This window comes from Myodes glareolus, chromosome 10 (genome assembly GCF_982192425.1).
Source record: "Myodes glareolus chromosome 10, mMyoGla1.1, whole genome shotgun sequence".
NCBI classification, from domain to species: Eukaryota; Metazoa; Chordata; class Mammalia; order Rodentia; family Cricetidae; genus Myodes; species Myodes glareolus.
Window position 1 is genome coordinate 48,984,512 of NC_142035.1, and position 70,459 is coordinate 49,054,970.

Genomic DNA, 70,459 nt, shown 5'->3' on the forward strand with positions numbered 1-70,459 from the left:
ACTCCTTATTTCAAAGTTCTTTAGCTTTGAGATGTTTATGAACAGGAAAAATGAGGATGACACTGTGGGTTCCAAGTTAGGGCCCAAACTGGTTGGCCAGTCAATATAACCCGAGGCCTAAGGAAGGCCTCAGAGGGTCCATCTAAGGGAGAATCTACGGCACCATAGTGAAGGACGTGATTGACCCACCAAATACGGTCTCCTGGTCTCATGACTGCCCGTTGCCTGGAACCAGCACCATAAGTCTTCCATTTAGAAGATCTGACGGAACATCTGCAAGCAGCGTTCACTAATGAAAACGAGACAAGGCCATTCTTGGAAGAGTGTGCCCCAGAAGACTCTCTCTGTCATGAGACCAACCAGGTCCCTTTCTAAGGTCCCTGAGAATAGCAGCCTGGGAGCAACAAAGACTTTCCAAGGCTGACAAGGCACAAAGTGGACAAATGAAAAGATAACAATACATGGAAAAAAATTTGGGGCTTATAAAACTCCAACCTGAGGCAGGGACAACAGTAAAAACCAACACGCAGAAGCAGATATGAGTGCAACAGAGATGATCTCGGAAGTAGTCAACATCTCCCACACTGCCCATATCCCAATGAGCTACAGACATAGATCAGCAATCAATGCATGATGTCAGGAAACAACACTTGGCAGTTTGAACTATGTTACAATGAGTGCTACCAGTCAGTGAAAGTAACGCTGGCCTAAGTTTGACTGAAGAGTCTTGGTTGAGAAGTCTTGGCAGTGCTCAAGATAGCCAGCCAAGCTAGAAAGTCTTTTGCTTCTTCTACTTTGAATGGCTGCCCACCCTGGTTGAAAGACAGCTTATACTGCAACCGGATAGGGTCTTGGTGTGGGTTGTCAAATAGTGGCATCTGAGATACCTTGACTGGAGGCATCAAAGGAGTAAATGCAGGGAGCTTGGAGCTGGCTGCTGACTGCAGCTTCACTTGCACTGACTTGGTGACAGTCACCTGAATCACGTTGTCCCAGACAGGCTGGGTGGCAGTGTTTATCATGGTCAACAGCAGAACCTGCACATCTGGGTGGCCAGGGAAGTGCAGCAGAATTCTGAAGCTATTCCAGTCACACATGATGCTGGGCAGCAGGCTGCTGGGTTTCACAGACTCCAGTGGGACGAACACTTGAGCCAGAGGTGTATTCTGTGAGGCTGGGGAAGAGCTAATGGTCCACCCTCCCAGGGCCAACCTGCAGAGGACTTGGTGGTACTTCTTTGGGGATGCTCTTTTTGCGAAACATAATTCAGTGGTCCTGGAGATGGCTGTGGCGAGAGGAGATTCAGCAAACTCCTGCAGGCAGAAAGGCTCTGGACTCCAACCCCCAGGAGTGTGAAGGCAGCCACCTGCTTGTCTTTACAGCAGCTTGGAATCACAACCTTCTTCCCAGCGGTACCATAGTAGCATTGATCTCTGTGGGTGCCGGGTCCTGATGAAGCAAAACTGGAGCTTCCAGGTCAACAAGGGGTCAGCTCTTCCTGTAGGCTATTTGATTCAGAGAGACTCTGGGGACAGGAATGTCTCCCTCCGCAGTGGGTCACTGTGTTGACTCACCCTTCAACCACATTGACTCATCCCTCTGCCACCTGTTTGTACAGCCAGAACCCCCTGGATGAGCAGGTCATTTGCTTGAAGACTCTCCACCAGTGCGTCCTTACCATTAGCTGTGTCACTTGCTAGCTGGAACAGGGTACGCCACAGCTTCTTGCATCTTTCATAACGAACTTGCATGCAGGACCTCGTGGTCAGGCAGGGCTGGGCCTGACCTGTGGTACAAGCTCAGCATCTCCCTCAGCACCTTCATGTGGTTCTGTACTTCCTCCACCGCACTGACTCACTTGAAAACTGCCTCGGACTTTCCTTGTTCCTCCTTGACCAAATTCTCGATCAGTCGGTTTGCAGTCGGAAGGTCCTCAGGGTGTTTGTTCTTGAGAAGTCTTGGCAGAGGCTTTGACATTTCCTCATCAGCATTACAGATGGAGCTCTTTGGCCAGGAAGAAGGTGGGGGCAAGATTTTATCCATTGGTGGCTTAGGATCTTGCTTCTTCAGCATTTGATGAGCATCTCGGATCTTGATGTCGTCTGGAAACCAGTCCATCCAGCTGAAGAGGAATCCAGTAACTCTTCCTTTAACCTTCTCCATTACCCATGCCCCTAGGTACTTTGGGGATAATACTTTGATCAGCTTGTTCAGGAAGTGGAACTTGGCCACCTCGATGTGGATCTTTCCCCCTTCACTACCCCCATCCCGAAAGCGGTGCCTGAACATTTCCAGCATGGTCAGGGTGTAAGGGGCTTCCTTCTCTTGTGGAGACTGGATCTTTGGACCAGTAATCAGGGTGTATGTGTCGGGTCATTGGGGGTTATTGCTAATCTGCCTACAGAAATTCTGGATAGCTGAACACTCCTGCTCCACCGTGCGTGGGTCTTGGCTATGTTGAGCCACTGCTCCTCCACCAAGGCGAGGTCCAGGGGCTTCCTCAGCTGAATTGGTCTGCTCCAGGGCTCTGGTCTACACTGCCACTGCTATCTATGCCGTTTGCCCAACCCAGAGCTGAGGTCGCAGTCCACAGCCTCCCCTGCCCCAAAGCTGTAGTCTCTGCCGCTGTTTAGCCTTCTCTCCAGCTGCCAACACAACTGGGCAATTTTATTATTATTGAGTTCTTTCTTTTATTTTTAAGATTTTAGCAAAATTATATCACTTCTCTCTAAACCCTCCCAGAGATCTCTCCCCACTCCCCTTCAAAATCACGGCCTCTTTTTTTCCGTTAATTGTTGTATGTATATTTGTGTATGTATGCACAGATACATTCCTAAATATAACCTGTGTAGTCTGTGCAGTGTTGCTTGTATGGATGTTTCCAGGGCTGACCATTTGGAACTAGATGTGCTCTTTCCTGAGGAAGACTATTTCTTCCACGTCCAGCATTGCTTAGCAACATGCAGTTCTTAGTGTAAAGTTGAGGCCTTGTGGGCCTTCCCTCCTCCACTTTGACGTGTCTGTTGGTTTCATTCTTGTTCAGCTCATGTTTAGGCAGTCACATTGGTGAGATGTTTATGGCTGTAACTTCTGGTATTCCTAGGAGACACAGTCTCACAGCAAACTCCCTGATCCTCTGGCTCTTACCATCTTTCTGTAATATTCCCTGAACCTTAGATGCAGGAGTGTTTTGTAGATGTATCCGTTGGGATTGGGTTCTACAACTTTACATTTTGGTTGGCTGTGGATGTTTATCGTATCCTCCATCTGCGGCAAAGATAAGTTTCCTTGAAGAGAACTGAGGACTATACTTATCTGTGGTTAGAAGGCAAATGTTTAGATTGTCTTTGTGGATTATGAGGGCTTAGAAAAGTAGGCTCTCCTCCAAGATCCATGACTTCATTAACCCTAAGTAGTTGGCTAGGTTCCCAGTACTACGAATGCTTTCACTCTTGCTGAGCACATCTGAAGTCCATTGAGAGGATCATTGGTTACCACCAAGGTATCCATGCCACTATGGCACCGCTAGGGTTATTCTGCCATGCTGGTCATTGTGGTTCACGGCTGTCATGGCTGGGTAGTGCTGTTGGTTGCTTCTCTCCTTTGAAAGCTTGCCTGGTGTCTTCTTGTGCCATGAAAACTAGCCCTCAGGGAGGGAGCATCTGGGTCAGTTCCTGCTCAGAGGCCTCTAGATTCTGTTTCTGAAGTGCATGGTGGCTTCAGCAATAGGGGCTTACCTTCTGCCTCTGGAGGATGAAAGGGCACTAGCAATAGGCTGTGTGTTTTGGGAATCCTCTGGAGAACCTGGATAAGGGCTTCTCTGTCTCACACTGGGGATTTATTTAGAAAAAGTCTTTGATTCTTGGAGGGAGCATTGCCAGGCCAGATGAGAAAAGCTTATTTGAATTATATATTTATATTTACATACAGAATCATGTATCTACAGTGTTATGTTGAGATAATAGCTAATAATACAATTTATTATAATCTTTTCTGACATCCTTATTGTTAATTTACCTTCCTCCCTCACTATAGGGTGCACCTTTTCCCCATTTCCACTGTCGGATTGCTGTATCTTGTTATTCCCCTTTACCCTCCTCCTGCTTTCTGCTGTATTTACTCCTTCCCTTCTCGCTGAAGAGCCCCCTTTCCCTGTCAATCTGAACAGATCCCTGTGCCCTGTTAGTTCCCTCTATATTGCTTCCCAATCCTCCTACTTTGGGAATGGCCCCCTTTACTAAAGAAATGCCCCCTTTTTATTTACTTGCTTTCTGTAGTTATTCTGAGTTAGGTACTTGAGGATTTGGAGCTAGGAGCCTCGAATGAGAGAGAACACGTGATGTTTGTCTGTCTGGGTCTGGGTTACCCTCATTCAATATGACCTTTTCTAGATCCATCCATTTATCTGCCAAGTTCATGGTTTTAATTTTCTTTCCAGCTGAATAATACGCCACAGGAATTACGTACCACATTTCCTTATCGATCTGGAGGCTGTGGGGCATTTTGTCGGCCTCCATGTCTTAGCTGTTGTGAGCAGACCAACAGTGGACATAGCTGAGCAAGTGTGGGTGCAATAGGGTGTGAAGTACTTTGGGCGTATGCCAAGGAGGGCATAGCTGTGTCATATGGCAGGGTTATTTTTAGCCCTCTGAGAATTCTTCCCACTCCTCTCCACGGTGGCAGTTCCGGTTAGCAACTCCACCAGCAGTGAACACACACTTTCCCCCTCCCCACCCCGCCGCACATCTTCCAGCATTTGTTGCTGGTTGTTTTGTTGATCTTTGCCATTCTCAAATGGGTCAAGACAAAATCTCGAACTTGTTTTGATTTGCATTGCCCTAATTGCTAAAAATGATAAACATTTTTGGGAGATATTCCTTAGCTATTTTTTTTGAGAACTCTTATTCAAATCTCATACCCATTTTTTTGAATGAGTCATATTTTTTCTAATTCTTTGGGGTTTTTTGAGTTCTTTGTATGTTCTGGATATTAATCCTCTGTCAGATGTACAGCTGGCGACAGTTCTCTCCCATTCTGTGGGTTTCCTCTCCACCCAGCTGATTGCTTCTTTAGCTTTGAGGAAGCTTTTTAGTTTTATGAAGTCTCCCTTGTAAATTGTTGGCCTTAATCCTTGGGCAAACGGAGTCCTGTTCAGAAATCCTTTTCCCACACCTTTATCCTATATGTCTCCATCTATGTTTTCTTCTAGCAGTTTCAGGGTTTCAGGTTTTAAGTTTCGGTCGTTGATCCGTTTGGAGTTGGTTTTCATACAGGGTAATAGATACGAGTCTAATTTCACTCTCCTGTTTGTGGACATCCAGTTTCCCCGGCACCATTTGTTGATGGTGTTTATTTCCACCAGCTTGTGTTTTTAGCATCCTGATCAAACATTAAGTGGCTGAAGTTACAAGGACTTCTGTCTGGTTCTTTGAGGCTGCCCCATTGTCTCACGGCTATCTTTTCACCACTACCAGATTGCTTTTCTTACTGTGGCTCGTTAATGCGCCTTCAGGTCTGGAATGGTAACACCTCCAGCATTGTTCTTGTCCTCAGGAGAGTTTTAGTTTTCTGTGGTGTTTTGTGGTTCCAAATAAACTTTAGGACAGTTCTGTGAGGGATGAGTTATGGATTTTGATTGGGATCGCACTGAATCCTTAACTAACTTTTGCTAAGTTGCCTGTTTTCATAATGTTATCCCTATCAATCCATGAGCATGGATGTTTTCCCCTTTTCTCTCTCTCATTTTCTCTTTCTCTCTCTTCCTCCCTCCTTTCCTTCCTTCCTTCCTTCCTTCCTTCCTTCCTTCCTTCCTCCCTCCCTCCCTCCCTCCCTCCCTCCCTCCCTCCCTTCCTTCCTTCCTTTCTTTTTTCCTTCAAGATAGGTTTTCTCTGTGAAACAACCCTGGCTGTCCTGGAACTCACTCTGTAGACCAGGCTGGCCTTGAACTCACAGAGATCCATCCTTTTACTCTGAGGCAGTGGCTAACTTTAAAACAAAGATGTGCTTCTTTTAGACAATAGATAGTTTTTCTTTCTTGATCCATTCAGTCAGCCTTGGCCTTTTGATTGGTGAATCCAGGCCAGTGGCATTTAAAGTTATTACTGAAATGTGTGTGTTAGTTATGATCATTGTGTTGTTGACTTTTGGTGTTGTTTGTGTTCTCAGTGATATCTTGTGTTTTAATAATTACGCCTTCATATGTCCTTCCATGGTCTCTCTGCTGGGCTCACTCATCTTTTCAGCCTGAAGGAAATTTTCCTGTGTTTTCTTTAGGTTTGCTTTGTTGGCTATAATTTTTTAGGTTATTTATTTTGCAAAATTTTTCTTTCTCTTTCAACTATGGCGGATAGTTTTTCTTAATACTTTACTCTATATTAGCCATCATAATACTTTGGAAGTACTTGGAAGTCATTGCTCTAGACTCTTTGACTTTCAAAGTTTCCATTGAGAAACTGTTCTTATAGGATTTCCTTTTCATGTGACTTGTGTTTCCTCTTGCAGCTTTCCGTTGCTATGTATACTTAGTATTTTAAATGCGATCTGCTGTGAAGATTTTCTTTTCTGGTCTTATCTATTCGGTGTTCTTTGGGCTTCTTGTATCTGCATTGGTGGGTGTGCCTTCCCTAAAGTTTGGGGAAGTATTTGTCAATGATCTTGTTGAAGATATGGTCTATGCCATTGGCTTCAAATTCTTCTCTTTCATCTATACTTAGTATTGGGAAGTTGATATTTTTCTCATTTCCTGTGTATTCATTTCCTGCGGTTTGAATTTTTCATATTCCTCACTTACTATGTCTATATCCTGGACTTATCTCTGAGTCCTGCTAGTCTACCTTCTGTTTGATTCTCTTTCTTTTAACTTTCTTTTTATTTATCCCATGTGTCTTTCACATCATGCATCTTGATCCTATTCATCTCCCGTCCCTTCATATCCACCCTCTGCTCTTGCAAACTTCTATGCCCTCTCCACAAAATAAAATAAAATTTAAGAGAAAGAAAAAAAACCTCGTCATAAATCTCATCATGGAAGGTGTTGTGAGTCACACAGTAACCCCTTTTATTCATAGATCTTTACTTGCAACTGCAAGGCCTCTGGTTTCTGCTATACCATCAAAAATGGGCCCTCACTGAGGCTCCTCTTGGATATCCTGTTGTTTCCCTGTGTTGTGGAGATTCTGCAGCTTTGGATTTGCAGGACATGCCCCTTCCTTTGCTCCAGCAGATCATAGATGGATGTTAGTGTGGGCCAACTCATAACCCTGGTTCTCAGCCTGGATGGTTGCGGGGTTGATCAGCCCATCAGCTCTTCCTCATCCTCACTACCAGAGTGAGTGTTCTTATATTATCCCAGCTAGTTCACCTTTCAGTGTGATGAGCAGGGGTGAGATTGATCCTCCTGCTTTCACATCCTCAGGGTCAGCTCGCCCACACCTGCACCATCGCCCAGCCCTGCTTGGTTCTCTCTACTTGTGCAGTTTTCCTTTGAGTTTTCCAGTTCAATCATTGGGTTTTTCAATTTTACCTTCATTTCAACTTGTCCTTTTCAATGTCACTATCCAATTCTGTTATCATTATCATTTTCGACTGCCTTATGCTTATGGGTTTTTAATTTTTTCCATCATTCAGATATTTATATTCACTAAGTTCTTCCTCAATTTCCTTTTTTATTCACTGAAGACTTTTTTATATAATATTTTGTTCGTGGCTTTCCTCCACTCCAGACCAACGCTAGCACAATAGTGGCACAAATATTGTAGGAGTAACCAACCACTCTCTGGCTAAATCTAAGTACTACTCCATGAGATGGAAGCTGTGCCTGATACTGCTTGGGTGCCCAAGACACTAAGACTGGATAGGCCGCAGGTCTACAGGAAAAACCAAATACTGGTGTCATGCCAAAACCTAGCAATAAGATTACTCCTGAAGTTGTTCTGCCATACCCAAAGATCAGTACCTTTTCAGACATTGTTGGAGAAGCTTCCTCTTGCAGTAGATGAGAACTAGCGTAGAGACCTACAACTGGCCAGTTGTCAGAATTAAGGGCTTTGGCACATTCAGTTCTTTCTCCTTAAATCCATTAAGCTGGTTTGTTTGTTTGTTTGTTTGTTTGTTTTGTGTGTATGTGTGTGTGTGTGTTTAAACTCCTTGAATTCTTTATGAAATTTACAACTCTTCTTTTAAATTCTGTGCCCTGGGTTCATCTAGAAAACTCTCATTGGTAGATGTTTCTATAGCACAAGTAGGTTTTGAAGAGAAGATACTGGCTTGCTCTTTTGTATTATTGGCATTTTTGAGGTAAGATATGGTAAGATCTTTTCTTAGTCTGATACGTATAGAACAGGTTGGAAATAAAGAGAGTATGTTGAGTGGGTAGAGATGTTGGGCCTAGAGGCTGGAAACGGCTTGGGTGGAATGAAGTCAGGTGCTTAGAGGGGAATGGGCAGTATGTACTTTCTGCTCTAAGCCTAGATTTTGGGGATAGATATGACTGGATGCATGGGTGGGTCCTGTGGGCTGGGGAATAAGTAGGGCAGGTCTTGTCCAAAGCCTAGAGATCATCTGTAGAGAGGCAGGGGTAGAGGTGGTTGTGGTAAAGGTATGAATTGGGGGAGGGACGACAAGGAAACTCACCTGGATAGACCCTGGAGAAAGAAGAGGGGTATCTGACTCAGTAGGATGGTTATAAGAGATACATTAGATATTTGTGGGTGTTACAGGTAGGGAGGGTCCTGGTGGGAGCCTAGCTTGACTGCAATGCAAGACATGGGTAGACTAGGTCAGGGCATTAGATGTGAGACCCAGACCAGATCTGGCAGGTTTGGGAGGAGACATGAATAGGAAAGGGAAGTCTATGAGACTTCTTAGGCTAGACCATGGAGTAGACGTGGAAATTTTTATTACTGAGTTTTAGGAGATCTTTATATATTCTATATATTAATCTCTTAGTCGATATACAACTGTTTTCTTGTAGTGAATAGGTAGACTTTTCATTCTGGTAATAGTGTCCTTTGAAGAATGTAAGTGTTTAATTTTTTTGACATAGGATCTTCCTATCTACTCCTGGTTGTCCTGTAACTTACTATGTAGACCACAACGGTCTCAAATGCAGAGATCTGCTTGCCTTTGCCTCTCAATGTTAGGATTAAGGCTTGTGCCATGATGCCTAGTAAGTTATTAATGTTGATGTAGCCCAACTTGTGGTTTTTTTTTTTCTTTTTTGGTCTGGAGTTTTGGTATTATACCCAAAAATGTCGTTGTTATATCCAGAGTCATTAAGCCTCCTCCTCCTATGTCTTCTTAGAAGAGTTTTATAGTGTTAGCTCTTATATCTAAGTTTTTGTCCATTTGGATTTTTGTATATGGTATTAGCAAAGTAAAAATCTTATTTTAGTCATTTATCTCTCTAAACTCCGTGATTTATTTTATGTGTCTGTATGTGAGTATGTGTACTACATTCATGGTTAGTGCCCATGAAAGTCAGAACAGGGCTTCAACTCTCCTGGAACCGAAGCTACTGATGGTTGGGAATTGAACCTGGGTCCTTTGCATGAACAAGTTCCCTAAACTATCAGGCCATCTCCCAGTCTCAACAATATGTCTTTTATAAATAAAATCATGTTTAAAATACAAATTCAAATATTTATCTTTTATGCCCTTTAAAATGTTTCCTGAGTTTATTTGAATCTGGTTGTATTCTTCCATCCTGTTTTCTATGTATAGCCCCAGCTCCCCAAGAAGAGGCACCAAGGGCTTAAACAAGTGTCACTGCCTCTTTGCCAGCTGGGAAAATGTACCCATGACCATGACAAATGACAGAGAAGCTCAGTGGGAAAGGTCCAGGGACTAGGGCTTGAGTCCAATTCTTAACCTGGAAGTTAGGGAGTCTTAGTGTTCCTAAGATGCCAAGTAGGCTTCAAACTATACCCTTTCTCTTTCCTTTTCCTTTCTTTCCTCTCTTCCAACCTGTCCACCCGTCTGTCCATCCATCCATCCATCCATCCATCCATCCATCCATCCATCCATCCATCCACTTACCCATCCATCCTTACATCTAGCAATCTATCTACTACTCAACCTTCCACCGTTTTATCCAATCTCTCATTCCTCAAACAATTATTTTTTTGAGGAAACCAGCTATCTGGGGGCTGGTTATGGGAATTATATTAAGGAACATATTTCAATACCCTCTGACAATCAGACAGCCCCAGGGCACTGTAGAAGAGGGAAGCTTGTCAACCAACACAAGATCCATGTGTAATTACAAACTGTGACACGGGTTCCACGGAATTGCTGGGCAGTTATGACATGTCTAACGAATGAACGAAGTCCACTTGCCAGATTGGAGGGCAAGTAGAAAGTGGGTGTTCTGGACTGAGCAAGCCTGTACAAAGATCCTGGGGTCCATTTTTAAAGCTGTCAGGAGGCTGATTGCTATTGCAGGGGCGATGGAGAGAGAAACGTGAAAGCTGGTGCAGCTCTGGTAGGGACCAGCACCCGCAAGGAAGGCTGGGCTCTGCCTGGATCTGGCTGCCCTGGACAACACGACTCACCCTTGCTCAACATTTAGATCTCAGCTTGGGGATTTCCTGCCTGGGAAGCTGGTTTGCCTCGTGCAGGCTTAGCAAACGAATCCCGTGCATTTTCATCTAATACGAAAAAGTATCCCAAACTTAGAAGTAGGAAAGGAGGGAGTGTTTCTTCTCATCACTGCAATAGAGCACCATTTAGACACACGACTGAAGGATTAGTTAATCCCGACAGGGAAGACACTTGAGCTTGTCTCTGCTGTTTAATTAGGGCTCAGATTGTATAACGTTATGATATATGCCCATCTGTAGATTCTGTCTGGGTGAGGGACAAACAGCTTGTTTAGCAAGAAGGATAACTCTCGAAGTCTGGCAATCCCTTGGGGACTGTAAACCACTCGTATCTCTAACTTGACATCTTTTCCCTCATACTCCCTTCATAAAAGCCTGTGGGCCCCATTTCCTCTTGGCGGCCGGGCTGCCCTCCTGCAGGGGAACCCTTGCTCCCTGGCTGATGTTCTCACTCTGCATGTGGTCCATGGGCAGTCACAGCTGTGCTGTGAGGACTGCCCACTGCTCTCACTTCCTCCTGCCCCATGAGCTCATCTGGGTGTGGCCCACTTTCGTCAACACTGCATTCTCAGAATTTTGCAAAGGCCTGGTTCCCAGCAGGATCTTGAGAAGTAGTTATTGACTCCATGAGCCATCTGGAGTTTGTTCCTTTGCCTCTCTGAGCCACATTTTCCTTTCCGTGAAATGGGCATCACAACACACATCTTCCAAGATTCTGTGAACTGAAGAATGCGAGAGACTGCAAGAGTCTTGGGCACACTGTGTGGCTCAGCTCTGTCTCCCCAAAGGCTTATTGTGTTGAAGGCTTCGTCTCTGGCTGATAGATGGCAACCAATGGCAGCTGATGGACCACGAGAACTATGGCTTAATTAATGGGCTCTTCCACTGAGAGTCATAATTTGATGTCATTACTGGGAGGTGGTGGGCACTAAGAGATGGGGTCTGGGTGGAGGAGGCATGTCTTTGAAGGCTATGCCTTGTCCTCGGACCCTTCTTCCTGGCTGCCACGAGGTAAAGAACCTCTGCTGACACATTCCTCCTCCACTGCCCTAATGTTCTGTCTTGCCACAGGCCCATAGCAATGCAGCCAGCTAACCAGACAGAAATCTCGGGCACCTGGAGCATTAAGTTATTTTTCAGGTGTCTTGTCACAGTGGTAAAAAGTGGACTGGCACACAAGGTGAGCCAACGCCTCCCTTGTTCTAGGGGCTGGGCACTAAAGATGGCATATGAATTTCTGGAGCGGGGAGCTCATGGTCTGGTTGAGAGGAGACCAAGTCACAGGGGGAACTCCTCTATGGCCTCAGCACTAGTTCCTGGCCTGACTTCCTTTGATGACAGACTGGAATGTGTAAGTGTAAGCAAATAAGCTCTTTCTTCTCAAGTCCCTTTGGATCATAGTGTATTATCACAGAAATAGAAAGTCTAATGCAGGATTGTGCAGGCAGAGAAGGCCAGCCCAACACCCAGTGCAGACCTGCCATATAGCACAGGGAGTTCCTTCCTTCAGTCTCCAAGGAACCCCGCAAGGGGCACAATCAAACCCCATTGTACAGCTAATGTCCCCGAGGCAGCGGGTGGGTGAGTGAAGTGTACAAATCCCCACAAAACTGAAGTGGTGGAGAAAGGATAAAACTCTGCGTCTGGGTTTTCAGCACAACCAATACTGCCGTGACTCCCTCCGCGCCAAGGGGACAGAACCTTTACATCTGTGTGGCCTGGAGGGGACCGAGTTACACGGAATGTTCTGAAGCCTTGGCAGTACAACCTCATCCCCAGCTCCAGGGGATGGGCAACTGGCAGGCTCCAAGGACAGGGTCTCAAAGACAAGGATTGCAACACCCAAAAGCATTGTTGTTACCCAGAAATCTTTATTACAAAAATATTTTGCAAGCCAAAAATTTTAAGTTGCAACTATGTACAAAATGGGGCCTGTTTCCTTCTCATCTGGTCTACAGATAAACCGGATTCCACTCCTCTCACAGGACGCACCCCCCCTCTTCTTTGTACCAGAGTTTCATACATAAGTGTGGGGGCCCACCAGGCTGCCTGGCTAAAGCTATAGCTATAGACTTTCCCTGCCTCATTCCCTTTCTCCCTCCAAAAAAAAAACCTAAGACAAAATTAGGATGTCAGCCAGAGGCTATTCTTTGAACTGGTCTTTGCACCTGTGTGTGTGTACTCACGTGTGCATGTGCCATCTCTAGGCAGAGGAGAAGTGGGTGGAGGCTTACAAATCAATCCTTTGGAAATAGAAGACAGTCCAAGAAGATGGCAGGGCTACCATAGGTCCCAGATACCAAAGACAAGTTCTGGTTTGCTGGCCCAGTGCTGTCAACACAGCCTACTGGCTCAGCGAACTCCTGCATGCCATCATTGGAAGTATCAGGTCACCAACCCCAGAGAGTCAGGTCCTTGCTGAGTTCCTGGTAACCCGCCCCCCTTGCACCTATAGAAACAAGCAGGTTGCCTTAGCTTCATACTTGAATAGCCTGAGCCAGGGCTACCCAGGGATCAGGGACATTAATTAGCGCCTTAACTTGCTGAGCTACATGTTAAGACCAGATAACCAGGGTTGTCACATCTGCTTGGCCATGGGCCCAGGCAGGTCCCAGTATCCAGTTTGAAGGGTGTGGGTCAGGCAGAGCCTCTGCCAAGATTCCCTAGCCAGTGACAGAGGGGTCTGCCCTGGCTTACAGCTGTGTCATCACAGGTACGACCAGGGTCTGTCCCAGTGGGATCCTGCTGAGGTTTGACGGCAATAATGGACTCCTCCTGCCTTGTTTACGTCAGAGTGCTGGAAACGCCGGCTGCTGGCTGGGCATCCCTTTCCTCTGCGTGCCTCTGAGGTGCTTGTGAGTAAAGGAGGCTGTCACTGACCTTCTCCCTTCAACGTGGAATGGCCAACATTAGGTCGGCATTGGGTCAGACAAGGCTGCACTTACCACAGCAGCCATGGAGGCAAAGGGTCAGCCAGCCTTGCAGCTGTGTAAGAACAGGGCCCAGTTCGTCCCAGTGAGGCTGAGTGCCTGAAAGTAGCAGCTGAGAGATCCCTTTTGGTCCTCAGAGTTCTGGGGATTGGAAAAATCGGTTTCTGCTGTAAGAAAATCCTTCCAGAGCAAGAAACTGTTAGACCTCAGACTTCACAAGACCCAACCATTCAACACATGACGAAGAGTCAAGATGCTGCTGCTGTTGTTTTAAGAAAAAAAAAAGAAAAGAAAAAAATAGACCTAACAACAACCAAACAGCACAAATCAAATTTCCTAACACCTTAGCTTCAAGACTGCACAGTTCACATTTCTCAATAATTTACAGGTGTCCACAGAGTGATGCTGCTGAGTTAGAGCTAGCTGGAGGAAGCAAGCTGGGACTGGAAAGGAGGTGGGGCCACACTGAGCATGCCCAGGGAGTCTCTGCTGGTCTAGGAGAGAGGGTTCCTTCTCCCCCAGGGCTAGTCAGCCTGGCGGGTGGGAGGCCAGCACTGTTGGCTGGAAACTTGCAGTCTCCTGGTGTAGTTCTTCCGCGGATGGGGCAGTTTGATCTAAAGGGGTTCTTGCCCCCACAGCCCAAGTTGGGTGGAGGTGGGGGGCTCTTCTCCACACAGGAGACCAGGCTCTGGATCATCAAGGAAGTAACCCGGAGTTGCCAAGACCAGGATCCAGACCCATGTGTGGAAGGCCGAGGCACACTTCTTGGGTTCCAGGCAGCTTTCTCCAGTCCCCCCTCTGGTTCTGCAACACCGGCCTCCAGAAGAAGGGGACATGACTGCCCTGGAAGTGTTGGAGAGCCAAGGAGGGAAGACAAAGGCCACCCTTACTCCTGGTCCTAGGACCTGTGCCATCTGGCCTTCTAGGGTTGTCCTCACCATGGCCACTCCATGTGGGACAAGAAAACTTGTGGCTATGGGCCCTAGAGCCAACCACAGTCCCATTCACTTCCTCTGGACCTGGACACTGGCATACTCTGAGAAAGATGGCTCAGGCTTGTGGCCTGGCTGTGCCCGGTTAAGGTGGACCATGTCCAGGTCGGCATAGGTGAGGGTATCCTCTGGCCTAGGCGCTTTGCCTGTCTCAATGCTTGCATATTCTGTGTGGTTGTTGGGTTCGGGGACCCGGGGGGCAGGCTTCTTCTCTTTGGGCAGATTTAGGTCTGCATATGTGATGTCATTGATGTCATTTGTGTCCTGGATCTAAAAGACATAGAGAGAAAGTCATTCTGGAGCCCTAGCCTGCTCACCCATCAACTGGCTAAAGTCTACCTGCTACTTTGCCAACGGACTCAGTCTTAACTCAGGCCCATCTCCTGCCAATGCAATTTTATTTCCGGTCTTTCTCCTCCCAGTCCACCTTCTTCCCCATGGAGCCTGAAGGGTCTTCGGAAACACTACAGTGGTTATCTCATATGCCCACTTCATGTCTAGGTGGAACCACCTGGAACTCTAGTCTCCCATTTTCCTTGGCCTGGAATATCCCACTTTTCCTTATAAGAGGCCCAGGGCACCACGGATAATTCTGCTCTAGCCTGCTCTCAACGCCTCCTCTGGCTGGGCCTATCATCGGATCTACTGCCGAAGACTGTATTTTGCAACCTTAGTAAATGTGATCTCCCAGAAGATCGGGAAAGCATCTTCATTTACATGGTCATTCCACAACTTTTGACTGGGTGTCTGTTAAACTGCAGACAAGGGTAGCAACAGAAGCCCAAGCCACAGTGACAGGATGGATGGATGGTAAGATAAATGGATGGAGGACGGATGGGTGGCTAGATGGACGGAGCTATACAGTCAGGGTCATTTCACTTGGGCTTGACTACAACTCTGCTCGGGAAGAATGTGACCTAGGGAGTAGATGAAAATTCAATAATTTGGGCTAAGTCACTCAGTTAAAAAAAGAACTCAAGCCTGTTGGATCTTAAAGGGGTGGTACCCTGAGCCCCGCAGATATTCACTGTTCTCTGGGAAATCATGGTGACTGAACTGGTGTCCCTCCCTGGCAAGGTATGGTGGCTGGTGCTGGGAGCCCAAAATCTGCTGGCTGCAAGGGAGAAAACTGGCCACCTTGCTCCAGGACCGGGCACTTAGTTGCATACTCAGTAAGTCTTGGGATGTGACTTTCTACAGGCTTCAGTAACTAATTCTCACCGTCATCTTTTATCCAGAAGATTCCAGAAGGAAGCGTGAAGACAAAATAACAGGGGGAAAGGGTTCTCGTTGCCATGATTAAAATTGTTCTACATTTGCTGATAACCACTCAGCGCATGCCTAGGGCTGGTAGGGGCTGGGACAGCAAACCACGGTGTCCGGCCTCCAAACACCATCTCATCCAGCCTCGCTCTGTCAGCAGATTCCATCTAAAGTGGTGTCAGCTGCCTTGGGAATGGCAGGAAAGCTGGCGTTTTCGTTCCAAGTCTAGGATAGGGCTTGTCTTATTACTAGGCTCGGAGGGCCCCAGTGTGCCCAGAGCTGTCATGTTGGACAGAGACAGTGGGGCTCAGGGGTCTGGGATATACACTAACAATGCTGCCTATAAAATCTCCTTATCAGTGGGGGAAGGAGGAGAAGCCACCAGGTCAAGGAAGGTGCCCTTGGAGCCCAGGTAGTCAGTGACACGGGGCTTTTCCTCCTCCACAGAGGCGAGAGAGGCCGTGGAAGAATCGGGCTACAAGGAGGTGGCAGTGAGTTGCAGGGATGAACAACACAAAGGAAGCTGCAGTCTGACTCCAGGGCGTCATTCACTTGGGACACTTTGCTCTTTGGAAATTGTGCCATGGCTAACAGAGAACCAGCCGTCCCCAGACTGTGGCTGGAGCAGAGAGAAGGGTGCAGAGGACTCGTGGGTGACTCAGGAAATGCACAGATCCTCCCTACCCTCGGAGTCTTAATTTAGCACTAGATCTGCAACTCCGGCTGAAGCAAGGAAATCACACCCCAAGTTTCCCAGGAAGGGCAGCTCACCAAAGACTGTACCTGGGTTATTTCCCTGGCATTCTTCTCGGGCTCGTGCAACCTAAAACGGAAAGAGACACAGATAAAAATATCTATCTCAAGAGCTTATGCAAATCAATCAGAATAACATCCAGGCCCTACTTCCTACATGGGTGGGGGAGGGACCATAACTGCTTATCAAATGTCTGGACCCAGGAGCCAGTCTCACTGAGGGAATTCTAAACAATGGCACGCTCACGGTTTAAAAGGCTCCTGTTGGGAGGATCTTTAAAAATGATGCTGGAAAAGGTGCACAGCGAGGGAGGTGGGATGAAGAGGTACTTCCACGCACTGCTGGGGTGGGGCAGGGTGGGGGCGAGCCAGGACTAGCCTCTGAGAAGTAGCATGGATAATGATCCCATCTTTTGACCCATGCTTGGGCCTTTCTGGGGGATTCAACATACAAAGGCACGTCCCTGGACAAGATGTGGAAATAAATTCACAGTCTGGTACTTTGCCAATGGGCAGTGGTTCGGGGGTGGGGGATTAGCATAAAACAAACCATTTCGTGTTTAAAAAGTAGATGAGAGAAGCGGTGTTTTTGTGGGGCTGGGGAAAAGACCCACTGCCCTGCTCATGCTAATAAAGTGGCATATTTGAGTCATGTCTCCAGTCCTGAGAGGTTTTCTTTTTCCCTTAAGTTACAAATGCTTTCACTAAAATGAGTGAGAAATCAAATCTCTATGAAGTACCCCCGCTAAAAAGTATGTGGGAAACTGGAAAGAAATGTTAATAACAGTGGTCTTCCGAGCATCTTTGTTTTAGTTTCCCATATCTCCCAAATGTTCTATATTATAAATACACCCATGTAGCGCTGTTAAAAGAAAAGGAAGAAGAAAGACCAAAATGCTTTGCTTTATGAACAACAACCGTGCATGCCCCTGATTCTGCAGTCAGAGCCCAGGCTTGGCTCCCTGGAGGGTCACAGCGAAGGTGAAGGGTAAGCTGGAGCCACTGGTTCTGCAGGGGTTACATAAATTTCCAAGCCAGGGACTTGGGGCACGTGAGCATGAATAATGTCGGAACGAGCAAGCAACGGGGCTTGGCAGCAGGGTTTTTGATAGCGCTGTCACGAGTGCTTGGATCCTAAAGTGTCCCAGGTGGCCAAATAGTCCTCTAGGCTCCAGGACACAACCGATAGGAGGGTCATGCCACTCTCTCCCCAGTCACTAGCTCCCACCCTCTGCAGTGCCCATTGCTTGTCTGGTTCATAGCCAATCACCACCGCGTCCCCCAACACCCCCACCCCCGCCGGGGTCTGCTGTGTCTGCTCACTTCACCACCCTTACTCGGTCCCATGCCTGCACCCTGACGATGCATGAGGGTTACTGCTGCTTTGCATTTTCTGCTTCAGCAGTAGCCTTGGGTGACTCTGTTCTACCGCTGTGATGAAACACCATGACCAAAGCAACCTGGAGAGGAAACGGTCTCTTAGGGGTACGCTTCCTCATCACCGTTCTCGCTGAAGGAAGTCAGGATGGGAACTTAAGCAGGGCAGGATCCTGCAGAGCCCGTGGAGGAGTGCTGCTTACTGGCTTGCTCCTCGTGGCTTGCTCATCCTGCTTTCTCATAGAATCCAGGACCACCAGGTATGGCACCACCAACAATGGGCTGGACCCTCTCCCATCCATTACTGATTAAAGAAATGCCTTACAGGCTTGCCTTCCCTGACCTTTGGAAGCATTTTCTTCATTGTGGCTCCCTCTACTCAGGTGACTTTTAGTTTGTGTCAAGTTGACAAACAAACAAACAAACAAACAAAAAACCTAGCCAGCACAGGTTCCTAACTACTTTTTCTCTTGTTAACTTGCATCCTTTAAGACTTACGCCGTGTGTTTCCCTGCTGGAAGGCTTCACCAACAGTGCTGAGTTAGCTGGACTGCTTCTCTCTGACAACCTCACGTCTTCCTCTACATCTTCATGTCTGTTTTCTGTTCCTCTTTGCTATGCTGCCTTACCACATAGGCGCAGGTGCCCGACCTTGCAGCTAGCGCCCATCAAACGGCCCCAAGGCCTCTGCACAGACAACTCTCTCTTCAGGTCTTTGAAATCCTATTTTAACACTTTTTCTTTGGAGACAGGGTCTCACTGTGTAGCCTGAGCTGGCCTTGAACTCACAGAAATCCACTCGCCTCTGCTTCCCAAGTGCTGGGATTAAAAGCATGGACCACTGGGCCCGGCTGAAACCCTATTTTAAACAGCCTTATCTGAGCCTTCACAGAACTTCCGAGCCCTGTTCTCAGGAGACCATTCCTGTCTTTCAGAGCAGAAGTCAACACTGCAAGCATCTGTCCGCTCTGTTTTAAAACATGGAGGCATCATTACCCATCCTGGGCTCAGATTAGAGTGGGGCTCGTCCTGGCTGCTTCCCTTTTCCATTATAAGGTGAATTGGCCATCTCCAAAAGTGACGTCAAATTCAGCTACTTGGTCATCTTATGTTGCTGGTCCCAGGCACCCAGGCTTCCCTGCCTCCGTTTCTCGCTTTTATAATGCATAAGAGGAAGTCAGGCATAATGGTTCGTCCCTATAATCCCAGTACTCAGGAGGCTGAGACAGGGATTCAAGTTCAAGGCCAGCCTGGGTTTTATATTGAGACTCCCATCGCGAAACAAAACAAAAAAGAAGGGGAAGGAGAAAGAAAACCAGGAAGAAGAAGAAGGAGGAGGAGAAGTGGAAGGAGGAGGAGGAAGAAATTACTTTCCATACTGAACCCTTACCAAACAGTGCAGTCCGCCTCCGCATCCTGACGGGTGAGGCTGTGCACAGCCTGTTCCTGACCCCTGTTGTGGCTTCCGTCCACACGCTCTAGCTAGTCTAGCCTCATCCACACCCCTGCCTCAGAGCCTCGGCGTTAGCTCCTCCTTGTCTAGTGTACTTTGGCCCCAACAGCCCCACACTAGAGCGTCTCTTCACTAGCTGGCTTCTAAATGCTGCCTCTGTAGGGAAGTCCTCCCTGATCACCCCTCTGCTCTGCCTCCTTCCACCTTTTCTAGCTCTGACTAGATTATTAAACTTCTAGTTAGCGCGGTAAGCTGCCCCCCAGGGGGCGATGAAACCCTAGCACCTAGTCCTGCGCTAGCTCGGGTTTCTTACTCCTCCATGAATACTTGCTGAATGAATGGTTTTCTCACTGAATTTCCCCAAGTCTGGCTCCAGGCTGAGCTCAATCCAAACAAATAAATGAACAATCGAGGTAGTCCTGGAATTCTGAGAATAAACGCAGCGAAAGTGTCACATTTCAACAGTGGCCATTCAAACGAACCCCAGGGTCCAATAAAAGAGCAGACAACACTCCGATGTGGGCGGGGATAAGAGTGTTCTGCCTGGATGTCAGAAAGCTGGGCCCGTGGCCAGCCAGCATCCTGCAGGGGCCTTTGAGTTCAAAGATGCAGGATCCCCGTCACCCTCCCTGAGGTGCTAGGCTGTCTCCTACACCAGCACCAGTGTCTTTCAGAAAGTATTTGATGCCATGCTGGGCCAGAGCCACTGCTGCCCGGGAAACCGCCATTAAGGCTTGCTACCCACCATCACTTTGGTCTAGAGACATGAAAGAAGCTAGTGATTTCGCTCCCTGGGTAGGCTCACACTGGAATGATATGAAAGGGCAGAAAATGTCCTGCTTCGCTGGAGGAAGGAACAGAGGACAGGAGGCAGCACAGCATCAATGGGGACATGCAGGTGTCAGTACCAGAAATCCTGCACAGGCCTGGGGCAGCCCGGCATTACATCAGTTCTCAGATCCTGGCTGCCGCAACCACAGAAGGGGGACTATAATAACCTCCTGAGACAGGGGCCCCCAGAGGGTGGCGTGGAGTCGGAATCAGAGGCTCAGCTTGGGTCTGTGTTTGAACAGCCCTCGAGGCTTTGGCCACACTCGAGTCTGGGAGCCACTGTCCTTCAACAAGGATAGGAAAGGAAAAGAAAGACAAGAGGGAAACCCATGGGAAGGAGATTCAGGGGCTCAGAGCTCACAGGCTCTGCAGGGGTGAGTGTGTGTGTATGTGTGTGTGGGGGGAGGAGGTGACAATTATTCAACCATTCTTTCATTCAACAAGCCTTTATGAAAAACTTATCCCATCCCAGGAATGGCACCAAGGGATGGAGGAACTGTTGGCTGTGAACAGGAGGGACATAGTCCCTGTGTCCAAGAGGTAAGGTCAGGAAAATGTCGTCAGGCTAGAGCTACTTCATACATACCAGAATGTTCATGCGGGACACCGGAGGCTCACAGAAAGCCTCCTGACCCATGAGGAAGTACTGGCCTCACTGAGGAAGACTAGGAGGGGGCAGATGAAAGAAAGATGTCGACGCTAGCCACTTTGGTGCACAATTCCAGAGGTATCATTTGCAGGACGCACAGTGTCTCCATATCCTTTAGAACCCTGGAGGGTGCTTGTGTGGAAGAGGCAGGAGTGTCTGGGTTAGCAGGAAATCCAAGGCCCCATAGGTGGCAGAAGAGAAAAGATGCCCGGCCCAGCCCAGCCCATCGGGAAGTCTCAAGGTTGTCCAGAACAGTGTGTAGGCACAGGGGCCTGGCCATAGACCTTTGGGTTTAACCTTGAAGGCCCACAGAGAGCAACTGAAGGAGTCTGAGTAGAGAAGGGAGAGAAGAGAGCCAAGCCTTGACCTTGGACAAGGCTGGGACAGGTGTAAGAACGAGATAGGCAGATGGGATTCCTGAGGGTGGCGGGGGTGGTACACCGATGGCATGTTCAGGGGCAGAGGCTGGAGGGTTGGACAGGGTCAGAGGCTGCCTAGGGAGACCAAACAGGAGGCAAGGCTTATCCCAAGAGCTTTGTGCACTCTCTCAGCGGGCAGACCGAGGTGGGAGAAGCTCCCCAGAGCCCCTGGAGGTAGGCAAGGTGCTCCTGCTACGTGAAACCACCATTCCCATGACTGATGGGAATGCCCAGCGAGGGCAGGCTCCTCACTGCCCAAACGTGAGTTGTCTTTGATTCTATATTCCCTTTACCAGCAAGTCCTCTTGGCTCTGTCCTTAGAATACAAGCAGAACCTGACCACATCCTAGCCCACACTGCATCTGGTCCAAACTTTCAGCATCTGCTTAGACCAATGCAGCCATTTCCTGGTTGTCTAGGCGATACTTGTAAAACACAAGTTAGACCACATCTCTCCGGAACCACCCGAGTCCTTCTACAGTCAAGTTCTGTAGTACTGGCTTCCACTCTGGACCCTCAGTTCAACCCTGGATTCCAGAACAAAGGGAAGGAGAGAGGGAGTGACAAGGGACGGAAGGAGAGACCTGCACAGCTCATGTGATGCTACAAGCTCACCCAAACCAACACGGAGTCATTTAAGGTTTTATACAGCACGCTTACACAGCAGATTATGGGGTGCTGTCCTACGCTAGGGGAGCACCAGGACCCATCTTACAAGCCAGAAAAGCCTTTCTCCAAAAGGGGTGACTCTCACTAGGCTGTGCATTTCCTCATCTCGCGCCTTTCTGTGCCCCCGTCAGTTGGGCTTCCTCACTCTAGGCTTGGCTCTACCTGTTCTCTTGTCCAGGCATGCTAAGCCTGCCCCAGAGCCCCTGACTTCAGGTCCCTGCTCACAGGTCTCTTCAGAGACTGTGGCTTCCTATGCCTAAGCCATACATGGCCACCCACCCCTGCTGTGTTGGAGTCACCATACTCTGGATGGCTGTTTCCACACTCACTTCCTCCCCAAGTCCGAGCCTGGGTTGTACCCCAGCCCCTCGAACAGAGCTCTGGAACCCCCTTGAACAAGCTCCAATACCCTTGAACACAACTTCTGCACTAAGGCGTCCTGTGATGTCACCATCTGAGCTCCTGAGCAGGCTGTGACCTCAGAAGGACTTCCCCTACCACCCTAGCAGGTCCTTAAGCTACATCCTAGTGAGATGCTTGGCAGAAGGAAGGAGGGGACCATGACTAAGGCCTGGAGAGTCCCGTGGAGTGCACAGGGCTTCATGAGTATAGCGGGCATAAGGAAGGAGGCTAGCCCCATCACTGTCACTGGGTAGTGGGAAAAGGCCTCGAGCTACCAATGCCAATGTGCCCTGAAACCTATTTCTTTAAGGCAATAATAAAAAAGTTTAACCAATTAAAATAATTATACTTTAAGGGTAAATAGTCCCGAAAAGCAGGGTACAAGAGAGAAAGCACTATGAATAGGTAAGAGCGAGGGTCGGTGATTTACAGTGTTTTGGGGTCTGTCAGACAACTAAGAAAAAGAGGGCGGTCCGAGTAGATGGCTCCATGGGGAAGGGCCTGCTGCATACGAAGACCAAATTCAGCTCTCCAGAACCCACATAAAGCAGAGGAAGCAGCTGTAACCCCAGCGCATCTAAGGGGAGATGGCTGACAAAGACGGTGGAGTCCCCAGTTCATCCGCCAGCTAACCCGGCATGCACAGTAGAACCAGAGGTCCCCCTCAAACAAAGTGGAGGCAAGGACCAAGGTATTCGCCAACCTTCCAACGCATGCCGCGGCACACCCATGTCCACGCTCACGTACACAAACGTGTACACACAGGTTAGAATAAAAACGCGACTACGATAGTATCCTGGCCCACAGAAGCGCTTACCTTGTGGAAGAAGTTGACCCCTTGGCTGAAAGAGAAAAAGAAAAAGTGGTTATTTAACCAGAAACTGTGTAACTTTCCTTGAGCCAAGATCTGCCTCAGGGAAGTGGGGAGAATTAGCTCAGGGAAGGCCTAATGTCAAGCCAGTAGATGGGTTACTCTCATCCACCACCTTCCAGAGCTAAGCTAGGCTACCGCGTTCCACTTTTATCAGATGCCAACGGTCATGCACAGCCATCAGCCCTCGAGGGCCCAGGTGGCTTCCTACTCTCCTCTGGGCCCCCTCTCCATTCAAGCACATAACTCTGGCAGACCCCTCTTAGGTCCCACACTATTGAAGAGTAGATTCAAACAGGAATTTAAGTTGGGGGGGGTGTGGACCCTGGGCCTGCTCCCCCACTAACCTGCTGTGTGATCCTGGGTGGATCACTTCCTGTCTCTGAGCATCTTTAGCTCACAGGGCTAGCTATGGCATTCATTATTAACCCATCCTCGCTTTCCAAGAAAGCAGCTGTCTGGGTCAGCGGTTTTTAGGTCTGTGGTATAGGAAGGGCATCCCAGAGATTATCTCTGGGGGATTATATCTGCAACAGTTTGATTCCCATTTTGTTATAAAATTGCAACTAAAAAGTAACATATGTGCTGAGACAGGCTGAGCACTGCACTTTGCACAGGCCACCCAAGGATGACGAGCTCCGGCTGCTCCGGCTGCTCCGGCTGCTGGGCGGGGCAGGCTGAGGCATCCCAGGACCTGAATCTGCAGGCGAGCAGGGGTAGACAGGGGGTGCAGCTGAATGGGGCTCTGGACCAAAGTACTGAGCAAAGCCACCTTTGGGAGTCTAAGGACAGAGACTGTCTTCATTTTAAACTGGACAATGGTATCTTCTCAGAAACACAGAGCTGGCAGGTAAAATGGAGTCCTTCACCCTGAATGCAGCCATGATAGGGGAGAAGGGTGGCTGCTCTTCAGGGTAGAGGAGACCCTAATGTGTCCTCTGGCTCCGAATTCTGGCCTACCCGCCGTGGCATTCTGAAGAAGTTTTATAATGCTGCCATGTCTCAATTTCCTCATCTGTAAACTGTGTCAGTGAGAGTCCCAAGGTCTGTGGTTTGAACCGATTGCATTATTACATGCAAAACATCAGGGGTACTGTGGGCCCGGGCCGATCACATTTTGGCTCTCCCTGTTGCTTGAGTCTGTGTTTGAGAGCTGGGCTCTGCACACACTCACCTCTCAGTGCCTGTGTTCACAGTCCTCCAGGCTGCTATGTCTCCCCTGATCTCTTAGGCTTGGATGCTGAGCCACACAACAGTGAGCTCCCATGAGCACCTTGCACACACTTGGTGCCGGGCCTCCGGAAGGATGGCTGGGACATCACCAATGCCTACCTCGGCTGGGACTTCACCAATATCTACCTCGAGTGGAGCAGGGGCCCCTCCTGTGTGACTCTCTCAAGGCACTCTGGAAACAGTCCGGCAAAAAAATAACCGAGAGCTCAAGTCCTCAGACAGGACTTGAGGCGTGGCTGCTGTTTCAGAGATGAGTTGGTCCAGATGGGGCAGAAACTGTGGGACACAGCCTGAGGGGTGCCGAAGGGATGGGAGACTGGTGGGCCACTCTGTCCCTCCTAAGCAGACACACGGCTGCAGAATGGCAGCTCTGGACGGTGCTTGTGTTCAGGCTGTGGTTCATGAGGCATTTTTTAACAGCAAAGAGAACAGAACATAAAACAGAAAACCTCGGAGTTTCAAATGGTTTCAAATGGATATAAAGGGGTGTGCTGAGTTGAGATAAAATGTTACATCTATAAACATTATGGAAAACCAGCACAAAACAGTCTCCTCCAGCAGAGGGAAGAAGATGGGTACCGGTGGGTCCCAGAATGTAGCAGACCTGCTCTTACATGGCAGTTCACTTGAGCCTCTTAGCTACCCTCCAAATCTGTGCCCCTGATTAGCGGTGTGCCCTCGAACAAGTCAGAAGAACTGCGTGCCCCCTGCCAGTTTCCTCTACTGTGACTGTGGCCCAAATACAACACTGAAGCAATCTCAGATGGGGGGAGGGAGTCCGGTGGGGGCTAGGATGATGAGTCTGAAACAATGGTCTGGAGACTGTTTGCTGGCTTCAGGGCTAGAGGCCTTGCACGGCCATAACCACACATATACACATGTGCACACCCAAGGGAAAGATGCCTGGCCTGGAACTCGCACCTTCTCCTTGTAACATACCCCAACAAGCCGGCACTCATGTTACATCTCCTGTGGAGTTTAAGGTCATGTACCTTGCTGCTGTGAGGGGCCTCTCCTGGGAGGGGCTTATATATGACGCTGGCTGTAGGAGCTGCCTTTATTAAGCACTGTGTATCCAGGCACCTGCCTAATATCTTACATGGAAACTCTGCTGTCTCTCCCACTGTCATTCCCTTGGGGATAGTTGGGAGAACTAACTGGGGAATCTGGTAACATGGAGCCTGCACATATGTAAGGGACATGGAAGGCTGGAGGCTGCTCAGGCATTTCCTCTCTGAGGCTGGCAGGAAGAGTTCCTGAGGTCTCCCTTGTCACCCTGGCAGTTCCCTGTTTCCTACCACCTTAGAAGCCATCCCATGAGAACACGAGACCCGAGGCAGTGAGGGAAGAAGGCTGAGGAGCGATTCTCCTAGATTCCAGCATGGTGAAGCTGTTCCATCAACCCCAGGGCTACCCTCTGGTCTTCTTGTCACTGGAAGTTACATACCCTTAAGATGCCAGTGGCCATCCTGTGAGAAGAACCACCCGGAGAGAAAGAAGAGATCCCACCCACCTTTCTTCTGCTTGATCCGGAGGACGTAGAGGGCTGCCATCAGCAGGACTACTAGCAAGGCGCACACCACGCCCACCGCGATGAAGATGTTCTTGCCGGAAGGGTCATTACCTGAGGACAAGCAAGAAGGACTTCATGTATGCAACTCAGAAGCAGAAAACATGAAAGCCCGCCTCCTTCTCACCTGTCCTCCATAGCTGTGGGCATCTGGCTGGCTCGCCTCAGATGTCTAGGCTTGCCTACCCACCCATGCAGGTCTCTCACGAGCACTACAGAACACACGCTGCTGGCAGTCACAGACAAAGCAGCTACAGGTCACCAGCGGAAACCATTCTCCCAACCCTGAGGAATGCAAGCCCATCCCTTCTCATCTGCCACAGCAGCAGGACAGATGCCCTGGAACCCAAGCCGGCGACTGTCTGAGAGTGGAGGACGGGCTACTGGCACGGCTCTGCAGAGCGTTCAGGGCTCCACACTTTCTGTGCCCAGGACCTAACCCGCAGTGTGTGTGTCTGTGGCAGGAGCTCACGGCACGGGCCAGGCAGGTCCTAGGCCATAGAACGGTACTGTCAAGAGCAGGGCTCCGTGACACAGAGACATGAACTCAAATCAGGGCCCCAACTCGTCTTCACCTGCATTGGTGGAACTGTGTTCCCCTGCCCTTTCCTCGACTACTGAGGCCAGCACTAATGTCTACCTTGTTCCACAGCACCACGATGACCTGACAAAGCACCTGCCTGACCTTTCATACTCCCTCAAGGTTTTTAATGATTCCCTGCTATGCTTCATGTGTTCCGAAGCCACAGGGTTAAGGAAGACAGTCATGGCCCCTACCAACTGAGGGATAAAATCTATTCCCTTTCAGCATGTCCACAACAGCAGAGGCTCAGAGAGAGACACCGACTGGTCCAAGATCACCCAGCAAGTTGGCGATAGAGCCAGTGCGGATGTCACCATTTCCTACCTGCCAGTTCTATACATCCTATAAGAACCTCAAAGGTCTCAAAGGAGCACAACGTGGGTCTGAGGGTTTCCTGAGTCATCTCTGAAGGATGGAGCGGGAAAATGGCCCCTGCTCTGTTCCCTTCAGAGCCTCTGCTATGTACAAAGTATCAGTTGTGGCGGGGACAGACCATGGGACACAGCCACAAAGCCTGTGCATGTGGCCGCTTTCAAAAAGAAGGGCTCTTGATTGACAGCACGCGGAGGGGCTGAGGTGACACCGCTGGCGCACTGTCACAGAACGGTGGAGCACGGCACTGTCCTAGACACACACACCTTGGCCTGGAAACAGCGTGGAAACAGCCGTTTGGCGACAGTGTGAACGAGGATGCCCTTGGCAGTACTGGCGTCCTTGAGCCAAACCACCAGCATCTACAGGAAGTGGAGGGGGCACAAGCAAGTACAGGGCAAGGAGCAGAGGCCAGAAAGAGCGAGGGGTAGGGAGGAACCACAGGGACAGTTGTTATGTGAAGTAGACAGGAGGCAGGATGCAAGCAAAGACCGGCCCTCTTTCCTTCCCTCTTCTTTGGCACACTGTGTCAAAAGACAAGATAGGAACCAAACTCTGAACAGTGCTGACTCTAGGGGTATGAGAGAAAAGGATCCCACTTTAAACTTGTGCTTAGTTTATAGACTTCTAGACTGTCCTATGATAAGCATTACATATGCCTTTAACATTTAAAAACAGATAACATCAAGATAAAGTAAAAAAAAAAAAAGCCAGTCAATGGGAGTGGAAGCCTCACCAAGGGTAGCGTCCATGCCCTGCTCCTTCTGGTGCAGGACCCTCACGGTATAGTTTTTGGCGATCGCTGGCTTCCCATCATGGTCCACCTGGCATGTGACCACCACGTTCTCTCTATGGGCAGATGTGTTCACCAGGAGGCAGCTTGTCCAGTTATAGGTCCCATCCCTGTTCACTGTGTCATTCGAGGCCTCGTCTATCCGTGATACGTTTCCATTCTCCAGCCAGGTCAGCCGGAGTTTGCTGGGGTAGAACTTCTGCACCTGGCAGGTGATGTTCACCTGGTTCCCTGCCCTTGTGGGCTGTTCGGTGACATCCAGGACGGGAGAAACTGAAACAGTACAGGCAGAAGCTCTAACCTTAAGTCGCAGAGGAGGGGCCTGCAGAGTTGAGCCGCTCCCACCATAGCGGACACAGGACTGCCATGCATGCATCAGGCACTCAAACACCGTGGATCTGAATGGGAATGGAGTCAGTAAGCTGGGCTCCCAGAGCACAGTAGATGCCTGGTCTGGGCACTGGTAGCTACTGTTAGGGTGATAACGAATGAAGTCGATGCATGCAGCTTCTGGCATGGAGTGGGAATACAGGTACAAGAGCAAAATAAACGAAAGTACCAGGGAAGGGGGGTGTGGCTCACACTAGGTGCCCAGCAATTGGAGTTGCTGTTGGTAAAGTAAACGCAACTACCATCACGGTGCTAGTCATAGGGTAATTAATGGCTGCTGTGTGTTTGGGCTAGAAGTCAAGGACATCTACCTCGGATGATGTCTGACAAGTTAGCAATCCCACGAAGAGGGCGTCCTTCCAAGGTGTTGTGGTCTAGCTGGCAGATGACCTGAGAATGAATGTCCCTGGAGTTCAGGACCACCTGGGCTGTGCTGGAGATGTTGTAGGAGATACTCTGTCCCTCAGGGTCCACGATGGTCTGGAAGCTGGGGAGTTCTTTCTTATCTTTGAACCACTTCAGGGTGATATTCCGGGGAGAGAAGCCATAAGACTTGCAGGTGAAGTTCACTGTCTGCCCAGGTGTGACCCTGCTTGTTGGGACGGATACCACCGGTGCAGAAGGTTTGGCTAGAGGAGCATTTATAGACAAGAGATACGATGGTGAAGGCCAAGCGAAGGGAGAGATGGGGTAAGCAACCTGCCTAGACAGTAGCATCACTATTAGCTCTCTAGGGATGGGACGCAGGCGTTTGTACACTAAGTACATGTTCTCACACTAAACTGTACCTCCAGCCTGGTGACACTGGTCATTAATCTTCATCCCGGTAAAGCTGGGACGGCCCTGTCCTTAGCAAAGGTTCCATGAAATGAGCAAGGCAGACAGTAAGGCAAGGCCAGGAGCTCCAGGCCCGAGAGCTAAGTCTTCTCTGCACTGAGGGTTTCCATGATCTGGGCACACACGGGGATGGCTGGCCTACCTCATCCTTTGCTTGAACTACTCCTAACCGCATTCCTGGAATCTTGGCCAACCCAGAGAAAGTGTTTGCAGACAGAAGCACAGGAAACAAACGACACTGTAGGTTGGCCACGAAGGTGGAACCCAGTGGCTGCTCTGAGATGTGAGTCCCTCCCAGAGCCACGCCTGAGAAACGGGTGGCAATGTTTCTCCTTTCTGGACGCAGTGAGGATGAAATGAGGCCCTGGGAACTTTCTGCTTTGGGTGACAGACACACAGAGATGCTTCTCAAACACAACACATGGATCTGACCTTGACCCAAATTTTTATTAAAAAATTAAAATTGTTTTAAATGGGTCTATACGTGAGTGGGTCCCTGCAGAGGCCAGAGGAGGACATTGGATCCCCTGGAGCTGGCGTCACAGGTGGTTGTGAGTCACCATGTGGTTGCCAGCAACTGAACGAGGGCCTTGGTAAGAGTGGTACAGACTCTTTAACTACCAACTATCTCTCCAGCCCTAGACTTCATTCTTATGTTCTCCCTGTAAGAACTTAGGGGTTCACTCAATGGCGTTTCTTTTCTCTCTACACATCCTAGTAGGTCTCACCCATGCCAAGTCCCACATTTGAAAGGGAGCGAGGCTAAAGATTTTTTAAAAAAAAAAAAATCTGAAGGGCTTTTGTTTACGGTTGGAAAAAGAGATCACCTGTGTGTTAGGAAAAAAAAGTCAAAGTGGTTCCTTGATTTCTAATTAAAGAGACAGACAGCTACCAGACAGACAGTGAGCAGCCCCACCAAGCAAGCAGAAGGACTTCGGTCCTGAAAGCACCCATGACTGACTAGGAGGGCGGTGGTGTCCCTTGGGTATTAATCCAAATGCTCATTATCACCCAACACCATTTCCAGACAGCAAATGCCACTGTTCCATGTGTGAACACATAACTTGCTCCCTAATATCCACCTAATATGTTGAGGGCACAGAAGGAAGGTGTCCTTTGAAGAAGTTCTATCATCAAGACAGCAGCAGCTTTAAGATCCTTGAGAGGTGGAGGGCTGCAGCACCATCCTCTCAACTCCCGGGGCTCCCTGTGCTTAAAGCTAACCAACCGCAAATGTAAAATATTGTCGAAAAAGCTGCATCTATACTAAATAGTGACAGATTTTTTTTTCTTGTCACTATTCCCTAAACAACTATTTACATAGCATTTGCATCATATGGGGTATTATAAGAAATCCAGAGATGACTTAAAATAGACGGCAGGATGTGTGTAGGCTACACGCAAGTCTCCCCCACCTTGGATGAGGGCCTTGAACATTTTTTAATTTGGGCATCCCATGAGTACTGAGAAACAACTGAAGTTGCCATCTACTGAGTTCTTGGGAGCCTGACACTGGTTGCTCCCTCTGCGCTCTCCAGCCCATAAAGGTGTATCTAGGATGAACTCCTTCTGTAGGACAAGGCTCTGAATAGTGAGACTAGCCAAAGGTACGAAGATAGCGAGTGAGACTCAACTCTTCCATTCAGATGATTAGTTTAGTATTTTACAAATCCTCTTAGCATCTGGGTTTCCTTTGTACAAAGGAGGACAATTAACATCGCCCTGGGAAGGCGATGTAAACATGACTTCTGGCATACAATAGGTGTTTAATAAATAGCAGCTATGACTGCTATCTTTAGTTCTGAAACTACACATTTATTCTTTGGCAGTCAGAAGGCACAACAAAGCCACATTTTGGTTCTTTCCTCTTTTGTAGTAATCCCTCTCAGGACCTGAGTTAGGGCAGCAGCTTCAGAACCCCGGTGGGGTCACAGGTGTTTCATTCAGATAAGTCATTTAGGAAGCATGGAGCACTGAGAAAGAGTCTGTGTATTGGGGGTGGGGGTCATCGAGGCAGAGAGGGTCTGAGCTGAAGACGGGAGGTTTGTTTGGTTCCATGTATAAGTCAGGCAGGTCCCTCTCCTAGGGATCTGAGCACGGCTGGCAGAGCTTTGTGGGCTACATCTCCAGTCCTCTGGGGCCAGCTCCTGGACATCACTCTGCTCATCACTGGGACCCAGAACACACGCTGTTCTATGGCATAAAAGGGTTTTGAGCACCAGCTTCACGGGACCCAACTTTGCCAGGGGAAAAATAAAAGCCACAGCTTTTCTTCTGTGATTTCAGGACATGTATCTCAGCCTGGCTGTGGTGAGAATCTTCAGATGCAAGCTGTGCAGATGGATCTGAAGGTAAGAGTATTTGCTGAGAAAGCATGAGGACCTGAGTTCAAATCCTTAGAATCCATGTTTTAAATAAGGCTGGACATGATGGTATGTGCCTATAACCCTAGTGTTATGGGAGTGGTGTGGACACAGAAGGATCACAGGGCTCTGCCGGTCACGAGCCTAGGGCCAGGATCTGTGAGAGACCCCGTCTCAAGGGAACAAGGCAAAAAGTAATATAACAGGACACAAAACAATCTCCTTGGTCCTCTGCTCATGCATATAGATATGATAACACACATGCACATGCACACGCACACACACACACGTGCACGTGCGCACACACTTCAGATCCGTGTCAAGTCAATTACAGCAGAATTTCTAGGGTAGATATGGGATGTGTGATGTTTTTCAGTTTCTTAGATGAGTCACACAAGCAGACAGATGGAAAGCCACGAACTCATCCCAATCCCACCAACACTTGAGGCCTGGGAAGGGAAATGGCCTATCCAAGGTCACACAGACACAGCTCAATACAGTTCCTACTGATGGGACAGTTCCTATAGGCCAGGCACTATTCTAAGTGTCTGACATGATGTCACTGCGTCAGTTCCGACCACATACTATGTGAGAGGGTCATGGGCAGGTGAGGCCACTAAGGTGCTATGTGGAGGGGTTTGTCCAGGACACAGGCAAGGGAGTGGCTCATCTGGAATATGGTTTCAGACAGTTAGACTCTATCCTCCTGGACACTGCACTTCTGATACTCAGTAATGACCCTGACACACACCCCATCTAGGGCTTTGTTAACATCTTGATGCTCATAGAATCCAGAATGGGGACCATCACTGTTGTCATTTACAAAGAGAGAAACTGTGGACTTGACAGAAGCCAAACCTTGCTCCAAACTTCAAGGTCTTGGGTAATCCATCATGGCTTCTTAAGGCGCCAGTGTCCTAACACACCCTGGACACTTACAGCTCTGGTTTAAGGAGAAAATGCTAGGATAAAGATGTGACATGAGGCAGGAAGTCACTTGTTAGCTGGTGCCTAGGCAAGTGACACACTACCTGGGAAGTTGGCATCTTTGTCCTACTTGCAAAGTCAGGACAAGCTACCTGCTCTGCTTCTGTGAAGAGGTGGATGGCGAGGAGCGCTGGCTGCTACCTGGAGGGGAAGCTGGTAACATGCACACAAGTTAAAATGAACACACTATGTGATGTAGTAGGCCTCTTGTAGTGGGTGTCTCTGTCCTAGACAAGTAGAATGAGTCAACATTGTTTTCAAAATCTACAACTAGGAAGAAGTGAACTATCTATCAGCAAAAGACTACAGTAAATTGTGGAATTTCTGGATGCTGGAATAAAAGGCAGCCATTTACACAATGGCCTTTTGTGTCATGATATGGAATATGAACCTGACTGACATTTAGGAGAAGTTTTGCTGTCACTAACGGGCCTCAAGTTCTGAACGGAAGGGCATCTTGAATCTTTGTGTAAGTGATGCATGCAAAGACTGGCTTTCCTACAGGCTCAGCACTTCCTTGGTACCTCCTGTGTACCTGGCTCACCTGTGGAGATGCTTAGTGCCTGGGCAGCAAGGAGCCTGGCCGGGTTCTGTATTCTGGTCTACACTCCAGCTCTCACTGGTAGCACGACCCATGTGGAAGGGAAAGAGAGGACTGTGGGTCGGGCAGATGAGGGGTGTGGGATGGGCAGATGAGGGGTGTGGGTCGGGCAGATGAAGGGTGCAGATGTCCTCTTACTTGCTGGCACTGGAGCCTTGAGCAAACAACTGGCCTTGGCTTCTCTGATCTGCTCAAGGTTGAGGTCAGATCGTGACCATGCTTTCCCATTGCTCCTGCTGTGAGCCACACTCACGTGACAGGGGATGCTGTTCTCTGACCTGCTGCTACACATCAGGGGATGAAGAAGGCACAGGTTTACTTACCAAGCACATAGAGCACTGTTCCCCCTCCAGATTGAATGTCGGTGCCTGTCATATCTATCTTCACACAGTAGTAGGTGCCGGCGTCTGCTGGGGTGACGTTACTGATGCGGATGGAAAAGTCCAAGTTGTTTCTCTTGGTTGTATCTGTAACATTTGTAACTCGAGGAAACTTTTCTCCTGAGAAAGCGTAGATTAGTTGTCGACTTTGCCCTGTTCCTCTGAACCACTTTATGGGACCCAAGGGTCTCAGGGAGGTCACAGTGCAGTTCAGAGTGACCGTCTCTCCAGTAGCAACAGACACTGACTTCTCAGGCTGAATCACCTTCAGGTCCTCCCCTGCAGCACCTGAAAAGACAGATGACAGCTATGATTCACCTTAAGGGATCCTGCAAGTTCAAGTTCATCAGTGATTTTCACTCATTGAGCACACATAATGGTACTGAGTTCAGTACACTGCATATGGTAACATGTTTAATCTACATGTGGACCTGGAACCCAAGACTAATAAGCAGGAAAACAGGGCACAGAGTGCTAAGTCACCTAGCTGAGAGCAGCAGAGTGCCCAAGCCCTTTGTGGAGGTGTCGCGTCTGAGCTGGGCTCTGGAATTTAAATCTGAGTTTGCCAGTTAGAACGGGAACCTGGATTCCCCACCAAGGAAATAAACTCAGCAGAGAGGCAGAAATAAGAGACCTCGATATCTGTGGTGCTTTTCAAAGAGGTAGATTCTGTGCTGGAAAATGAGTTCTGGCAGAGAAGTTGCTCTCAGCAGCGTTAGAAGAGCTGAGAACCTGGGCCCTCGGCGTGGCTCTGTAGCATGGGGCTGCATCACTGGGAGCCAGCAGTGCGTCCTAAGAGAAGACCAGGTGCTCATTCACTGCCAAGAGCTCCAGGGATGTGAGTGTGGCTTCAGCTTGGGCTTTTTAATGGTCCATAGCCTTCCCTAGCCTTCACTTGTTTATCTGTAAAATGTTACCATGAGCCCATCTTGATGCACTTCTGACAGGAACAATCTGAGGCCAGTGAGCATGTTAAAGGCAGCATCTGGGGGCTGGAGAGATGGCTCAGCAGGTAAGAGCACTGACTGCTCTTTCAGAGGTCCTGAGTTCAATTCTCAGCAACTACATGGTGGCTCATAACCACCTATAATGAGATCTGGTGCCCTCTTCTGACCTATAGGTAGGATACTGTATAAATAGATAAATAAACAAATCTTTAAAAAAAAAAAAAAGACAGCATCTGGGGGCTGCAGGGTCAGCTCAGTGGATAAAGTCCTTGCCATCCAAGCATAGTGGCCCACCTACCTTCCTGAATGATGGTGTGCTGAATGTGTGGCTGTGGGACATGAGCATCTGGACACACAGACATTAGAGACTCAGTGGCCCAGAGAGGATGAGGATGAGTACAGGAGAGGGAGGACGACAACAGCAGGAGTGACAGGACAGGAGCAGTGAGTCAGGTGATCTTGGTCCCCAGCTGGACTCTCTACTGGCTTCTACTGTGGTCCTGTCTATCAGACAGCATTGCAGCGGAATCCTTGGGCAGCCTCTCTTACTGGTTGAGTAAGAGATGCTGTGTGCTTTCCCCACCAGTCCATGGCCTGATATTACTGCACTGACAAGGGGAGAGAGCCCAAGAAAAGAGAGGTTCACAGATCAGTTCTGCTCTCACTGCAGGCACCCAGGGCCCTGGGATAGGTCCGTCATCAGTTGCTCAGTGTCCTGTCTCGTTCTCTTCCCCAGCCCGGGCTCCCCTTGAGGTCCCCTTTTCACGGCAGGTATAAATAGAATCCACAAGTACCAGCCCGGACACAGCCTGATTCTCACACCACAGGGGAAGAAAGAAGAACTGTAGAAAGCAGGGGCTCCAGCAACATCAGCCAGCCTAGGAGCGGTAGGGCTGGTGGCCAGGCAAGTGGCAGACACAAGGCGGAAACAGGCTCGAAGAGACAGGAAGGACATCAGTGACATCACCAGCTACTACCAATAGCAGGGAGCCATAAACGTTCCAATAAGTCTACAGTTAACCATGGGAGACCGGTTGAACTGGAACCACCACGTGCATGAAGACAGGCCTGGGCGAGAACAGGCCCTCTTTGCCAGCTCAGTATTCATGAGTGGACTCCCATTCAATCAGACATAAGTAGGGAACTGTATCTGCCCTCTGCTTCGTCACTGTTCCAGAGCTATACATAAACTCCGGCTGTACACATGCCAGTTAAATTCTAGTTCTGAGCCTACCATCACACTGCTGTATTCTTTATATATCTAAACTGCTGTCGACTGTTAGTTTCCCCAACACTAGGATGGCAGATCCACGAAGTACCGTCTAGCCTCCTGCCTGGTATATACCGTGTCCTTAATAGAAATAGGCTCCGGAGACAAATGGATCTCTATGATTTCCAGCCCAGCCTGGGAGACCCGGTCCCCAAAAACACATATCTGCTGAAGGAACACACTGATGAACTGAGAAAGTAGGGGTTTTATTTGCTCTGTGACCCTGGCAAAGCCCCGAGCCTCTTCCTTCATCTGTTCCATGGATGTGGATGCTCCGTTATCATTAACCTCATCCCCAACAGAGCACAGAACTGAGTCAGCGGTTGGTGAGGGAGCTACGCTCAGGGCGAACGACAAGTTGGAGCAAGGCTATTCTTGTGGTGCAGCCAGAGGCCTGTAATCACACCCCAGGCAGGTGACAATAAAATCTGGGGCTGGGGAGGGCTGGCTCCTCCCCTCACCCCCCCCCCCCACCTTCTTTAGCTCCTCTGGAGCTCTCGACCAACTGCAAGCAGATTTCGGCAGCTTAATTAATTAGCTAGTGTTTCTAAAGCGTTTGAAGAATTTTAAAAGTGTGATGTAAGTGCCAAACATTATTTTAATCTCCCTGTGTATTTTCCAACAGGGTTTTTTTCTGTTGGTTTCTTTTTTTTAAATTTAATTTTATTTTTGCTTGCTTGCTTGCTTTTCTTTCACTCTGCAGGTTCTGTTCTGGTAATTGCGCTTGTTAAAACACACTCCTATGGGCCGGGCCTGGGGTCACCAGGCTGACACTGCCAATGAAACCATTTCCTGCTCTTTTTGGCCTGGGCAGAGAACAGCACCACCATGTTGGGGCCTAAACCAGACAGTATCCCTGTCGGTGTCACACACTACTGCTGCTGGTGATGGGGAGCAGTTTGGCAGGGTGGACCAGCAGGGTGGACAGCAGGGAGGACCAGCAGGGAGGACAGCAGGGAGGACCAGCAGCATGACAGTGCTCATCAGTGTGTGCTAGGCACTTCCTTAAGGACCCAATCACTGTTACCTGTAGGTCTCCCCTTAAAGACCATGAAGATATGGGGAAACAACCCAAAGGACAAGTGACAGGAACGAGGAAGGGGATGCAGCTTACCCACAGGTGAATTACAGGCAGCCATAGCAAACTGTGATAATGTAACATTTTCCGTGACACAGTTTAAAATATCAAGGTGGCCAGGCAAAAACCAAACAACAACAGCAAAAACAAAACCCTTGAACTTTTGCAAAGTATTTAAAAGAAACAAAAAGTCTCAAAACCAAATAATAATATCCGGGGCTAGAGAGATGGCTTGGAGGTTGAGTGGGTGCTGATCTTTCAGAGGACCTGGATTTGGTTCCCAGCACCTACATGGAGGCTCACAATCCCCTGTAACTCCAGAGAGATCTGATGTCTCCTTCTGGGACTTGCAATCACATTCACATACCCTCCCCTCACACACACACTGCTTAAAATAAAATAAATCATTTGAAAAGCCTCACATAATACCATCAATGATCACTGCTGCCAACACTTTGATGAGCTGTAGTGAAAATCAGTGAATAAAAACGCCATGAAATCACACCTTCCGAAAACTAAGGGCTGAGTAAACACTCTGTGCTCGCTTAGGTATCCTGAGGGCAATGGGAACCTAAGGATATCGTATCCAAGGAAAGGAGACTTCTGATCCCACTGTGGAGCCATCTGATGGCTAGATCCACGACCATGGAAGGCTGTATAGGTCACAACAAATTATGCTGACTGTCAGGGCTATCGAGTGACATCTGGCTTGATCCTAAATCTTGAGTTTCAAGGGAAAACAGGTTATTAAAAGAGTTAAGGGAGCTGGAGAGATGACTCAGAGGTTAAGAGCACTGACTGCTCCTCCAGAGGTCCTGAGTTGGAATTCCCAGCAACCACATGGTGGCTCACAACCATCTATAATGAGATCTGGTGCCCTCTTCTGGCCTCTGCCCTGCTGGTATACATGGAAGGAATGTTGTATACATAATAAATAAATCTAAAAAAAAAAAAGTGTTCTCATTTAAAAAAAAAAAAGTTAAGGGCTGTCCGAGATTCCTTCTGAGTGGCAGTTTCCGTGGGGTTTGCTTCTGTTTGTGCGGCCTGTTTGCGCTCCTGTGTGAAACAGTCTAAGGAAACCCGTATTTTCAGTGTGGCCGTGGTTCTGTGGGGTGTCACTGTTCACGAGCAAACCCGAGGAGCTATCAACATATAGACTGTCTTTGGACTGTGGGCCGAAAACTGATAAAGCTGCCTTTGCTTTTTAAATTTCTACCTGAGATATTTGCATTTGGGAACGCAAACAGCTGTGTGAGGTATAACTCTGTGGAAGGGCACTTGCCTACATGTAAGGGGCCCAGCCCTAGCCCCACAACACCACAAGAATGCATACAGGGTCTCACTGTGTTTGAAGAAAGCTATACATGTAACATGCATGTTCCATACGTGTCTGCTGTTTGAATGAGCTTCTATTTCACAATTCAGTCCATTTTGCTTATTGCTGTGTCTCCGACTCCTGACAACTGTGCCCGTGACAGAGCAGATGCTCAGCACACGTCTGTGGGGGACTGAGAAGCCACTTGTCTGGAGGAAGAGGCCTGGATCAGTAAAACAGCACCTCTGTGTGCTAGGGCTAGTTCCACGTGGGAGTGGGAGTGGGGGTGGGGTGGGGAATACCGCTTTCCTACCGCTTAACAGTAAGTACTACATTGGATACATTAGTCTTTCTTTCTGTAGCTAATGTTTAATGCTCTGGGAAAAGATACAAAAGCATGAGTGTGTTTCTAGGGAGGGGTGACTGCCCTGTGAGCTTGTTGCCCTGGAAGGCAGTGATGAATCATGGGATCCTCATGGACTGAGGGCTACGTGCTGTCTCTGGCACACTAGTTATGAAGTCAGATTTTGAGGAAGACATGTAAGTGACTCCTACGTTCAGAAGAACTCCGATCCATAGGAGAAAGAGCTCCCGATGGCTACTCCGATTACACTGTCTACCCCACCTCACCCCCAGTGACCACTGACCCGTCACCTGGAATCTTTTTTTTCTTCTATTGGCCAAAATAGCAAATGCGTAACCAGTACGCTGAGTGTTCTGCAGTAAGGTGGGGCTGAGAACTGACTAGTGGGCTGAGAAACACACACTCCGCTTTAAAACACAGTAATATTTGCGTGCAGCTTTGAAGATGGAGAAAAATGACTTCATAAGAAGTGAATAAAAGAAACTGTGCTCTTTCTAACGAGGAAACCACACCAATGTAGAAGTGAAGCTAAGTTGGAGGGCGGGGCCCAGCCACCCTGGGATGCAAGTTCCCCAAAGCCTCATCCCTGGAAGGGTCCACGGCCACAGCCCAGAGCTCCAGGTGCCAAGAAGCCCAGCACCCCTAACCCTCAGCACACAGCAGGACACCCCGTCACCTTCCGCATTGTCGTCTGTGGCTTGTCACCTGCACACTAGGACTGGGCACTGGTCCACCTTCACTGTTTACTTGGCTAGATTCACAATTGACTAAGAGAGTCGGAAGGCAGACCGCCAGTTGTGTTTGTGAGGACATTTCCAGGCAGGATTCACTGAGCAGCAAGACTAACCCAGGGTGTGGGTGGAGTACGTCACGGAGTAGAAACTCCAAAGGAATGAAGTAGGAGTGGGGGTGGGGTGGGGACAGAACCAGGCAGGACCCAGCATCCCTTTGTTTCTGTCTACCAACACATCAGTTCCTCGGTTATACACGCCCGCTGCTGAGATGCTCTGCCAAGCACACGGGGCCACATGACCATGGACCCAATTCTTTGACACCACTGGCTAAAATAACTCTTCCTCCTTTTACGTTGTTCTCAGATAGTCTGCAGTGCAAACTTAATCAGCATACACTTCCTCAGTGCTATTGCCCATTCCTTCCGGTTGTGACTTGGTGGTTGGGTAGAAAAGCCAGTTGTGCCAATACTTGTACAATGATATACGGGGGGAAAGGGGGGCAGGAGTGTAAAGTCCTGAATTTAATGCCCAACACCACACAACCACACAGACAACATGTGAACACACGCATGCTAAGTGGACATAAGAGCACGAACAGACTGAGGGCAGATGCATGCGTGAACACACATAAGTGTGCGGAGCACGAACATCTACACATTTACTGGGTGGGTATGTAGGGTTCTGGGTAGAAACACAGCAGGGCGCCATATGCGGAAATTGGATGATTGTGTGCAGAGACTTTGGGGAGTGTACCACTGGAGGGTGTTCAGAAGGAGTGGGGTGAGCGAGTCAATAATGGGGCGACTGTCTGGACTGTGCTGTCTGTGGAGGAATGTCTGAGGGTGAATGAGTATGTACGTGGGGAAGGTAACCGCAAGAACATGTATGTATGGTGTGTACACAGAGGTGTGTGTGTGTGTGTGTGTTCATGTGTATGCGCAGGCGGGCACGTGTGCAGGTAAGAGTGTGTGTGCACTATATATAAGCAGGGAGGCACATAGGGTCACTGTTTATGAACATGCTGTGTACCCATGTACTCATGTTTACCAGTGTGGCGAGATGGGAACATGCCTGACTCAGAAGTTGTGAAATAAGATTCTGCACAGTCACAGTCAGAGGAGGGAGGAGCAGGAGGGGCACTGTCATCATCACCATCAACTCCCAGCGGGCCAAGTCTGCACGGTGCTAACCCTGCGTTCCTGTCCTGGAGAGGCGGCACTAACTTCCCAAGACCACTTGCGCTCTGTGCTTGCCCCAGGGCAGCGGCAGGAGGTCCCCGACACTGGATTCTAGAGGGAGCTGTCCCAGTGTACAGCTGCATGGACTCTGTGGTTCCCAAGTTGGGAGCTTAGGGCTCTGACATCTGTGGCTGGTCAGTGGTTTTCCTCCTAATGATTCATCTATTCCCGCCTACAAAGCTTCCTCCACTGGCAGGGCCTGTCCTAGACACCACAGGAAAATGAGGAAGTTGGGCCTTATCCTTCAATAGCTTACTCTGGGGGTACCCATAAAACAAGTCATGGCTACACATCAGTTGCTAAGTGTCATGAAAGGAACCTTGGGGGGTCTTGGCAAGGGGCTGACTCCAGGAAGACCTCCTGAAGGTGGTGGTCCCTGAGCCGGGTCCTGAAGCCGACAGAGACCAGGTAAAAGCAGGAGAAACCATGAGTAAAGGCAGAGGTGAGCTGAGGCAAGGGCCTCGCAGGCAGGGACCAGGCATAGTGCCACATCCCTGGTGGCTTCTCTGTGAGGCAGTAAACCCCTAAGGTACCCAGACAGTGCCGAGCTCTGGCTTGGGGTTAGAGGCCTGCATGTCTTGTCCCCAGAGGGGTGACTTGGCAAAGCAGCTCCCTCATCTGTAAGCAGGGATCCAGCCCTGCCCCTACTTGAAAACACATGTTCAGTGGTGGGGAGCTGAGTGGAGAGCCACGTGGCCTCTCATTCCTCTCTCCCAGGCTGCACACTCCACCCATTAGCAAATCCTGCTGGCTCAAATCCCAAGCTATGGATGAACTCCATCTTCCTATTCCACTTCCCGCTCCACTGCACTCCGCCCCAGTGGCCTCCTTGACTCCACCTCATCTCTCCACAAGCCACGCTCCCTCGCACTCAAGGCTTGAACCAGGGGCATCTCCCCTCTGTTCTTTGATGAGGCCCCCACTACACCGAGACCCAGGATCCTTACAGTGCCCCACCCCCGCAGAACCCTGTGTCCTTGCTCTTTTGCTATCATACCAGATTCCCTGACCACCCCAGAGCCTCGGCATGTGCCATCCCAGCTGCCCATTGCTCATTCCTTAGATGTTCACATACATGGCACGACCCCTCACGCAGGTCTATCTGGAACATTCCCTGCCACCTGCGTGAAATGGTATGCCCCACGCTTTTCTCTGTGTGAGTTTTTCATGTATCACCTACTACTTAACACACTGCACATTTACTTTGTGTTCTTAGTGTCCGATTCTCCACCTTGGACTGACTCGTAAGTACTCTGAGAACAGGGACTCAGTTTCACTCCTCTGGCTTAGAGCAGCACCCGGCATTTGCTAAAAGTTATGTCTTGGTTTGGAGTCTCATCCTCCTCCCAGTGAGAGTCCAGTTAGCATCCTAAGCACTGTGGACCTCTGGCTTCACTGTAGAATGAGGATAGTGTTGCTATTAGGTTTATGCCACAGGTGGAAGGGGCCAGCACGCTTAAGGAGCTCAGTGCCGGACCCAGGAGGGCAAGTGCTCAGTGCAGGCAGCGACTCCCGTGTGTCTGGGTGTTTAAAGGAGGAGAAAACAGATGTCTATGTCCTTCAGCTGGAGGGGCTTCGGGGTCTCTCTGCCCTAAAATACACAAAACCACGGCGCAGACTGACACACTGGCTAGTGACTTGATGAGCAGCAGCTGGGTCAGACAGACCCTGAAGGTGACAAAGCAATGATTATGGCCTGGCCATGTTTGCCCAATGGCTGGGAAAAAAGAAAAGGAAAAAAAAATCCACAAAAACTGCAAACATATGTGTACTGTGAATGCCCTTTGAACCGTAATGGACCTCTGGGGACCAGAAGTCGCTGAGAGAGGTTGAAGTCATTACTGTCACAGTCACTAGAGTGGTGTCTCAGAAACCTAAGAGCCTTTTTCCCTCCCGGAAGAGAGGGTGGAGGTTAGGAACCCATTGGCTGCCTCCCAACTTCCAGTCCTGACTTGCTCTGAAAGAAGCACCATGCTGCCCAGCATGCCCTCCTAGGGCAATGGACAGACCAGATAGCCCCATAAGATGACAGCTGTTGCTACTCAAGCCTGAGACCTGGCACCACCCTATGAGGGTGCGTCTCTCAAGACGGGGCCTTCTGCTCAGGGTTCTACATTCTTAGGCTGTCACGGGTCTGTGCGCATTCTCCTGGTCAGGCTTATGGCTTTACTAAAGGCAACAACACGTATTAAACATCATCCACCACAGTTATCGTGCCCCGAGCCAGCAGAAGACAGTCTCCGGGTGGGCTCTCTCCCCAGCTAAGCTGACGTGATTCACTGATCCCTCTCGTAGAGCTTTTCCAGCTCAGCTATTAGTTCCCTTAACCTTCACAGCCTCTGTGCAGGCAAGAACGGTGAGAGTGGGTTCCAGATTGCAGATGGGGAAGCCAGGGTGCACAGAGCAGAAAGAAGACGTGTGTCCCAGTGTCAGCCAGGAATGAGCACACAGGGGTGCCTGTCGCATGGTCTCCTGTGCCAAAGAAGAAGCTGGCCAGGGTGCCTCAGCTGGAGAGACCTATCGAAGCCTCCCTTTTAGAAGGAAAATTCAGTGAGGTTGGGGACTCTACTTGCCCTCTGGAGTCCACACAGCATGAGGCTAGGACATACAGGACCATGAAGACTCCTAAAGACCACCAACGCCGAACAGAGCAGAGCAGGCCTCAGGAATGAAGCCTCTGCAGGGACCCAGCAGGACAGAACCATCACTGCCTGATTCTGGAGTACCATGGGGTCAAGGTCACAGGGTGGTTGGGGGGGCCTCACTCACACCTTTCTGGACGTCTTCACCGTCTCTCACCAGACTGCCTAACTTGGTGAAGTCACAGGATTGGGGTCCTCTTCACAATGCCTGGCCCAGACCGCACAGCACTTCCCACGCCAGCATTAGCACCTGTGAGGTGACTATCACCATGGAGTCTGAAGCGGGAGCGTGTGTACAGTGGGATTTACACACCCGTGCTGGGGCTGCTCAGTTGCCTCCGTATCAGACACTGGCGTGCGCTTCCTGGGATTGCAGCACATTGGGAGAGATTTGTAGCATAGTCATGGCCTGGGCCCTGGAGGAGGACTTTGTGGCATCTGGGGAAGCAGTCTCTGCCCGTGCAACCTCATGGCTTGCAGGCCTTCTCTTTAAAAAGGGGGGTTTCATATGTATGTTGTTCTTCTAGTCCACTAACGTAGACTGACCCACCCACTGTGGGCCAGGTCCCGGGCTAAGGTCCCAGTAGGCTTGGCGTCACCGTCTCTACCCTCATATAAGCCTGCATCCTAGCTGGGGAGACTGGGCTGAAAGAACCAAGCAAGAAACAAGCAAGCATAGATAGAAATGGCTGGCGACAGCCTATCATTTGTTTACTTGGGTTTGTTTTTGCTTTCTCTTTAGAATGCCAGCTCATGAGAACAGGGGCTGTGCCTACCTTATTCACAGCCACAGCTCCAGGGACCTGAACCTGAAGCAGCTGTTCAGTCCAGTGGCACCTGTCACATACTCAAAAACACTGCACAAATATAACTGAAATTACCCTGATACGGACAGCACAGCAATCAAGAGTAAGCAGACTATGGCTTGGGTTCTAGCTGGCTGAGTGGCTTGGAAGGAGCCTTGCTTGGTTTTTGGGAGCCTCGGTCTCTTCATCTATTAAATGGCTAAAGTCCATACTTTTGGCTCTCTGTGAAGATCGGACAACAGCGCAAAGGAAGACGTGCAATCTGAGCATCCATGAGGAATGGCTGTGAACAATGTGCTATGCAAGACTCCTTGTGCCTGTTCACATAACCCAGGAAAGCCAGGAGAAACAAGAAAGACAGAAGGTCGTTTGGTATTGAAGCTGGGACCATTTTATCATTTCTTCCTAGTCTGCACATGTCTGAAGTTTCCAAAAAATGGAAGAATATGGGAAGACATCATGTGTTTTGTGCCAAGGACAGGTACACTGAGCATTCTCTGCCACCTTATGCTTCCGCTTCTGGAAGGTATGGATGGTTGGCATGGAGAACGGGGCAATGTCTGTATGGACCTGGTATGGCCATCATCCATTCTAGCCACTTTCCCCAGCAGCTGCTCACTCCAGTGTCCCATCTCCTCCGACCCCAGCATCTCATGTCCTCAGCTACTAAACTGCTCTGAAGCTTCAGAGCCCCAAATGGATGTGCCAGGAAATCCTTCTGGCGCCGAGGACCACGCTGTATGCTTTCTACTCCTGCCTCCGCTGTTCCACATCTTCCTGGACCAAAAGCTTGGCAAGGCACTTGACAGGGAAGACCCATCCTGCCAGGGTTCCAGGAACCCCATATGAACAGGAAAACGGCATCAGCCATCATAATAGACCCCCCCCAGCATGTGTGGGAGCACATTTTGGAAACATCTGCTGTCCTCATCTCCTGGAGGATACACTGATCGATAAAACTATATGAGCTCTCTCAAGAGAGCGGGGTGCCGGAAGCCCTGGTCATCGGCCTCCCTACTTGTCAAGCAAAGAAAGGAGATGTCTAAAGCCTGGTGGAGCACAGGCTTTGAAGTCCAGGCTGATTGATCTGGGTGGCCATCCGATGCAGACACCTTGCTGAGCCATCATCCCCTCGCTGGTCAAGTGGGCTAGATGATCAATCATCAATGGTGCATTCCCCCAGGGTAGCTCTGAGACCCACTAGGATCACACACCGTAGCACGGAAGGCCAGGATTATGATGATTATTTTTAGCATTTTCTCACCGAATCCAGGATCTTGCCAGAACTCTGGCTTTCACAGTGGAAATGCCCAGCCCCGTTTTAAAAGTGTTGGCTTGTATTGTAGGAGACCTGGCATCTCCCTCCTGGGCCTGGCCTGACCTGACTGTATCTGGAGACCTGTGCTAAGCTCAGTCGGCCCTCTAGCCCACTGCACAAGCAGCAGCTCCCAGCCTCCTCCAGCTTTCCAGGGTTGGGAAGCCACAATTCCAGACACTGAGTCCAGAGGGAGACACCTAGAGTCAGGTTGGGTCCAGAGCTCATTGGCACTAACAAGGCAATTAGATCACAGTGCTGGTTTCCTCACAACCTGTCCATCCCCCAGGAGAAAGCTTCAGGGGAAAAGAGATCACTGAGTCATACTGACATTTACTTACTTGTGGTCCTTGTCTTCTGAGTGCCCACTATGTGCAGGAGCCACGCTAGATGGACTGCTTTACAAAAATCCATCCCCGTTTTATATATGAGCAAGTCAAACAGGATGAAGCATTGGCTGCATGAGAGCTAACAGGTACCAGGACGGGCAAGTCAAAAAGCATCAAGCAGAGACTGCATGATAACTTACAGACACCAGGCATGCTTCAAACACCATCTGAATTTGCATTAATTGACTTATTCCTTGAGAAAGGGCTGTTAATGACATCCAGAGAAGTCCAACAAATTGTTCAAGGAGGTGGCAGGACCAGACCTGACTCCCCGGGGGGTCCTGGCCCTGTTGGGTGTACACGATGAGGCTAATAGTCAGTGAGGCTGCAGAAGCAGATCTCAGAGTTAAACACGCAATACGCAGGCACCAAAGAAGATGCAGTAAGTAGCCTCAGAGAGGAATGGATAAAGTCATGGGAGAGGGTCAAAGGAGTCAGCTCCTTGGAGCAGGAGGCATATAGAGTGAACCTGGGAGGAAGAGGGTTAAGACAAAGGGAGGCAAGGAAGTGCAGGAAAGGTTATTTCTGATGGAACAGCAGAAGCAAAAGTAGAGAGATAAGAAGTTAGCCGGGCACACGGATTTGTCCAAGAGCCAAACTGGGTTAGGTTGCCCATTAACAGAGATAGTACAAATCAAATGCCCCTTGTTCATGCGGTGGTGGTGGTGGGGGTCTCCCATGTGGGATTCCTCTGGTCTTTTGAGGTGTGTGAGTGGCCATTCAGACTTCAGTCTACAGTGGAGAAGCCCTGTGACCTCATAGCATATGAACACGTATGCCTGTTGGAAAACATGTAGGAACTGAGGTCTGCTGGGGCGGGGGGGGGGGGAGCACCCAGGCCCTGGTGTTACTTTTTTTTTTCTTCCAGGAAATTTAGTTCAAAAAACCACCCCGGAGTGGTGGAGCTGGGGCGTGACATGATGGCATGGTCAGAGCTGTCTGCACAGCTGTGCACAGGAGAATGAGCACAGTTAAGGAGGGTCCGCTTCCATCAGCCCATGATGACAAATAAGAAATAACCTGTCACACGCAGGCACCGCAAGCAGCGAGGGGGTGCATGTGGGAGCCACTCAGCACTTTTAGACTCCCTTCCTTTCGCCCACTGCGCTCCATCTGTCGCAAAGGGCAAGACGCAGGGAGGAGCATTCCAGCGCCGGGGAATCCAGAGCTCACCAGCCCAGATGGGGCCTCTGTTCGAGCCACATCACTCCCCGTGTACTGACATCTGTGCAGCCAAGAGGCTGCCGGTGCCCCGCTCAGTGGGCTGCAGGGAGACTCAACCAAAAGCCCTTTCTCACAGGGGCCTCCCCATAACTCTCCAGCTAAGCCTCAGGTGGCTCTTCTTACCCCAACAGTGTGGACTGTGTGCTCCCAAGCCATTTCCATCAGCCCATGATGACAGAAGAAGCTGAATCCGGAATTCTGGCTCCTTTACCACTTACACCCGGGACAAGTTTTGGACTCAGTTTTCCTCATCTGTATATCACTGGTAAGAAGAGCCAAATGGCACACTGCTGGTAAATGGGGCTGTGTAGACAAAGTACCAGGCCTGGAACGCAGCGAGCTACTTAGTAAACATGGGTTCTCTTCCCTCTCTCGACACACAGTTCAAATCAGGACTTCTTATGGTCTGAGTGCAAGCATAGAAAAATCAGCCCGTGTGTCCCCATGGCATGGGGGCAGGGAAAATTAATGGCTACAAAGTAGCCAGAGAACACCAAGCCTTCAGTGAACCTTCCAAAATCCTCTGCACCTCAAGCATCGCAGCTAGCCCCCACTGCATCCCCTTTTTCCTATGAAAGAGGAAGTGAGAAGAGCTATAGGGCTTAGGAAAGCACAGAGGAGCCACCGGCATGCTAGCATCTACCCAAGGGTCACAGGTTCACTGGAGGGGGCCGCTGGCCCTCAAAACTGGAACCTCAACTTCCCTCGGCCACCTCCTACTGGAGCAGAAGAGTCCCAGCCGGCGCCAGGTAAGCATCCTGTAGCTGACTGTGAAGCCTGTTCCCATCTCATTGGGAATCTCAGACTTGGTCCCTACACCGGCTGCAAGAACCCACGGCGGTGACTTCACCGGAGTCTTTTTAGAATTTTCCTTTGGCATCATCTGTGTCAAGCGCAATCTTTAGAAACTTCCTCTCCTGCCTCCCGGAGGCAATAATTCACATGACCAGCTCCCTTCACCCAAGCAATGATCTTGTGAAGCCCAGCAATCACATGACACCTCCCAGGACGGCAGTTCTGCCAGAGACAGCAGTCATTCCACCCAAAGCTGTCTTCTCTAAGCTGACATTTGGGTTCCTTGCTCAAACAAATCCATGTTCCTAGAAAACTGGACAACTGCCTTCTACCTGCCCGTCCTTCTAGCTGACTTCTTCTTGGCTGTAAATACCACACCCTAAATAAGGGAGACTGAGTCCAGTGGGGGCTGAAGTCCCCTCCCATAGGTAAGATGTGAGCTTGACACTGAGCCCCAGTGGACTCAGGGTGCAGGCTGCTGGGAGGCTGCAGCTCAATGGCCATACACCCCTCCCTTCCTCACCGAGAATCTCATTCTCAACTCCCAAGACTTAACACTATGAAGTTAACCTATGATCCTCCACTGCTCCCACCATTTCAGGTTACGGATGCTGAATGGGTTGGAATAGAAGGTTCATCTTTATCATTTTATAGATAGTTTTTAAAAGTCAGGGTGGGGAAAGGGGGATAGATAGGCTCTTAAGAAAGGTGCTGTCATCCCCCAGCCAGAGCCCAGGAAGGGCAGGCTGCTGGGTTGAACACTTGTCAGTCACTACCCATTTGCCTGGGACTGAACCATAGGGGCCTGGTCAGAAAGAGGTCTAGGGTAAGCATTTAGATATTAATCTGGGCCCAGCTTTCTGGACTTCAGAGAGATGCCTGTGGGTTCCCGAGTCCTGGAGGATGGCAGGGCAAGACTGGGGCACTGGTGAGGCAGGAGGAAGAGACCAGGCCCCAGCACCACTCACAGGAGAGAGGAGAAATGCATCAGTTGGCCCTGAAAGGACCCAACAGTGACTGAAAACTATGAATGGGGAGGGGCACTTGGTGGGCTCCCGGGGATCAGGGGAACCTCCTGGCTGCCCCACCTCTTCCAGCTTGCCTGTTCTCTCTTCCCTGGGGCTGGTTCTCTCGCCCCTCTTTCTATGCTGCTATCGGACGCCAGGCTCTAGGCAAACGTCGGTGAAGAGGGAATGCCGAGAATATCTTTACCTCCCTGCAAAAGCAGGGTGGTACAGAGATCCCTATGCTCATAACACCGATCCAAGAAGACGCTAAACAAGGCCCCCTTATCTCCCTCCCCAGCCATGTCTCTGACCTTCCTATCCTTCCTGGAGAGACCCGGGATTTTTGCAAAACCCTTTTAAGATGCAGGACTCCTGAATGGTGACCTCACTCCTTGGCCAACCGGCCTTCAGAGCCCTCCTGCTGGAGACAGCCAGGTGTTTGATGTAGACCAACAAAGAATACAAGCTCAGAGCCACAGGTACATGCGGGAACTGCAGGGAGCTTCTGGAAGCCTGCCTAAGGAAGGCAGGAGGGCAGCAGGAGGAGATCATCCAGGGAGAGGCTGTGCCACCACAGGTAAACCCACTGTGTTTCCCAAGGGTCTGCTGGTTACCCAGGCCTCTCTTCCTTCCCCCGACACCTCCATATACTAACAGCGCTTGTTCTGGTACTAGGGTGAGAGCTCACTCTTCCCTCATCCCAACAGTCCAGCAGCGCGGGAGGACCTCTGCCCCCCACTCTCTCTCCAATCAAGTCTAGCAAGGGAGCTACTAGGGAAGCCAGGCGCCCTACTGCCGAAAGCTATTGCCAGCCTACCTCCTCATTCGGGTTGGGCAAGGGGTACGGTAAAAACCAACTCATTCCTATACCTTGCTGCTCAGCGCAGGGCTACCCAGTCACAGTCCACAGGGCAGATCCGTAGAAGAAGAGTTCTATCCTGGCTTCTAGCCTTGGCTATGTGACCTTGGGCAAGTGGCTGACCCTCTCTGGGCCTCAATTCTGCATCTGTAACCCCAGTTACAGGCATCCGTCGACATGAGCTGAGCGGCAGTGTGCGGGGCCTGAGCCCGCAGCTTGGGGAAGGTGGCAGTGGGGAGCTGAGGGTGCTTACCTGAACAGGAACAGGGCGCGAAGAGCAGCAGGCAGAGCAGCAGCGGCCCTAGGCGGCCAGGGGCCGGGCCGGCGGGCTCCATGGGCCGCGGCTGCAGAGCAAGGAGGGAGAGCGGTGGTGAGCGCGCTCGGCAGGCGGGCGGGCGGCGCGGGCGAACGACTAAGGCCCCTCCCCCTCCGCTGCCCCCCAGCGCCACCGCCCGGCGGGGTGATCTGACCCCCTCCTACAATGAAACGCCGAGCGGGGAGACTCCGGGAGCGTGACGCCGGGCCAGGCCGGCGGGAAAGGGGAGCAGACCCGAGGGAGCCAGGCGCAGAGCCAGAGGCACGGGGGCGGGGGAGCGGATAGCGAGGGAGAGGGAGAGAGGGGGAGAGGAAGAGGGAGAGGGAGCGGGGACGGAGCACCGAGAGCGAGCGCGAGCAGAGACAGCTCGCAGAGCGAGTGCGGGCGGCGCGGAGCCGTCGCGAGGCCAGCGCGAGGGCGGCCCGGCCGAGCGCCCCCGCCCCGCGCCCGCACCTTCCCGCCCGCGCCCCAGTGCGCCCCGCGAGCTGCGCCGCCCGCCTCGGCTCTGCGCGAGCCCGCTCAGCCCGTGCGGGTCCCCGCCAGCCGCTCGGACCTGCGCCGCCGCGCGCAGGGCTGCCAGGCGGTGGAAGCACCGCTCCCGCTGCCCAGAGGCTGGCCGCGCAGCACTTTGCGCAAACTTGTTTTTCTGAGGTCGGCGCCGCGGGCTGGCTACTCCGTCCTCTTAAGGTGGACTGGGGAAGCGGCGGCCGATTGCCACTGGCCTCGGTCTCTCACCCTGGCCAGTCCTCCCCTCCGGTGGACAAGAGGCTGCCCGCGACGTGCTGGCCCAGGGTAGAGAACGGAGGAGGCGGGGAGGCTTGCTTTCTGCCCCTCCCCAAGAGGCCCTGTCCATGTGTCCCAAAGCAGAAGGTCGGCCCCCTGGTGTTTGTGGGTACTAGGGGCCCAAATCTTTCCAAGCTAGCCCGAGGTAAAGCAAAAGCAGGAAGTAAATGCAGGGGGAAGGGGGAGAGGAAGGAGAAAGTGATGGTACAAAAATAGCGTGTGTGTAGGAAGGACTTCAGTGCCTCTTGGTAAAGACGCACTGGGGGAGAGGAGCAGGAAGAAAGGGGTGGCAGCGAAAGGAGAAGGGTAGGGCTGGAGGGCCTTAGGGAGGAGACTGACCAGAGGCCTTCTCATCAAGGAGAATAGATTGAGGTTGGAGAGGGCACAGACAGAATTGTGCTGGGAGAGGCTTGGACTGCAAAACAGTGACCCTAATGAGGAAGATGGGAGAAAGGAGAACTAATAATCCCAAAGGAGCCTCTGGATGCAAAATGCACCCTGGCTCCGCCTTTCCTTGAGGGAACAGCAGAAGCACTCAAGTGTTTGGTCCTCTGCAGAAGGCTGCGCACCAAGGCGGGGAAGAGGCATCAAGACCCTGTACTAATTGGAGAGTTTCCGAGTTGAAGGAAGTTCAGAGATAGCCAATTTTGCTTCCCATGATGGCAGTTGAGGAACATAATGAAGCAAAGCGGGCCCTGCTGGATCGGTCTCTTAATAAAGAGGATGTTGAGGCTCAAACAGCGAGGGTGATTGCCTAAGGCCAGTCCTTCGACAGAAAGCCCCTTATGCATTGGCACCCCTCTGTCCTCTGCACCTCTGGCCAAAATCCTGGTTCTGTGTTTTTTCTTCCAGAGAGGCAAGTAAGGTGCAGCTCTTGGGCAGAGGGACCAGCATCCAAGATTCAGAGCCTTTCTCCCCAGTTTATAAGCTGCAGACTTGGAGAAAACCCTTGTTTCTGTGTCTTGGCTTCCTTTTAAGCAGCCTGGCCAATGTGAGCAGCGACCCAGAACTGCCATTGGGAGGGTTACATGAGTTGATATTTGCACTGCATTTTAAGAAGAGCTTACCATGTACCAAGGGCAAGGATGGTGTTTGAGAAGTGTTTGGCAGCAGTCCTGGGAGGACCACAGGGCAACCCTAGCAGGAATATCAGTTGTCTATCTTTGGGCCTAGGGGATTACAACAAGAACCCGCCCACAGTCTAGTAGAAGATGCAGGCATACTCAAGCCGAAAGAATGAACAGAGAAGGTCTGGTAAGGAGTGTATGTGCGCACATGTGCGTTCACTTATTTAGCTAAGGACAACGGTGTGTAGCCAGCATGTCTGGAGGGTAGTCCAGAAGACTTAAGAGAATTGACTCTGTGCATGGGAACCGCTGCAGGCAGGATCAAGTAGGGACTACTATGTTTGATTTATATGCTCAGGAGGCCACTATACTTAGAATAGAGAGAGCTGGAGGGAGGAGAGTGTGGAGTCAAGGGACTAGGCAAGAAAGAACCTGGTTCTAGCATCCGAAGTAGGCTGCAGAGAGTCTCCAGCTCTTTAGATGATGTCAGGCAGGACCATGGAGGTGTCCAGTAGAGCCTTCAAAATCTGCCTGGGGTAGCAGGGGGCTGGAGTCAGAGATGATGTGGCCTCCTGCCCTGTGCTGCTCATACACAGTTCTGGGGCAGGCACACACTCCTAGATACAGAGCGGCCTGGGATTAGCAGCCGGGGGATTAGGAAGAATAAGCAGCGTTGTACCACCTGCTATTTATATATAGCATCTTTGGCAAAGGCGCTCAGCAGAGCTTCCCAACTACCCCCTTCACTCTCACATCCAAGTGTGGGGGAGTTGACATTTGTCCACATAAAAGTCACTTGTGCCCACCCATCAGTTACTGTGAGTCCACTGAGATTCGTGGGCAAACGGGTGAGCTAAGTGGGCTTCGGTACAGCCTTCCCGGGGTCACAGGGATTATGGCAGATAATTGATACGGGCCAGTGATCATAGCAGCCAGACTGGGTGCTGTAATTCAGATATTATTCATTCACGCACTTGTCATGTGCATTGTCTGCTACGGGCTTGACGCTGCGCTGAGGGGTAGAGATGTGGCGGCTGGGAGGAACAGACCAGGCACAAGACCGTGTGCTCAGGGAGCTGACCGATTAACCTGTACTGCTCCACATGTCAGGTGAGCATCCGTAGCCCAGGGAGGAATACATAGAGAAGGGCCTAGGGCACCCATGAAGAGGGGCAATGCAGTTCCCAAAGGCAAGATGGGGAGACTGTGTGTCCTCTCACCCGTGCCCATTTCTCCCCTCTCTCCTGTCCATTCTCGGCAGCCCAGGATTCCTTTTCTGTGAGGCTGCACAGTAAAGATTTAATTTCATCCCTTCCCGTGTGGTGTAGGTGTTGCGGGAGTACCAGAGAGACTTGAATGAGCAGGAGGAGGGGAAGAATCTGGGGACTTCAAAGCTAAGACACAAGGGATTTCACTTAAGCAACAAGGGCTTTTTTTTTTTTTTTTTTGCCCCAGTCCATGCAAAAGGACTAAGAAAGACAACTTTAATATGAGCGGCAGCTGTGAGTGGCCAGGATGTGAATGCAGTCCCAGGAGGTTCTGGCCTCTGTAAGAGCGACAAAAGCATCCCCTTGTGCGCCAGGCCCAAAGATCCGTGTTCTCTCGTTGAGGCCCCCCCACTCTACCCCTTTGTATCTCTAGATGAAAGGAACAAGGCCAGACAGACATTGACTTGACCAGGGCCATTCTGCCAGGCATGCTGGGGCCTGCAGAGACTCAGCACTGCTGATACAGCCTTGCTCATGCTTGCTCTTTATTCCCATAGCCCAGGGCTGGCATCAGCAGGCCAGGCCTGGCTGCCTTTGTGTGGGACCTGTCAGGAGGCTCGAGCTGCCAACGACCTATTTTTGCAGGGCAAGAGGAGCCATTTAGAGTTAGAGGCCTCGACTCTGAAGCCAGAACAATTAAAAATAAGTATCACAGACCCCTGGGCGGCTGGGAGCACGGGCCAGCTGTACTGGAAGGAAGCTGCTGAACGGGCTGGAAGCGGGGAGTGAGGCGATCGACTAGCTCCCATGTGTTTCCTGACCCTCAGGTGGGCCACTGGGAGCCTGACAGCAGCCCCTTTCTGGGGGTAGCTGCTGTCATTCCCATTTTGTAGCTGTAGAAAGGGAGGCTCTGAGGGGTGTCGTGACTTACCTAGGACACACAGCTGTTAGGCTCTCAAGTAGTCAAGATTTGAATTCAGCTCTCAATATAACAATAATAATACTTATATTTTTTTTTCAGCATCTACCATGCTTTGCAGTCTTGTACTTGCGACATAGTCATGCCACACCTGTTAGGGGTGCCGGTCACTACTTCATTTTACAGCAAAGAAAGGCAACATTTGAAAACACCCCTCCTACTAGACCTCTCTCAGCATGGTCTTGCCAGGGATCGCTGTTGGTCATGCCCCCCTCCCTGCACGCTATGCCCCATCCTCTTCCCTATTTATTTATTTATTTATCAGTATGTGCTGATGTGTGTCATTGTGGTGACCCTTATTGCATTTCATCTGCCTCCCTACAGATTGGCTCAGCCTAGAGGTTCAGTGGTTGTGTCTGGGGACAGAGCCAATGGCTCAAAGTTTAGCATGCTGAAATTAGCCACGGAGCAAGTTACCATCATGGCCTCCTCGCCTGTGCCGAGTAGGACAGTGATGGGGCCCTACCCAAAATGTTTCTCGTAAGGGTTAAATAATTCATATTACAATTGTTTCCCCCTGAAACTGTAGCCTCAGGACTTTCAACACCGAACAGTGGGATGTAAATTAGTATCTATTAAGTGTATGACGTGATCTGTCCCAGCTGGCTGAGTGAGGAGTCACAAGAGCCCACATCTGAAGGCAGGTATCTCTCTACCAGCCTGTGCTGCGACCACACGTGTCAACCCCTTCTTCAACCACATCCCCCCACATCTGTGATTTTACCAGTGTGGGTGAACTTCAGATCCCCTGGAAAGATGGTTAAACAGAGGTTCCAAAACCCCATCCCAAATTCAGTAGGTGTCATGAGAATCTGTATGTTTAGCAAGGGCCCCAGGAAGCTGATGCCACTGGTCTGGGGACCACACTGTGAGCTAAGACAGAGAATGGTTTGTGAGCCCAACCCCAGCTTCCCTGCTGATGGTCAGTTTGCTTCCGCCCTCTGTATTCTTGGTGGGGGAGGGGCAGTGGGGGAGGCGGAGGTCAGGACAGCACCTTCTCTAAGAGGGCAACAGTGCTCCCAAGTGGGGAGGGTCTAAGACAGATCATTCACAAGCCCCTCTTCCCCCTCCCCCGGGAGCCTTGTGGTAATTAGTGCTTTCCCAGGAAAATAAGAGACTGAACCACTCAGCAGGCAAGCAAGCAGGCAGTGAGCAGACAGCCAGCTAGCCAGCCAGCTTGCTACTCTCCAGACTAAGCTCATCAGGGGTGGGGTGCACTGTCAGGCCCTAAACACTGTTCTCCAGCTCTGGGGATCTGCTTCTACCCAGAGCCAGCCCAGCTGTGCTGAGCTGAGCCTTCCCCACAGCGTGCCCAGGCAGAATGTTGATTACATCTATGAATATCAAAAGACCTGGGTTCCAGGGCTGAGTGTCTGGTAAAACTGCTAATCAGCATCCACGCCAACGGGTAAGCCCTTGTAAGTCCGCTGTCTCTGACTCCTCACTGTGACTCTCTGACCTGGATCCCTGGAGACAATCTTATCCCCACTCCACAGGTGAGAAAGACTGAGGCAGAATGTAAGGTTCTTGTCCAAGGCACACAAGTTGAAGGCTCCAGAGGCAGGCTTTAAAATGACAGGGAACAGTGAGACTGCCCCGCCTCTTCACACACTGGCTTTTGCTTTGTCCAGAGCTTGGGACACTCCACGGGACCCTCTCTGGGTCCCCTCACCACTGAGACAATAGCGTGAGTCAGGACACGCGGGCTCTGGCGAATGAATTGACAGTGTCACACGGCTTTAACTCCATTGATGGCTCACGTAGCTCAGGGGCTGAGAGACCTGGTTTGTTCCAGGGTCTGCCAGCCCTCGCTGTGTGTCTGTAAACCATGTTGGAATCGGGATTATTGGGTGTGGGGAGGGGGGGAGAGGAGGAGGGAAGGGAGGGACGGAAGGAGGTAGATGACTGAAATCCCTAAAGTGTGAATAAAGGCCCCTTCTCCATTTTGATTCTGCTGGTGGGATACCTCCGGTATAGTGTCTTGGGGCCCCCTTTACACATCTCTTTTTCTTCCTCCCTACACATAGCCCCATTAGCCAATCTTCTTGGCTCTCTCGTTATAACAAACCAAAGACCACACTACAAGCATCCGGCCCTGCTCTGGCCCCTGCTTTTCTCACATTCTCTCTGGCTCCTTTCTCCTCGGACTTTCCCACCTCATTCTTCATTAATTCAAACCTCCCCAGAAGCCTTCCTCATCGGTTCTGAAATGAGATCAGAAAATCTCGAGTAGCTCCAAAGGCCTCACAGGGCCAGTCATGCTTCCGCGTGATTCGCCCCATGCCAACCATGCTCAAATTCTTAGTGTCCCTCGAACACGCTCAGTGAGTCCCTGCCTCGGGGCCTTAGCACAAGCTGTTGGCTATGACAGCAGCCCTCCTTCCCCAGTTACCTGCCTCCTTTGCTCCAGCTCTCCCTGCTCTATTCAAATGCTGTCCCCTCGGGAAGGCTGCCTCACCGCGCTGTCTATAAGTGTGCTCTGGCTTTCCACTGCCTCGTTCCTCTTTTTTTTTTTTTTTTTTTTCTTGAATGCACCGATGTTTCCTGATGGCTTGTAAATGTTCCATATTATGGGCTGGGGTGACTCTCCACTCATTTGGGGGCTCCATGGAGACTCCAAGAGCCTGAGCTGAGTGTGTACACAGTAAGGCCTCAAGAAGTAACTGAGGGTAATGAAAGGGGTCGAGCAGGAAGCAGGAAGCTCTGCCTGTAAGGGCGCTGACAGCTTCTCAGAGGGGCTGAGGTTGCTCTATGCCGAGGGCCTGTTTTGGCCTGGCTTGTCTCAAGGAACAGGTGTTTTTGCCCGGCTCCTGCTGCCTTCCTAGACAGGGAGTCCCCCTCCCTCTGGCGTCATTCCTGTTTTATGGCTAGAGTATCGTCCCTTCTACCCTTCTACGGGGCCTGCTGGAGTGGGAGGGAAAGCCGGACAACACACCACTTCCTCCATCTCAGTTTCTGATGAGCGTAGGCAATGGCTTTTGAGGAACGAGAGCTACACCAGGCCTGTATAGTGCCATTGCTCTTGGAGCTGAAAGTCTCTCTGAATATGTATATCAACAGGAACCTTCACGGCACTGGGGCAAGGCCGGGCTCTTCTGTGCCCACTGCACACTGAGCTAACAGGCTGTGTGAGGAGCCAGGCTGCCCGAACATCCCACTGGGCATGGTCTCCGCCTCTCTACTAGACTCTCCACTCTTAACCTCCACCCCCAGCTGGCCATGACACCTGAGATTCCTGAGATTCCACAGCACCACCCCCAACCCCACTGCTGTGCTCACCACAAAGAAAGCAGGGACTGTCCTTACCAGGACAGTGGGGGAGGCTGAGCTGCTCCTATAAAGACCTCACTACCTGTTCAGGGGCAGTCCTTCCCCCACCCCCAAAGACTGGGTTTCTTTGTGTAGCCTTGGCTGTCCTAGAACTAGCTCTGCAGATCAGCCTGGACTCACGGAGCTCTGCCTGCCTCTGCCTCTGAGTGCTGGGATTAAAGGTGTGTGCTATCACCTAGCATGGGGCAGTCCATTTTCCTAGCTCCAAGAAATCCTAGGTCTGCCTATGTTCCAGCTGCTTCTGAGTTCCCAGGGTCTGACTGAAACTGCTCCCCACCTCTCCACCACTGCGCCACCACCCTGTAGTCCCCCGAGGGTCCAGTGTCAGGCAGTGCGCGTGGTGGTTGTAAAATAATGTCTTGTGAGTAAATGGGACTTGCAGATGAACAGAGTGGCTCTTTTGCTATCTGCCATCTAGAGGACTTGTGGACAGTGCAGTGCAATTGCCGTGTGTGTGTGTGTGTGTGTGTGTGTGTGTGTGTGTGTGTGATTCTGAGTGTGCAGCTATGTGTTTGCCCATGGGTGTGGACACATATCTATTTGCAAATATCCAAATGTGCCGAGCTTGTCTCTGTGTCTTTGCATGTCACTGTGGGTTGTGTGTCTGTATGTGATTGTTTGCAGATGTGTGAGGCCTGTGCACATATGCATTTGTGCTGTCTGTGACATCTGTGTGCTGCATGCGTGCCTTTCTGTGTCTGTGTACCTGCATGTCTGGGACATCCTTTGATGTATCTTGCTATGTGTGCTTCTGCCTTCTTCCCCATCCTGGCCTCTCCTGGGGGAGCTGGAGTATCCCTGTAGCATATTCTGACTTAGGGTTACCTGGCAGGCAGGAAGAAGGGTTCCACACCCCTCCCCTCCAGCTAGAGGTGCTAATCACTGGGTTATATACAGATGGCAAATGTGTGGCTGCCAGGCCTAGAGGAGGGATGGTGGAGGGGGTGTGCAGATGAGCAAACACATACACACAAAGCTAGAGAGGAAGGGGAGGGAGAGGGAGAGAGTAGAGGGAGTAGGGAGAGAGGGGAGCAGAGGAAGGGAGAGAGAAGGAGAGGGAGGGAGGGAGGGAGGGGGAGAGAGAGAGAGAGAAAGACCAAGCAGAGGGATGGAAAGGAGGCAGGAAAGAGAGAGAGAGAGGTGGTGGGGGGAGAAAGTAAATTTAGAAGTAGAATAGGCCTGCTTGCCTTTGGATGCTGTAGGTACAGGGTTTCTTCCTGAAGGATGGCTTTTACCAAGGGGAAGGAATAGCTATGATATTTTTCTTTCCCTAATTATATGACATCTCAGCACCACAGGGTTATAGACTGGTAAGGCGTTTTAGGTCTGTGGAACTGTAGCATCTTGGGCCAGTGTGATTCTAGATTTCCAGAACCACATTCAAGGATGGAACTCTTACACAATTGGTGGCATCTTCGGCTGCATTCTTCCCTTCCTTCTTGGTTCAGCCTTTCTTTGAATGCAAGTGGTCAGGGAGTGACCTCGGGGGGTTCATGAGGCTCAGCTCCTGGCTCGCACCAAGGCTTTGGAGAAGTTCAGCTGGCTGGCACATTTCTGCGGCTGGCAGACTGGAGTCCTTCTGCACTGAATTCGGCTTCTCACCTGCATGGTCTGCCGACTCATAGTCACAGACTGTGCTTCCAGCCAGCATGAGGGTGCCTGTGTTCCCAGAATATGTTTGCAGTGGCTTAGCCGCTGCAGGTGTATAGACAATAAAGGAGGAGATATCCATCCATAATGGAGGCTGAGTAACCCAACCTGAGGGCGAGGGCCAGATAAGCAGGCATACACATTCACCAGAATATCCAGTAGGGGAGGCTCTCTCTCTCTTTCTCTCTCTCTCTCTCTCTCTCTCTCTCTCTCTCTCTCTCTCTCTTCCTCCCTCCTTTCCTCCCTCCTTTTTTCCCCTCCCTCCCTCCCTTTCTCCATCCCTTCCTCCTTCACCTTTTATTGAAAAACAGTCTCATGTAGCTTAGGCTAACTCCAAACTTATCACAGAGCCAAGAATGATCTTGCACTTTTAATTCTCCTGCCGCCACCTCCCAGGAGCTGGGATTACAGGTGTGTATCATTACACCAGATTTTATGTGTTGCTAAAGATAGACCCCAGGGCCTTTTGCATGATAGGCAAGTATTCTACCAACTGAGCAACATCCCAAGATTTTCCTTCCTTACTGTTTCTCCCGATGGCAGACGGCAGCTTACAGGACCAGACTGTGTCCTTCCCCTGGGATCCTGGAAATCATCCCTGAGACCAGTCACTGCTCTAGGCTTTGAAATCCCCAGGACTTACCCAGGTGGCCCATTGGACGCTAGCGGCTAGCTTAAACCACCGTGGCCAGTCCTTTCTTTGCATGGATCTTTTGTTGTCTTTTCATGCTGCAAACCCTCATTCATTAGCCGGGTGAAAGCTTCTAGTTAATTCTAAGTACCATGAGAGAAAGAGTTCAATGTATTTAATTTGTAATTTCCCAGAGTTTTCAACATTTGCTACACAGGAGGCATTGAATAAATGTTTGTTGAATGACTGATTGATTGTGTCCATTAGATTCTCTTCATTTTTTCTTTGCAATCTCAGTCCCATAAGCCTTTGCAGATGTTTTCCCAGGTCACCCTGTCCCTAGGAGCGTCTGTGGGTGGGAATTTTGGCAGGCATGAAGACCATGTGGCTGACCCTGGACAGATCAATCTTCCTACCTGTGGCATCCAGTTAGGGCTACCCCACATTGCTTTGTCCGGTAAGGTCACCCAGAGTCTGGCACCCGGGAAATGCAGTCAATTGCCAGCAGCCCAGCATGGTGACTTGTAGTCCCCTGTTGGTCTCAACTGTGAGCGCCAGGCCAACCTGTTTGGCAGCATCTGCTTCGGAGTCTAACTTGCAATTGCATGTTCCCAGGTTCTCGCTGCTTAATATTTAATAGGCAGACAGCTGGCCTTCGCTGGAAGCCATTTAAGAACCTGATTACCTTTTAGCTGAACTTGACTTTAAGTGAGGCCTGGACAGATTTGAGATTAAACCTAAAGTCAGTATCCTAAGTCTGGCGCCAGCATAGGCCTAGACCATTAGGTGCTGGTAGAGGGCTGCCTATGGGCTCAATGGTCCTGGGTGACTTTACAGGCTAGAGGGAGGTGGGGCAGCTTCAGATGGCCCCGCCTCTCCCCTTGTGCCACAGGTTCATTTGGGCAAGGAGGTGAAAAGAGGAAAAGCGCTAATGGGACCTTCCCTGACTCATATCCTAAGTGGATAAGGGGGCAAGGGGGATCCCGCCTGGGCAATTTCCCAACAGGAAAGGTGGTTCTGTCCTGTGTGGCTTGGCCACCGGTAGCCAGAACTAGTTTGTGTGGATCTATCGGTGCCATGGAGTTGGGTTCAGGTTGCCATGCCAGCTTACCCTGGCATAGGGCTGTGAATTCTTCCACAGAAGGACACAAGGCCGCGGTAATGCTCTTTGATGACCAAGCCACCCTCCCCCTCCCACAACACCCACACCCACAAGACTTGGGAATGCTGGAGTCAGCTCAGCAGTCTAAACTCTGCAGAATTTGTTAGGTCAAGATGGAGAGGGTCCAGATGACCTGTGTAGTGTTGGGAAGGTTCAGGAAGCAAGCACATCAGTCTCTGCTATTGTCCCTCAGGGGTCCACAGGGTCAGGAAACAGACTTCGCAGCGGATATGAAAGGAGGTGCTGTTGGAATTCACCCCTGGGAACACAGCTCCCCTTATCCCAGGGAGAACTCACAGATTAGGGAGGCTCAGTTCCTGCTTCTTGCTCTCTCCGAAGGAGCCCACTAGTCTGGGGAGACTCCCTGGCCCGCATGCTGCTTCTGGGCATCAGGCAGCCTCACGGACCAGCCCTCTCCAACAAACTCCTCCGTTTGCTTCTGTTCCCCACTCATAGGTCAACTGGTCCAACAGATTTCAGAACCCATATCTTGGTAGGGTCCAGAAATGCACTCTTGGCGAGCTGCCAGATTGGTGTCTTTACAGGGTGGTGCCTATAAACACCAGGGATGGGTGATACCAAGCACTTTCAATACGTAAGGTGCATGCTAGGTAAGCAACGGACCATACACATCTCCTAAACTCTCAACCATCCTAGCCCCTCCTTTTCTCTTGTTTGGACTCATTCCCAGATGTGGGCGGTGCCTTTAGGATGCTGCCCTGCTCTGTCACCATTCACACCTCCCCCTGAGCCACCACCTTCCTCAACCACCACTGGCTTCCTCCCAGCTCTTCCGCCTCTCTCTTGACCCCTCCAGCCCACCCTTCACCAGCAGCCAGGAGGGCTTAGAACAAGTGATCATATCATGTCCTCCCCTGCTCTGAACCATTTAAAATTAAGCCCAGATCCCACAGCCAACAGTGTTTCAAAGGGCCCCTCTCTTCCATCCTCAACTGGATTGTATAATCTTCCATCCCCAATTTGCTTCAGCCACATTGGTCCTTCCCTCCTCGAATGACCCTGTGGAGGCCAACCTAGGGCCTTCCTGTGACTACTGTGAGTTCCTTGAGCCTCTGTTCCAAAGTCCATCCTTATTCTGCAAAACACCCCTTCCTGGCACCAAGCTTCCTGCCTGGCTCCAAATTTTATGGCTCCTGTCACATTCTGATAATTTTCTTTCTTTCTTTCTTTCTTTCTTTCTTTCTTTCTTTCTTTCTTTCTTTCTTTCCTTCTTTCCTTCCTTCCTTCCTTCCTTCCTTCCTTCCTTCCTTCCTTCCTTCCTTCCTTCCTTTCTTTCTTTCTTTCTTTCTTTCTTTCTTTCTTTCTTTCTTTCTTTCTGTTTGTTTATGTCCCAACCCCATGTAAACATCATTTAGATTGGAACTTCAGATCACAATGTTTGCTGTAGGATCCTCAGGACCTAGAAAGTGCCTGGCACATTGCAGGGAGCGTATGGAGTTTGTTAAAGGACTGTGAATGTGGCCTAGGAATAGATGATATGGGATTATCCCAATTTACAGAAAGTCTGGCAAAGCGAAGTGTAACTTACCACCTCAAAAAGAATGACGTCATCTCCAGCCCTTGTCTGTGTGGCTCAGTGCCCGAACTGTGATTCATCTCTTCGTATCACCCCCACCCAAGCTGAGGTAACATCATGGAAGGGGGAGCAGGAGGATTATAAAACCCGGAGAATAACAAGAAGTTCAATGGAGTGCTATCTTCTGAGTATAACAGAGCCATTGCAGTTCAGAACACATAGCAGCTCTGATCACCACCACAAGACTTGCACACAAGAAAGACAGGAGAGTAGGAGGGAAACCCATTAGGAAGAGAAAGGGTCAGCAGGGGCAGGTGGGGTAGTGAAGGTGAATGGGATCGAGACTCATTACATATAGGTATATAATTGTAATATATATATAGATATATATAAATTCTAATAATTAATTGATTTTAAATAGCTTCACCAGGGACATGCTGGCACTAGCACGTGTGATACCTGGGTTGTACATCCTGGGTCCCTGTCCTGGGGCTGGGCCTGGGAGTCTAGGACAGAGCCCCATATCAGCATAACCCCTCTCTGTCCCATGGCAGCTACTCTTGCCATAATCAGCTCCTATGGAGGATGTGGGCTTCTGAAAGCCCTGGGTCACTCTCAGAGGCCATCTTTGACACAGTTAATGAAATAACAAGGCACTTTACCCGTTATCTGGTAGTAATATCTTTTGTCGTTAGACTAACTCGACAGCTCTGATATTGCAAACTAGTCCCAGGCTCTCCTGTGCCTCCTCTAGGTTCCAGCAGGGGTAGGGCCCCCTCCTTTCTCTCACCTTCCACCTCCTCATCTTCCTCACGTTCCCCCACCCGTTCTGCAGGATGGCTGCTGCTGGGCAGTGAGGGAGGGGTCAGAGGTGCGCTGCCGCACAAAGATGGGTAAGGAGTGTCCCAGATCTCACATGGAGACACAAAGGAAGCACCCGGGTCCACAGGGCTGAGGTTCACTGAGCACAGCCATTGGCATGTTTAATTGCCACAAGATTACATCCAATTTTGACATTCCACTGCGCAGAGGCAGAGGTAGGAGGCCCCTGCCACTAAGGAACCTCCAGTGGGGATCCAGTTTGGGTCTGGGGCTACATGCATTTCCAACGGGCACCCTGACACTTTGTCCCCGTGTCCCACTGAGCCTCTATTTCTCCAAAATTTCCTATCAGTATGTATGTATGTATGTATGGAAACCCAACATGGGGAGCTCAGGAAGACTTTTATGTGTGTGTGTGTGGGGGGGGGTGAAGGTGACTCTCTGGAAGTGACTGTCCTGGGATTCCACAGTGCCAAACTACAGCTGAAATAGTGGACCTTTAGGGCCCTGAACCTGTATCTGGTAGGAATGGTATCAATCACCCAGAAAGTGGGCACTTCTCCCCTCACTGTGTGGTTCTTAGAGACCAGCAGGGTTGACGGCTTCCTCCCCCACTTCCCTCTCACAGATGCAGAGAGGAGAGAAGATGGGCATAATGGTGATAAGCAATGTGGCCATCTGATAGGGGCCAAAGCTGGGGCCGGGGCCTGCCACAAAGTCACTGTGTTGTCCCTAGCCTTGAAGGTCCCACCTGACTTCCATCCAGGCACCCACACACACTCCTAGCAGGACTTGATCCTCCATACCCACCCCAGGCCCAGACTCAGCTCCCCCTGCCTACTCCTGCTTGTTTCCAGGATTTCCCCAAACCTATCTGCCAGCTTACTTCTGGGCAACTCCTGCCCATTGTGCCCCAGCAGTGCCCCTCACCGTCACTGCTCAGCTGGGTCCTGCCAGCCTCCCTTCAGTCTCTGCTCCAATGGAGCCGAGCTGTACCCCAGGTGGTTTTCCTAGTGACAAGACTGTGTCCTCCAGACTTCAGTGGCTCCTCTGTTGTTTTGGGCGCTGCAAACCATCCCTTCAGCCTCCATGTCATGAGGATCTACCCTGAATCTGTGTGACTGTCACATGGCATTTCAGGGAACAGAACTGTCCATCTTTGTGGAGCTCCTCCCTTTGCAGAGAATGCCATTCCCGTCACATCTGCACAGCTCGCTCTTACCTGTCTGAAGAACAACTCTCGGGGTCCTTATTTAAAGAAGGATTTCATCAGACTCCTCTTCCTTCCTCTTTCTCTCTTCCTTCCCTCCTTCCTTTCTTTTAGACTCATATTTCATTTTATGTATATGTATGAGTGTTTTTGCTTGCTTGTATGTATCCGTATCACATATGTGTTTGGTGTCTACAGAGGTCAGAGGGAGGGCCTTAGGACCCCTGGAACTAGAGTTAAAAATGGTTGTGAGCTACGATGGGTAGGCTGTGAACCCAACCCAGGTCCTCTGCAAGAATACCAAGTGCTCTATGGAGTGGGTTCCCAAACTCCAGCAGGTTCCTTGCTATTGGCTAGGGACGGACCCCTTGTGCCTCCCCAGCCCACGCAGGGCCCCTTCCTGGGGACATGTTCCCTTGAATATCAACAGTGTTTCTTCTTCTTTTCCCACCAGACTGGGGGTTTCAAGATGAAGCGCTAGAACAGTAAAGGGCCAGGCTCTGGGGCCTTCACCTGGGTTCACAACCTGGCTCTGCCATCTTTCAGCTGAGCAGCTTCATGCAGCGGTTCTCATCTGCTAAATTCCTGCGAGGAGTTGTAGCAAGAAGGCGATGGGTGTGAAAACGTCAGAGAAATCGTAGCACATTGTCCATGCCGACTAAGCACATTTTTATCGCTGGCCCCAGATCCCACATGGACGGCCCCCACTAAGGGTCTGTTTACTTAACAAATGACAAGTTCCTTCTGCTATGTCACAACCAGTCTCTAAGTGGTTCTCACACTCGGGTATGTTTCAGAACCAGCCAGGACCATGTCAAAAGAATGTAGACTAGCCGTGATGTTCGATGCAGATAGTTGAGACAGACAGACCTCTGGGGACGTCTGTGAGGGAGTCCTCTGAGGGGATTAATTGAGATGAGAACCATTCCAACAGTGGGCAGCACCATCCTACGGGTTAGAGTTTCAGAATGAGTAAAAGGGGAAGCCAGTAGCGGGTTAACTTCCTCTCTCTCCGTCCTAACTGTGGATACAATGTGACCAGTCATCCTCCGGCTTCCGTCACCACTATTTCCCTGCCGTGGAAGATGGTAGCCAAAACAACCACCCCCTTCCTTAAACTGCTTTTGTCAGAGCAACAGAAAAGTAACTAATGTACAAACCAAGTCCATTAGGAGAGCACTGGGCTGAGCCTTTTAGAAAGCTTTTGGTACTGTATTCTGATACAGATGCTCGCTCCGTCGCTGGGTGTAGAGCACTGCCATGGGTGATAAATGAATCTTTGCCTAGCTATCTGAGCCCTGAGGAAACCCTACAGATGACGGTTGGGTTGTGGCCTAAGAATGGAACATTCTCTACCAGCCAGAGGGTGCAGGTGGTTCCCCTTGCCTGGATTTGTCTTCTTAAGGTTGATTTCCATGAGGGCTTAATCTTGTGCTGATGGAGTCTAGCTCTTGTTCGGGGCCAGCACCTGCATACAAATGCCAAGAGCAGTGGCCTGCTCTGGGTCTCTTTTCTTGCCAAGCCCTGGGTTGTGAGTTCTCAACGGGGTATGCAAATCCTGGGACTCCTATGAGGCTGGGACCACCATGCCTGTCCAGCAGGAAGCAGCCTGCCTGGGGTCCCTTTGAGAGAGTGTGTCCCCATGAGAGAGTGCCTTCTGGAAGGACTTCAGGGAACTTGGGAGCCACTGAGACAATTGGAGGCTGTTTGGGAGAATGAAGCTGGCAGGGACCTGGCACTCGGCTTGGAGCCCCTGAAAGGTTTTGCCAAGCCTAGGCCTGGTTTCCCATTGCCTGTCAGCTCCAGGGTGCTGGAGAAAAGGGCCCATGGAATCCAGTGCCCTTCTTCAGAATTCGTTGTATAGGAGGAAGGTTGCCTGCAGCCCGTTTGTATAGTTGTGAATACAATCTGCCTTGGCCTTGCTGTCTGGTTGACTTGGGAGCAGGTATGCTTAGAACCAATCCGGCCACCAGATGGCTAGAGAGACAGGGCTCCCGTTCTGAGCTGCCAAGGGTACGCATAGGCCATGGAAGCGCAGAGGTCTGGCATGGGCTTCTATGGGCTTGCTAACTCGGGGTGGCCTTAGTCAAGTGCCTTGGCTGGGAAACAACAGCAAATTAAGCAAAGCCTCCCCCTCTGCTGCAAGAGGCTGGGAGTGGGAGCTGGTGGGCGTGTAAGGGAGAAAAACACAGGCTGAGTGGCATCCAGGGTGGTGGCATAGGACCAGTTTCTGCCAGGATGCCAAGGAGGTCTCTGAGCAGAGCTACGGGGAGGAAAGGCTTTCAGGCTGAGGGAGCAGCATGCTGAGAAGGGTTAGGTCCTGCCTGTTAGAAGAGCCCCAGAGCCCAGCGGGTTGAGCAGAGGGATAGAGAGGGAGAGGGGACAGACTCAGCAGGAAAACCCTTCAGAAGTGCCATCATGCCAGAGCTCCAGATGGGAAACAACTCGGACAAGTTTGACAAATGGTGGAGAACCGCAGAGCTGGTAACTGGAGCTACCTCGCTGGATACCCACCCATTCAGCGCGATGGTCAGGGTCACCAGTTCTCTGTTGCTAAATGCTGTCATAAAGTGAAAAAGATCCTGGGTAAGACCAGCCTGCTGGGTGCTGACTATTTCCCCGGTTACCTGTATGCTTATTTAGCAGGTGGTTGCTCGACTCTTCCAGGCCTCAGTTTGTTTATCTGTGAACTAAGACTAATTCTCCCCATCAGGTGGCTGGCTGGGAGAAGGAGCCTGCCCGAGACTGGATGAGTGATTGGAAAGCATCACCCTACAACTCAGGTCTCTCTTGTGCTTCTCTGAGCCCCCAGAGTGTCCTCTGCCCCCAGGTACAGAGTCTGCGGACCTGGGACATTTTGAAGTGGTTCTGTGCCAGCCCCAGAGACCCCAGAGGCCCCCGAGGCCCAACCCTACAGCTACAGAACCTCATACAAATGGGAAGTGGTGGTGTCCCTCTATGTCACTCCTGGAGGTCTTTGCAGCACCCACCTTGCTTGTAATCACCTGTTTAACATCTGTATGCTTCTCTTGGCTGCATGCTCTTATCTCAGCTGGCCTTGCTCATTCCTGGGTCCTCAGCACTGAACCATCTGCCTGGAGCTGTTTGTTAAAAAAACAAACAGCCGGGCTGGTGGAAGGAGTGCATACATGGATGTTCTTTGGAGCAGCTGGACCCTGTGTCTCCTGGAAGCTATATGTTCTGAAGCAGACTCGCTGTCCACATACCCAGTGTGATCTTGAGCTCAAGTTCTCTGTAAATTGAGGGCCATTAGCGGTGCTAGGGGATCTCAAGAGTGCTGGAGAAACCCATGCAGCAGGGTTTTATGGGCAAGGGAACCATATCAACGAAGTCAAGGAGGTGGCAAACAAGGTACACAGCAGTTTTGGAGAGTCCCGACATGTAGCTGGAAGGGCAGCTTGTTGGTCCCGGCCGCCCCAAACCAAAATAACCAAATAGAAACTGTATTCATTAAGTCACTGCTTGGCCCATTAGCTCTAGCTTCTTATGAGCTAACTCTTACATTAATTTAACCCATTTTTATTAATCTGTATATCGCCACGTGGCAGTGGTAAGATTCCCAGCGTCTCTCTGGCAGCTCCATGGCGGTCCTCTGACTCTGCCCCTCTTCCTCCCAGCATTCAGTTCCCTGCCTACCTAAGCTCTGCCCTATCAACAGGCCAAGGCAGTTTCTTTATTCATTAATGGTAATCACAGCACAAAGAGGGGACTCCTACATCAACAACACTGGGCGAATGGGAGCTCGCAGTGCATGGGGGGATCTGTATGTGCTATGGCTATATGTGTTGAGCTCAAGTGTGTGACCTATTACTGTGGACAGGGAGGTGTGTACTAGGAAGTCAAGGCACAGCAGGTAAAATTTTCAGTGATGTTCCTTGGGTGGGTGGTGACAGTTTCCATGCCTTGAGTGTCTGTGCCCTTGGCCTCTGCCTTTGCTAGCCTCACAGGAACCTAAGTAGGCCAGGTGCTGGGTGATTTGTAGATATGACTCTTGCCTCTTGGGAAAGGGTCTCATAAATCCAGAGATTTATATGTATGGAGGAGGGAGGGGCAGGGCAGAGATGCTAAGAGCCTCCAAGGTCAGGCTTTGGGGCTTGAATTTAGGCCTTCTGAAGTATGTAGTCTAGGGAAGCCCTCAGACCGTCCTGACCATGGCGCTGCAGATGGCAGAGATACTAAGAGCGAGAGCTCCCTGCAGACACGGAGCTTTCTTGTGGGCAGCCGAGCTCAGCACCTGTGTGCACGCTGCGTCTGCGTGTGTATGGTAGTGTGTGTGTTAAGGGTGGACCCAGTGCCTCCGAGAGAGGGAATTCAATCATGGCAATCGTTGCCGGTCCTCCGTGGCACAGGGTCGCGCAGCAAGCTGGCACTGGAATATTTTGAGCTTGCGGTAATGAAAGCAAGCTCACAGCAATTTGGCCCATCTTCAGTCTTGAAAGCCGCAGCGCGACATTCAGTCATCGGTGGCTGGGATTATCTGCTGCTAATGGGGGCTGCTGCTCCCAGGCCGGTGAGGGAAAGGAGGGCTCAGAGAGGTTAAGTGACTTGCCCGGCATCACAGGATGGGTAATGGGAGGGCAAAGTCCGAGACGCAGTTTGGCCTCTTCCCCTCCCCCAAGGCAACCGGGCTCCCCAGAATGGATCTTTGCTGAGTTTCCCGAGCGCTGGTTTCCATAGCAGCAGGCCATTCCTGCACAATAGATTCCTCCTCTTCCCTGGGCTTCCTGGCTGTGGAGGCTGCAGGGGCGGGATGCTCCATCGTAAGGGACTGCTGGGTGCAGGCTTCCAGGAGTGAGAAGGGTCACTTAGGTGGTTTGGGAGTCTCCAGCCCTCACAGAAACCCCACCCGACTCCACACCTTGCTCGGATTTTCCATTTCCACTCTGGAGTTGGGTCTGCTTCAGGTAAAGAGTAGGGACTGAGGAAAAGAATCCGAACCCAACAGAAACAGAATGGGAAGGACAGACAAAAAGCAATCATACAGAAACTAAGCCAGGATAAAGGATGTTTGTTTGTAGATAAATCATTTCGTTTGGGAGGGAAGTTCTGTACATTCCTCTTACAAATGAGGAAACTGAGGGAGATGGGTGCTTCCCAGAGTACAATCCAAAAGCCAGTCTCTCTCCCTTATGAAGGTCTGGTTAAAAATGCAGATTCCCTGACCACACCTTGGCCTACAGAATTTGATGCTCTTGAGTGGAACCACACTGCACTTAGGGAGTTCTCCAGGAAAAAATTCTAGAAGGCTACATTTGAAAATAGCACTGGTTAGAATGGCTATCCTGGGCTCAGCTTGGGTTTATGCAGCAGGAAAACGTAGGGTTAGGGTTTAGTGCCCAGACAGGAGCAAGAAAGGGAAGAAATTAGCCACGAGAGGATTTTTAAAGCAAGGCATATGCCCCTGAAAAGATGGCAACAAGCAAAAAATGTAAGAGAGCAGGAGAAGCAGAGACAGTGGGTAGAGATGCCCTGGGCCATGAGGAGGGACATGTGGGATGATTAGAGCAAGCTTTCAGAGAAGATGGCTACCTAAAGTTAGATGTCACTCTAAACGTGGCTCCTCCTTAATCCCCAAAGCAGTTTCTCAAAGGAGGTCCCAAGATTTTCTGGATGAGGATATTGAAGAGGGAACAGATTACCTTTGAACCCTTGTGGCTGCTCTGGAGGGGCTCTGACTTTAATCACTAGGCTGCCTCTCAGGGAAAAAGCTCAAGGGCTCAGACTCACTTTCAAATCTTGGCTCTAGCACTTACTACCTAGATGGGGGAGGGACTCATCACTTTTTGCCCTCGACTGAATGACTGGGTCAAGGGGGAGGAGAGGCAGCCAGTGGATTCTGCTAAGCGGAATCATGCATAGGACAGAACCAGTGATCAACTACTACTACTACTGATATAAGCGGCTGGACTTCTAAGGGAATTCTCTGTCTTGAGACTCACAGGAGTTCATTTCTAAGTCTCTCTGGCACAGAGGTGGCTACAACTCACCAAGAGCATTGCCGTGTCTATCAGGCATCTGCCAGGTACCCTACACATGTGACATGACTACTGGGGTCGTGGCCATGTGTACTAAATACTCCAGATACATTCCCAAGATTGTATCCTGTATGGGCTCTTTCTTTTCATGTCACAATTGTGTGGGAGCAGGTGGACAGCGAAGTTTGAATGGTAGTGGGCAGCTATATTCCTCTCAGTCTCAGTTCTTGAATACGAGTGGACTTGGGATGGGGGTGGGGCAGCCAGTGGATAAACAAACCTTGTGATCATAGATTTTTCTCTTGGTGGCAATAGTTTCTTGGTTTTGCTATTGCCAAACACAGACCGGCTAAAAGTGCTGACGTCTGTTACCTCCATGACTGTACTGTGCTGCATTTTACAGAACCCAACATCTGGGACTCAGTTTACCCTGGGTCTAGCATTGTCATTTGCTCACATGTTCAGAGAT

General features: G+C 50.3%; 1 protein-coding gene, 1 long non-coding RNA gene and 1 pseudogene across 5 annotated transcripts in view; 1 reads left to right on the plus strand and 2 right to left on the minus strand.

Annotated features, from left to right (window-relative positions):
- Positions 1 to 707: 707 nt before the first annotated feature.
- Positions 708 to 11,066, minus strand: LOC125416866 (ADP-ribosylation factor-binding protein GGA2 pseudogene; annotated as a pseudogene).
- Positions 11,067 to 12,449: 1,383 nt separating this feature from the next.
- Positions 12,450 to 50,492, minus strand: Sirpa (signal regulatory protein alpha). 4 transcript variants are annotated; one of them, XM_087911208.1, is made up of 9 exons: positions 50,351 to 50,369; positions 49,553 to 49,643; positions 33,260 to 33,604; positions 28,460 to 28,777; positions 27,702 to 28,031; positions 25,954 to 26,064; positions 23,154 to 23,178; positions 16,555 to 16,606; positions 12,450 to 14,790 (listed from the first exon to the last, which is right to left on the minus strand). In XM_087911208.1, the coding sequence occupies exons 2-9, from the start codon at positions 49,632 to 49,634 to the stop codon at positions 14,533 to 14,535; spliced, it is 1,521 nt and encodes a 506-aa protein (XP_087767334.1). In that variant the 5' UTR covers positions 49,635 to 49,643; positions 50,351 to 50,369; the 3' UTR covers positions 12,450 to 14,532. The 4 variants fall into 4 exon arrangements, with proteins under 4 accessions (XP_087767334.1, XP_087767333.1, XP_087767335.1 ...); XM_087911207.1 differs by lacking the exon at positions 50,351 to 50,369 and adding an exon at positions 50,169 to 50,187; XM_087911209.1 differs by lacking the exon at positions 50,351 to 50,369 and having other exon boundaries at positions 16,567 to 16,606.
- Positions 50,493 to 70,092: 19,600 nt separating this feature from the next.
- The window catches only part of LOC125416795 (uncharacterized), a 5,274-nt gene continuing 4,907 nt past the window's right edge, over positions 70,093 to 70,459 (plus strand). The window contains exon 1 of the long non-coding RNA XR_015739078.1: positions 70,093 to 70,459. This exon is cut by the window's right edge and continues 964 nt beyond it. This is a non-coding gene — a long non-coding RNA (uncharacterized LOC125416795).

What these genes read in the sequence shown, in the direction of transcription:
- Sirpa (XM_087911208.1), bottom strand. Translation starts at nt 49,634, where the DNA reads ATGGAGCCCGCCGGCCCGGCCCCTGGCCGCCTAGGGCCGCTGCTGCTC. An exon ending in CTTGTCAGACATCATCCGAG is followed by an intron (nt 28,032 to 28,459) that starts GTAGATGTCCTT and finishes GTACTGTTTCAG; the next exon opens with TTTCTCCCGTCCTGGATGTC. An exon ending in GGGTCAACTTCTTCCACAAG is followed by an intron (nt 16,607 to 23,153) that starts GTAAGCGCTTCT and finishes TTTCCGTTTTAG; the next exon opens with GTTGCACGAGCCCGAGAAGA.